Raw genomic sequence first — 72,089 nt, 5'->3', positions numbered from 1 at the left:
CAACACAGAGGTGTCAAGCACCAGTAACTCAATAATGCCGAGTTGCTGCATTATTTTGGAAATCGAAGATTCGCCAGATCTAAGCCTACAAGGTTGTTATCTAGAAATATGTGAATTAAAAGGAAGATAAGAATGATGAGCTGGTGGCACAGAACACCATGTAGAATGTTTTTAAGGATACAACTGGAAAAGTTTTTAGAAAAGAACAAGATATGGGGTAGATACATTGTATCCTACCTAATCTATTTTTGAAACCCTAAAATTGGAGAGGGAGAATTGAGTGGCAAAGGAAAATCAGTTTTCTATTTAAGAAGACACAAGTTAATAAAAAATAGAGGAGAGAGAGAGGTGGTCAAGCATAAAAGCATGAAGTACTGAAGAAGGTGCGAAGGAAAAGAAAGCATAGGAACTCTATTTGAATAGATGACCACAAGGATGATTGCATTGGCAGAATGAGTAAAAAGACTCAAGGAGACAAAGCTTGAGAGGAAGACAATCAGTCTGAGCTGGAGTGATTGAAGCCAAGCATAAGTATTGAACTGAAAGTGTGATATGAAATCTGCAAAGTATGTTGTAAGTTATATCAGATCAAAAGACCATTATCGTTACTTTCTAGCAATTGTAACAGTAAGTTTAAATCCTATGGACTTAGGTTGGTTTAATAGCCATAAGATAAATCCTTTAACAGGGTGACATTCCAAGAGAATGTTCCAAAGACCTTTAACCAGGCCCATTCCTAACAGTTTGGTGAAATCCTCTAACAAGGTCATATTTAACAGTGTGTTGTAAGCCTTTAATAGGGTAGGCTTTTAACAGGGCATCACTTCAGAAGAGTGAGAATCAAGTAGCATGTTACTGATAGTTTTTCCCAAATTGGGTTTCCACGTAAATCATTGTTTCATGTGTTGATCTTGCATGTTTTATCTTTGCATGTTGATTTACTATAACTTGCTTATATGATTGATTTAAGTTTGGATGGATGAAAAGTGTATGGATTCATTAAAAGTAGTAAAAAGGTATTAATAGGGCATTTGGACCTTGAATAACTGATCCACCCCCCTCTTAGTTATTCTAAAGAATTCTAACAATTGGTATTAGAGCCTGATTGCTGATTCAGTTTAAAAGGGACTACAAGCAAAAAAGATCAAAATGCCAAAGAGAGAAGTTTCCAAGCTCAACAAAGACAACTTTGTTGCATGGAAAAGTTTGATGAAGCTACATCTTGGATCCATAGGAGATTATGCCCAAAATTCAATTGTCACTGAACATGTAGATCCAACAGGTGCTCCTACTACAGAAGATATGAAAAACAAGCAAGAACACAATCAGACAATGCTGGAAATTGCCTCTGCACTCAGCTATGCTAAATTTGATGATATCAAAGGATGTGACACTGCATTCAAAATGTGGAAAGCCCTATCAGACATCTATGGAGGAGATCAGAATGTACAAAGAGCAAAAAGAGAAAGTCTCAGAGGAAAGTGTGATGATATGAAAATGGAAGAAAATGAGAATGTTGCTCAGTATGGTGCAAGAATAAAGGAAGTGGTAAGTGCAATAAGATGCTTGAGTGGTCAACTGGATGAAGATATTGTTAATAGTAAGTTCTTAAGAACCTTTCTCCCTATCTATCCTATTAGAGTATCAGCAATACAAGAGCTAAGATGTATACCAGGAAACAATCTAAGTTTTGAAGGTATAATAGGTAGACTCACTGCATTTGAGTTATCTAACTTTGACAACTACAGACCTGAAAATGTTGAATCTGCTTTTAAGGCCAAGTTATCACTAAAAGATGCTGAACAGGTGAAATCAAAGAAAGGAAGAAAAATGAAGTATGTATCCAGTGACAGTAGCACTAATGAGGAAGATGTGGAACAATTGGAAGCATTGCTCGCTAGAATATTTCACAGGGGTAAAAGAAAATTCAAAGGTAAGATGCCTATCATTTATTTCAATTGCAATGAAGTAGGTCATATTGCTGCAAGGTGTCCACAGAAAAAGGATTCCAAGGAAGGCAACAAATACAAGTATAGAAGAGATGATGACAAGAGAGATTACAAAGAAAAAGGTAAGAAGTGTTATACTGTTGAAGAAAATTCTGATGACAATGATGATGAAGTTGTTTATGTAGCCATGAAGGACCAATCTGATGAAGAAGAGCCCATAGCACTGGTAACTTGTATAAACAAGAATGACAGATGGATCATACACAGTGGATGCTCACATCACATGACAGGAGACAAAAGTAAGTTTGTTAACTTTACTCAGTATGATGGAAATAGTGTTAGATTTGGTAATGATGCTCCATGTCAAATCAAAGGAAAAGGTTCCATTAAGCTCACAGAACAAATTTCATGTGACAATGCATACTATGTTGAAGGATTAAACTACAATTTACTAAGTGTCTCACAATTAGGCAATATAGGTTGCAAAGTGGAATTTGGAAATAAAACTGCAAAGATCTATGATACTGATGGTAAACTAATAGGAAAAGGAGATCAAACAAAGAGTAATTTTTTTTACCTTGATATGGATGATGTTTCTTGTTTATTTTCAAAATTTGATGATGAATGGTTATGGCATAGAAGATTATGTCATGTCAACTTCGACAATCTAGTCAACATCAGTAAAATGAAGAAAGTCAGAGGTTTACCAAAATTGAAGAAGCCTGATAATATCATGTGCAAACAATGTTAGCTAGGAAAGATGACAAATTCAAGTTTCAAAAGCAAAAACTATACATCTAAAGAGATACTTGAGTTAGTTCACACCGACTTATGTGGTTCAATGGAAATACAAAGCTATAGAGGAGATAAATACATAATGCTATTTGTTGATGACTATTCCAGGATGATGACTGTTATGTTCTTAAAATAAAAATCTGATGCTTTTCAAATTTTTAAGTGGTATGTGGCTAGAGTTGAAAAGGAAACTGGAAAAAGCTTGAAAAGCCTAAGATCAGATAGAGGTGGTGAATTTACATCAAATGAATTCGAGATATTCTGTAATGATAAAGGAATCAAAAGACAAACGTCAGCTCCTAGAACTCCCCCACAGAATGGAATTGCTGAAAGAAGAAATAGATCTGTGATTGACTGTGCCAGAACATTAATGATGGAAAAGACTATTGCACTAAAATACTGGAGAGAAGTAGTAAGTGTAGCTGTTCATAGACTAAACTAAGTACAAGTCAAGAAAGGTACAAATACAACACCTTTCAAAGTAAAACATTTCAAAGTGTCTGGTTGCAAATGCTTTATCCTTAAAGATGTTAGAAATGGAAAATTTGATGCAAACAGTGATGAAGGCATATTTCTTGGTTACTCCACTAGAAGTAAGGCATATAAGTGTTTGAATATTAACACTAACAAAATTGTGGAAAGTGCAAATGTAAGTTTTGATGAGCACACAGAAGCCCAAGCTGAAGTACCAAAGAAAATGGAAGAGTACAGAACCTTTGTGTATTCTTATGAAGGAATGATTGTTGATAAGGATGATATCAATAAAATTGAAACTCAACAACAAACTTCAGTCTTAGATGAGTCTCAACTAGTGAATGCCGAGTTGCATTCAGAAGTCGAGTTGTAGAATGAAGGAAATGGACAATCTGATTCTGAAGACAGTATACATAATGAAGAACAACCTGACAACAAAGTGCATAGTGATCCTGAATCTGGAAGATCAAACATGGAAACAAGGACAGAGCCAAGATTATCCAAATATGTAAAAAGACATCACCCTGCTGAACAGATAATTGGTGACAAAGATGCAAGACCAATGACAAGGAACAGACTAAGACAAGAATCATGTCTGATCAGCAAATCTGAACCCAAGACAGTATATGGTGCATTACAAGATGATGACTAGAATAAAGCTATGGAAGAAAAAATTGATCAAATAAGAAAAACCAAAACCTGGAGTTTGGTTCCTAGACCAACTGACAAAAATGTGATTGGCACCAAATGGGTATTCAGAAACAAGCTAGATGAGAATGGTGAGATTACCAAAAACAAAGCTAGACTAGTATGCAAGGGTTATGCTCAAGAAGAAGGAATAGACTATGGGGAAACATTTGCTCTTGTTGCTAGAATGGAAGGAGTAAGAACTTTTCTTGCATATGCTGCCTACAAATATTTTAAAATCTATCAGATGGATGTAAAATCTGCTTTCTTAAATGGTATACTAGAAGAAGAAGTCTACATTGAACAAACAGAAGGATTTTTTGATGAAAACAACAGGGATATGGTGTGTAAGCTACATAAAGAACTCTATGGTTTGAAACAAGCACCTAGAGCATGGTATGAGAGACTTCACAAGTATCTAGTGCAAATTGGATTTGAAAGAACTGATGATAATAGCAACATGTACATCAAAGTAGAAGAAGGTAAAGACATTATTGTGTCTGAAATCTTTGTGGATGACATAGTGTTTGGTGGTAAGGAAGTACTTTGCAAAGGCTTTGCTGACAAAATGAAACATGAATTTGAGATGTCTATGTTTGGAGACATCAAATTTTTTGTTGGGTTGCAAGTATATCAACTCAAACATGGAATATTTGTTACACAATCAAAATACATCAAAGAAATTCTTAAAATGTTTGGATTGGAGGAATCCAAACTAGTCAGCACACCAATGGCAATGGGAAATAAGCTGTCCAAAAATGATGAGTCAACTAAAGTCAATCAAACAATGTACAGATCCATGATTGGAAAACTATAATATGTTGTACATAGTAGACTAGACATAAAATTAGCAATTGGAATAGTGGCTAGGTTCTCTGCTAATCCTAAAGAAAATCATCTCATAGCATTGAAAAGAATAATGAGATATCTTAAAGGAACTGATGACTTTGGTCTATACTACAAAAAGAATGGAAAATTTGAGCTCAATGCATAGACAGATGCAGACTGGGGAGGTAACATTGATGATAGAAAAGCACAAGTGGAGGCACATTATTTCTAGGCAAAAGGCTGGTCACCTAGACTAGAAAGAAACAAACATGTACATCCCAATCCACTGCAGAGTCAGAATATGTGGCAGCTGTAGTCAATTGCACAAACATTGTATGGCTCACACATCTACTGGAAGGAATGAAAGAAGAGGTAACAAAACCTGTGACATTGTATTGTGATAATACAAGTGCTATAAACATATCGAAAAATCCAGTGATGCATGCAAAAACCAAGCATATTGCAATCAAGTATCATTATGTCAGAGAATTGGTAGAAGACAAACAAGTATAGTTGGAATACATTCACACAAAGGAACAAACTGCAGATATCTTCACCAAACCATTGCCCAAGGATGCCTATGAATATCTAAGAGGCAAGTTGGGGGTAATACCCCTAGCTCAAGTAGTTTAAGGCAACAAGGAAGCTGCCCTGCATCAATAGGAATAAATCATTGAAATATTAACAGGTTGATGCAAAGGATGACAGCAGGAGCAGAAATTCCAAATCAGCCACAAGCATGGTGACAGAGGGAGAAAATCAACAAGAAGCCAAAGCTTATATTTTGCATGATAAAGATGCTACATCTTTGGCATTTATGTCAAAGAGGGAGAAATATGCAGAAATTTGATCAATACAAAGAAAGAGGGAGATATATATGAAAGAGGGAGATATATGAGATCAGTAGTAAAAATGAAGCAAGACAACGTATACAATCTTGGTGGTAACTAAGTTGATTAATTGATCAGTTTGGTTTGCCATCAATGCCAAAGAGGGATATTGTTGGAAATGATTGAAATTATCATAAGAAAAGTTGTTTGGATAATATATGGAACTGGTAAAGAATGTCCTCAATCAGTGTTTTTTCATTGATGTCAAACTTGCTACTTGCAGGAATGACAATTGCTTTAGTGATCCAAATACTATCAATTAGTTGATTGTCAAGGAGGAGACAATCAATAAGATGTAACCAGAACACCTAAAGAAAGGTTGAAGTTATGATGTTGTAATGAAGTACAAGGATCAGCTAAGCCATTGATGAAATAGTGTATTTGATGACATACTATAAGATACAAAGATGGGCACACTGAAACATATCAAAGATTTAAGGCTTTAGCTAAGTCTTTTGTAAAGCTCAACTAAGTTCATTGGAGTCAAGCAAGCTAGTAAGAGCTGAGAAAATTTCTAGTTAATGCCGAGTAAACTTTAGATGCCGAGTAAACTTCTAATGCTGAGCAAGTTCAGATGTCGAGTGACACAGAGTTTATCAAGTGCCGAGCAGAACCAAGTGTCAAGCAGAACCAAGTGCTGAGCAGAATCAAGTGCCGAGCAGAACCAAGTACTGAGCAGAACCAAGTGCCGAGTAACACAGAGGTGTCGAGCACCAGTAACTCAATAATGCTGGGTTGCTACATTATTTTGGAAATTGAAGATTTTCCAGATCTAAGCCAACAAGGTTGTTATCTAGAAATATGTGAATTAAAAGGAAGATAAGAATGATGAGCTAGTGGCACAGAACACCATGTAGAACATTTTTAAGGATACAATTGGCAAAGTTTTTAGAAAAGAACAAGATATGGGGTAGATACATTGTATCCTACCTAATCCATTTTTGAAACCCTAAAATTGGAGAGGGAGAATTGAGTGGCAAAGGCAAATCAGTTTTCTATTTAAGAAGACACAAGTTAATAAAAAATAGAGGAGAGAGAGAGAGGTGGTCAAGCATAAAAGAATGAAGTACTGAAGAAGGTACGAAGGAAAAGAAAGCACGGGAACTCTGTTTGAATAGACAACCACAAGGATGATTGCATTGGCAGAATGAGTAAGAAGACTCAAGGAGACAAAGCTTGAGAGGAAGACAAGCAGTATGAGCTAGAGTGATTGAAGCCAAGCATAAGTATTGAACTGAAAGTGTGATCTAAAATTTGCAAAGTATTTTGTAAGTTATATCATATCAAAAGACCATTATCGTTACTTTCTAGCAATTGTAATAGTAAGTTTAAATCCTATGGACTTAGGTTGGTTTAATAGCCATAAGATAAATCCTTTAACAGGGTGACATTCCAAGAGAATGTTCTAAAGACCTTTAACCAGGCCCATTCCTAATAGGTTTCTGAAATCCTCTAACAAGGTCACATTTAACAGGGTGTTGTAAGCCTTTAATAGGGAAGGCTTTTAACAGGGCATCACTTCAGAAGAGTGAGAATCAAGTAGCATATTACTGGTGGTTTTTCCCAAATTGGGTTTCCACATAAATCATTGTGTCATGTGTTGATCTTGCATGTTTTATCTTTGCATGTTGATTTACTATAACTTGCTTATATGATTGATTTAAGTTTGGATGGATGAAAAGTGTATGGATTTATTAAAAGTAGTAAAAAGGTATTAATAGAGCATTTGGACCTTGAATAACTGATTCACCCCCCTCTCAGTTATTCTAAAGAATTCTAACACTTAACTTTAGCAACTATTCTCCCCATGCCATAGGACATGAGAAATATTATAAAAAAGGTTCAACAAAGAGCTATGTATATTGCATAATATAATTTAAGCTGCATAAAATGACATGTAATAGCCTAGATACTCTATATTGATTACTACCATTAAATGAATCAAAGTTTGCAAAGTGGATAGAAATCACATATTTGAACAATCCTAAGAAATTTTTACATATTGGTGCAAACAATGAGGTATGTGCCAGGGTACATGGAGTCAACATACCAATGCAGTACTATGCCCGTGTCAACCCCGACTCCAACCCCAACGAAGCAGGAAGCAAAGTAGAATCAGAACCAAAGAAGGTACTTTCACGTGTTACAAGTGAAGACTTCAAGAAGATCAAAGACTCTATCAAGTGAGTTTTCTATAATCTTTCATCAAAAATTAGATTCTGATTCCCTCCAGAGGAATTGCTCGAAGCAATGTCAATTATTTTTCCTCAATATTGGTCTCTAAACTATCTGACTAATTATCAAAGAAGGATGACAATTTTTATTGAGCATTTTTGTAAACCTAAAGTAATAAATGAAGTAACTATAAATGAAATTTTAGATGAATCTCAACTGAGAGATCAATCATATTCTTTTGCAAACATAATGAGGGAACAATATGTTCTTATGGAGAATCCAAATGAAGAGGGAGTGGTAACAAAGCTTTGGAAAAACCTTGGTGAGAGCAATCAATTGAGAGAGTCAATACCAAAATATTTCAAGCTTATCGATTTATGTTTGACAATGATATTGGTTTTAGTGGAGGATGAGAGAGTTTTCAGTACTTTGAGTTTCCTAAAGTCAAAGGTTAGAAACAAATTAGACAAAAAATTGGATAGTTGTTTAAGGCTCTATAATTCTAGGTATGAGGTAGATAGTTTCCCTTATGACAAGCTCTCAACATTTGGAGAAACTAATGTCAAAGAAGATGGATGGCCAACATTTCAAACCCAAGTGACAATGGTGGTGGTGGTGGTGGTGGCAGTAGTTCATGTCTTGATATTGGAAGCAATGAAGATGATGTTGACTTTGGCATGTATACTGACACTGATAGTGAATCTGAAGAAAACACAATGAACAATGAAATGTTATATGGAATAAATGAGGAGGATTTTGATGATAGTGATGATGAGCCAGTCTAGGAAAAGTGGCAAATATAGCAGCTTCTCAACTTCAAGTTCTAACTTCTACATGAGTCAAGTAGTAGGCTAGTAGCTCTGATCTAAGACTCTAACTACTAATTAATTATGATTGTAGAAGTTAATTTATAGCCTTCATTCACTATCCTTTTATAGATGCTTAAATTTTTTTTAAACATGTTGATGTTACAAACTTACATGTTGATATTTTCATTGAAACTAGTTTTTACTTTTAGAGTCTACCCATGTTGAGATTTTCATTGATTGTATTTTTGAAACATGTTGAGATTTTCATTGATTCTATTTTCTTTAATAAATTGTAACATAATGTATTTAATAGAATAAGCTCTATTTTTTTTAATTATTATAATTTATAATTATAAATGGGCCTGTAACATAATACATTTAACAATTACAACGCTTTACAAATGACTCAATGTCAAATTGTAATGACCTAGAATTCCCTTTTATAGATACAAAGGAGCAACAATAGTTGTAGGTCGATTTGTAATTATTATATATATATATATATATATATATATATATATATATATAATCAGATTATTACTACATAATACATTATGTGTGTACAATCACATTGTCAATTTGCCACATTGCCAATTGTATAATTTTTTCAAGTAGGAGTAGGGAAATTTTTTCCATCTACTCTGTGTAGTAATAGTATGCCAGTGCTTGACTGTCCAAGTATCCTAATATGTTGGCTCTTGATTCCTATAACAATTAACATTAAACAAAGTTGAAATTAAAGAGCAACAAGAAACAAAATGATTATAGTACTATCACTTTCTAAGTTTTTACTTCTTAGTGCTATTAGCTATTACTGCCACTAACAACAATAGTAACAGTTAGAGAAGATGACCCAACTCTAATGAAGTTCTTTAGGGCGCTCCATTCTGCATCATTTGGAAGCTCCACTTGTTTGAGGTTGTAGCTAAATAGTTGCAACATCGTCAACAATAAATAATTCATAGAGATAGTATTATATGAATCAAGGAATTTATCTATAACTACATTCATTGTTGATAGTGGTTTGATGCAACTTGCAATTCTTTCTAGAGTGGTTTCCTCAGGCATGTTACCTAAATCAGAATTCATGGTGTTCTGCAAATTTTTCATGTGATCTTCTTTTCCAATGAATTTGTTGTCTGAGTGAGCTGGATTTGGTAATCCAACATTTAGCAAGTTTAGTTTGTTGTGATTCATCTTCATTAATTCTTTGGAAGAAGATTTGAGAGATTCATCTATTTCCATTACCCTTTCACAATTGTGATAGACAACAAAGGTCATTACAGAGGCATCCAAGTGGTTGTTTATTCCATGGTTTTCCAAATTCGTGTCACTCAATCTCTGTACTTTATTCAAAATGTGTTTAGCAAGATTTTTTAAGGAATTGGTGAAGATTCATCTTTTACCCTCAACATCTTTTTTTGACATTTTCAAACACAAGTCTAAGATTGTTATTTAAATCAAGTCATTCAAACAAACTATCATTTTTCTTCATTATTTTGTCCCAATTTTCTTGTTTGATAATCTTAACCGTGTTTATTATAGTATCCTTGACATGATGGTCTTTAGAAGATGTCATTCTATTTTGTGCAATTACATTCTCTACCTTTTTCTTTATTTCAAACATCTCTATTTCGCTCTCTTTTTTCTATTTCCTTTAGTTGCTCTCTTCTTCTCATCCTCCAATTTCTTCTTCAAATCTTGGATTTTCTTTGCAGTAGTTACCTTTTTTTTCTTCTCATCCTCGAGTTCCCTTTTCAAATCATGGATTATCTTTGCAGTGGACTCCTTTTTCTTTGCATTGTTCAATTCCTTCTTCAAATTATGGAGTGTTTGAGTAGACTCCTCTTTCTTTGCGTTCTCCAATTCCTTCTTCAAATCTAGGATTTTCTTTGCAATTGACTCCTCTTTTTTCTTTGCATTCTCCAATTCCTTCTTCATATGGTGGATTGTGTTACTGTTTGCAGTAGCACTAGACTCTATTTTCTTCGCATTCTTCAATTCCTTCTTCAAATCAAGGATTGTTTTTGCAATTGAATCCTCTTTTTCCTTCATATTCTCCAATTGCTTCTTCAAATTGTGGATTGTGTTTGCACTAGACTCCTCTCTTTTCTTCTCATTCCCCAATTCCTTCTGTAAATTATCAATTATCCTTGTCTTAGACTCATCTTTTTATTTTCATTCTCCAATTCAATCTTCAAATTATTATTTTCCTTGACAACAGAGTCTAGGTTAGTTTTCAATTTATTGTTGACCTATGCACTACTCTCTACAAACTTGAACAACTGTGCAATAGAGGCTTTTTCATGCTAAATTTTTTCTTTGCACTCATCCAATTCTTTAGTCAATTTTTTCACTTATTCATTCATCTTTTCTTGTTGGACAATTGCCTCTATAGGAGAAGAATTCCTTATCCTATTTTGCGATTCTTTGAGCCTATTGTTTGTTGATTTCTCCTTGGCTTTCACATTATCAAGGTTTGCTTATAACTTTTCTATTTTCTTTGTAAGCCTTTTGTTTTCCCTCTCTGCCTTCAGCAGTGTAGAGTAGACCATTTTGTTGCTCTCTTTTGATATGTTTATTTTGTCAATATTTTTCACTTTTGACAAATCTATTTAAAGACTGGTTACATCATTACAATTTATTACATTTTCTAGTGGATTATTATCTCTAGCCAGGGGCATTATAGCCATGAAGTTCATCATTTCATTTTTTGGATCATATGTTGGAAATATTTTTTTAGTAGATCTCTAACATTTAGCAACTACATCACTTTTCAAAGTCTTCATAATTTGCCTATTTCTATCACTTGTCTAATCAAACTTTGATGCAAACTTGTTCAAACTAAAATATGGGTTTGCTGACAAAATTGAGTGTTTGAAAGGTGAATTATTAGCTATATTTTTGTATGCTCCTCCAACTTCAATTAAACTTACTCCACCTACAATTGTATTTTGAGGATTTCCAACATACTAAAGATGGCCCATTCTATATCCTAGCATTTTAGGACTATTTTCAGGTTTTGTATAGAAGCTACTAGTGCATACATTGGTGAAGTAACCACTAACATTGGTTGCGGTGTAATTGTCATAACTCTTTTCTTTTTTGCACAAGGTTCATCCATGCTAGTGACAGTGCTAGTGCCAAAGGGATCAACTACAACTAGATTTGAAGATTTAACAAATAATGTGCTGGGATGACCTTCAGAAGTAGAAGTATAATTTTTTTTTCCCATTCTAGATGAATTATCTTCAATCTCATCAAAGAGTTCAATGATTGGTTTACTTCCTCTTTTGGGTGGGTCTAGTACTGGAACTAGATTCCAAATCCCTTCACCACTTGCACCAATGGGCCCTATACCTACATTACCCATTTTTTGTATCATAGTTGCCCCTTTACTCTATATTTGTTTAGTAGAACCATTCATTTGAAGATTAACAATATGTCTACCCCCAGTTGACCCAAAATCCTAAATACCTTTAATGTCGGCATCAGACTCAAGGTCCTTCTGTCTTTGAATATCACTGTCGTTGCAACTGCCAAAATCATATAGTATAGTTGGATGCTCTTTATTCCAATAATCACTGAAAAGTTCATCCTCGTCAATTTCCTCGAAACCTGCTGATGTCTTTGGTTCACCCAAATTTTGTGTCCTTTTCCAAAAATAAATCATCTTGGTTTGACACCACAATTCACCTATGTATGCCTCTTTAATTTCTTTTGGCATAGACTTCTTAGAAGGTTGAGATGCTTTCTTGTAGAAATTTAAGTATGTCAGAGGCTCTGATTTGTGTGACTCTGATATGTGCAATGTCATAATTTGGGATGACAATTATTACATTGAAATATTATTCTTTGTTGCATGTTTCTCCATCTCTTTCTTAACCTCATGCCACGGATCCTTATTTTTTAACTTTTCTATCAATGACATCTCCTAATGTTGATATTTTCTCGTAGAATTCCCATTGGCAATAAGTCTTTTTTTTATTATGTTCAGTGGATCATAATTCCAGTGACTGACAAAATCAAAGCCAAAAAAATTTACCAATTCATTTACCACTTTGAAAGCTTTTCTCACAAATGTGAAGCCTCCAATTGTGAAAGGCAAGGAAGGAAATATCATTTTCTTTTGTTGTCCACTGAAAATTTCATCTGCGCTTTCCATCTTTTGTACATATTCCAATGCAAAAACCCTTTTTGTAACATGCATTGGAAGTTTGCATGGTTCAATCACTGAATCATAAAATCTTAATACAATGTACTTTTCCATGAAGAACTAGTCAGCTAATTGAATTTGACTTCCCAGTTGAATGCAATCTTCACAAGACACAGGCAATCAAGGCATCGAAGTGCATGTGATTTTTTGGTAAATAGGTGCCAAAAAGAAGTCTACAAAATGGTTGTAGTTATTATTATCAGCAATCATCCTCATCTTATGTGTCCACTCATATATTGGACTTGGAGTCTTTGATTTCTTCTGAGTTTTCTCATCAAACTTATAGACCTCAATATCAAGCTTGTTGTTCTCTATCTCAAATATTGGGTGATGATTTTCTAAAAGAAGGTAGCACAAGTAACTTGTGAACCTAAATGTCTTCCTCTTGCCTGTAGTCATACTTTGTTTAATCATTAGTAATTGTTGTTTCATAGATTCAACAATGTGTTGAACAAAATTATATCTTGCATCTACCTTCTCAACTAATTGACCTTGACAATGGATATTATAAATCATTTTCCCCCACTTTCTTGATATTGTCCAATCCTAGACAAAATGATAACAAAGAAATAGTATTCTGAACCCATGGCACAAAAATATCATACTGATAAGGAGGCTTATGGTCTATGTCTAGTGTAACACTAGTCGATGACTCTAAGTTTATTAAACTCTTAATATATGAATCTCGAAAAACTCTTTCAAGTTTTTCATAAGACTGTGCTAGGTTATCCAAGTTAATGCACTCATTAAAGCTTTCTAGTTTAATCCCTAGCCCTAGGTCTAACAGAGTGAAAAAATTACTCTTAGTTATAGATAAAATTTCCTCCTGAGTGTTTTGGTTTACAATTGCCTTTCTATTTTCATCATAATTCTATGTGCATAGCATTACAATTTCAGGGCAAGGGAATACTTTGGGTACAATGAGGATTGATAATCTAGTAACCAAAGCAACTAGTTTATTTGTATGTGCATGAATATTGTTGTTATATTTGTAATAATTTCTCCCCTTTTGTGTGTCTTTCCATTTATTAAACAATGAATGTCTAATTCCCATGATTCCAAAATCTCTATGGATAACAGGATCAAAAATATCATGACATTCATCGGTGAAACCTAGGGTTTCTAGCACTTGCTTGAGTTCTATAATATCTTTCTTTCCCTTTATGCTTGCACTCATACTGGAGGTTTTTGACTTTGTTTTTTCCATGCCTGCTACTAGTTATTACACAAAATTATTCTTCAAGCCCCATTTAAAAAAATTGTATAGTGTAAACCTCGGAGAATAAAAATCAAGATTTCTATTGCTGCAAATTGTAATGAAAAAAAATTAAATACCTAAAATCAAGATTCAATAATTGGCGTTGTCCTGTGATACTCAAGTTTCACATGTTCAGTCTTTAGAACACAAAATGGAATTCAGTCAGTCTTTGAAAAGTTAAAATTTGAAAACCCTATCGTATCAGACTCTCGACTTGGAGAACTATCAACTTCATGCTCTAAAAACATAGAAGGTAAATAGTTAAAAGTTAAAGTGAAAGTATTAAGTAATTAATGGTTTTAGGTACTTTACTAATAGTACGTACAATGTACATGTAAAGGACATAAAGACTCAATAATGTAGTAATGTACATAACTATAATAATACAAAGTAAAAAATTATTACATTAATATACATTTGAATTTTGAAATTCGTTCATTTTAAATAAATAAATTAATAAAAATTGAACTTAATTATCGATATGATTTTCAGGCCAATTTGTGGAATGTTATTGCTGTTGTTAAGAGTCATCCAAAATCATGACACTTTTCAAGGACACATGTGAGGATTCTAGATGTTTCTTGACAATAGCAATAATAGACCCAAAATTTACTCGAAATTCATCCCAGGCCATTGCTGTTAGCGTTGATCTGCCTTTTACTTAACAATCGCGGCATCGCTGAGTCAGGATTAAGTAATCATTTTTTAAAAGACTAAACATAATTATTAATAATATAACTGAGTCCTGACACTTAATCGAGTTGGACATGTGTCATGATTCTGGATGAATCTAGGCACATGAGAAACCATTCATCTCAGGTCATCGGTCCTTCTTTTAGTCAATGGTTAGGATTTCAAGTAGAATCTTGGAGTACACGTGTCCCAATTTTAGGTAGAAATAGAATTTAACTTCAATCTTTAAAAATTTGGCTTGAAATAGAGCCGCGGTCATTGATCTATATTATTGAACGATATGGATAAAATTGTGAATCGTTAAAACTTAAACCTTTCGAATAACTAATAATTATTTAAACAAGGTTCCATGGCAACTAAATTCATGGCAAAAAAAATGATAGAATTAGTAAAAAAATGATTTTAAAAAATATTAGCATGAAAATAATTTATATAGCATATTAATTAATATAGAGAAAAATATTGAAATAAATATTGTTAAAGAAATGACTAACAACTAATTATACTAATAGAACCAAAATAGCAAGTAGAACGAAAAGCATAAAAGAAAAAAATGTAAAAACTTCTTATTCAAAAGTAGATAGCCAATATAATCATAGACATGTACATCCTAAAAAACTAGGGCTTTTGAAATCTTGCCCTGAGACTCTACCAGCCAATAGATCAAATAACTGGATATTCAGAGGCAAACAGGTGCTAGAACCTTTGGTCAAAAATTTTCAAGCAATTCCAACCTTTACAGTAAATACTTTGAACTATTTTACCACATTAGCTTTCTCACAGGATTCAGAGGCAAGTGATGTTTAGGATTTTGGCCCTAATCAGGGAGCCAACGTTTGCGGCAGTGAACCCCATCCTCATCAACTCTTGGGAAAAGATCTACCCTTGATCCATTTGACTTTTAGCTTAGATAAGTAGATTAATTTCTTTAACCCAACTAAATATGCAAGCCCCAACCTAAACCCCATTTATACCCAGCAAACAGGTTTTTCCATTAAACCATCATTTGGTTAACCAATCCCTATTTAGGAATTCGTAGTTCTGAATACTTTGAAAACATACATTACTCCTCATTGAAAATCATCACCCTTTTACCCTTCTCTCCATTCAACTACTTTACTATTGAATATAAGGCTAGTTTTGACTATTTTGTGTAAACACACTTAAGATGTTTACTAAGTTCATGTCGAGCTAGTAACACATGCCGAATAAAATATGTATACATGTTGAGTAAACAGTTGATGTCGAGCTACAGTGTGTGTTGAGCCACTAAATTCAATAGGTACTGAGTGAACTTTATGAAAAAATAAATCTTCAGGTGCCGAGTGAAGTTCAAGTGTTGAACAAAGGATAATGTGTTGAGTCACTGTCGATGCCGAGTGAAATAGAACTACTATAGGAGTTGAGTGAGCTAATTTTTCTATATGTGTCGAGCATTGGCAACTAGTATGTGTCAAGTAACATAGAAATTAGTATATGAGTTTGTGCCTTCACAAAGTCAAATGTAAATTGTTTTTGGAGCCAACATGGGATAAATCTTGAAGGACCTTAAAGATAAGAATGAATATTTAGCATTACCTATGCAATCGGCATGCAACCAATAAGAAAAATGGAGAAGGCATGCAACCAATAAGAAAAGTGCAAGGAATGAGTGGGAAATGAAGAATGAATATGGATCGTAGATTCATACAAAACCCTAATTCTTCAAAAATCTTTAAAAGGAGAACAAAACCCCATTGTATGCGTGAATGAATGAAGTGTATGGGTGGACTATAGTGTAATTTAGAGGGAAATTTGAAAAGAATTAGAAGAATAGAGTAGCATTGCAGCATTCAATTATTGAAGAATAGAGTATTAGAATACCACAGAGTGACATCAGATCAAGCAAGGATCAGGTTAGTTAGAGAAGAGCAAGGATCTAGAATCAGCAATTGGAGATTGCAAAGCTATCAAGTCAAAGACTTTCTAATACTCTCTAGAAATTGTATTAGATAATGGAAACCCTATGGAATTAGGTTGGCCTAGTAGCCATTCGTAAATCCTTTAATAGGGTGGCATTCCAAGAGAATGTATTGAAGTCCTTTAACCAGGCCTACTTTTAGCAGGGTAGTGAAATCCTTTAACTAGGTCACTTTTGACAGAGTGTAAAGTCTTTAAGAAGATAGACCTTTCACAAGGTAGACCATTGGAAGTGGTCAAACATTGTAACCTTGAATAGTTACACATTGCTACAGTGATATTTTGTGGGTGTCATCCCTACCCCAGTTTTAACTTCTGATTTTGGACAGTTTCTGGGTTACCAAATCTTGTGTTATCTATTTTCATTCATGTCTTTACTTTCATGTTTATTAGATGGATTAGATGCATGTGAATGTTTTTAGCTAAAAGGTTTTAGAGGTAAAATTTAGATACTTCTAATTCACACCCCCACCCCCCCTCTTAGAAGTGTATCTTCCCACTTGTTACTTCCAACAATTGGTATCAGAGTTGAGTTCTCACAAGAAGGAGCCTTACAGCTTGGAGAAAAGATCTGGAAATGGAAGTCTACAAACTTGGGAAGATAATAGAGAATTAGATGATTGACATAAAACTTTCTTTACATGCTTTGGATGAAGCTAGAGGAGAACTGAGAAAATCTTTAAAAAGAAGAAAAGAGATTTTCATAGCTAAGAATGACACGCACTACAAGGAGATTGGCACCTCAAATCTATTTTCAAATGGGGATTCCAAAGATTTTGATGCAACAATAGCAAACCTGATGGAGAAGAATAGAGCTCAAGCAAAAGAAATTAGAATACTCAAACTTGAACAAGAATCACAAGCCATAATGCTTTGTGAAGTGACTGAACAGAAAAAAAGAGCCAATGAAGAAAAATCCATAATAGAAGATAACAAGAGAAATATTACCAATAGACTAGAGGAAAAGACAATTGAGTTTCAAAGAATTTCCAACATGTAGCTAGACACCTTAAGCCAGATGATGAATGCACATCATGAGCTGAATATGAAAGACATTGAGATCTCTACACTGAAAATGCAAAATGAACAACTACAAAATGACTTGAAAAGAGAAAATGAAGTTGTAGAGAGCTTCAAAAAACCTAATGAGGAAATCAAGTACTTTGAATAGCTACTGAAATCACCTAGGGAAAGCAATGACACTTTAGGACTTGGTTACACCAGCACTGAAGAAGGAGAGTCCTCCATGACTGTAGAAGAAAGGAATAACAAAGGTAAGAACACTAAACCTACCTATCATTTATGTGGTAAAAAGGGGCATACCTCTAATGTATGCAAGAGCAAGAATGCCCATCAGCATGACAAGCCTAAGAATGCAAGGTATTGTCATAAGTGCAAAAAAAAGGACATCAAGCACATAACTGCAGAACTAGGATTGTCAGAATACCAAAATTTGAAGGTCACTACTAAAACTGCAAGAAGTATGGACATAGAGCTTTTGAGTGTAGATCAAAGCCTATGTGGACACCTAATCATCCTGCAAAGGGAAATAACTATGCACATCACTACAATTGGGATTACAACACCAGGTATAGCTATCATTACTGTCAAGAATATGGATACATTCCTGAAAATTGCATAGGGACACATTTTAGAGGAAACTACAGTATATGGTTGAGTCAAACCACATGTTTTAGATGCTTAAAGACTGGTCATATCAGCAAGAATTGCCCAACAAGATCAAAGGCACCCAACTCAAAGAATGACAAAGGAAAAGAGAAGGTACATGTTGAACACATCAGAGAAGAAATGAATAAGACATGGAAGAAGAAAGATGAATTTAGCTCATCAAATGAAGGGATCACTTCACCTAACAGGTCAAGTGATCACACTTCATCAAACTAAGTAGATAGAAGGAATGAGTGACTGATTTACTAAGCTTTATCATACATCAGTTCCTAAATAAGATAGTACTAAAAAGAAGAGATCAACATGATTAGAGATGCAAAGTTGAAATTCAAGTTTTCACTAGTGTTTCCAAGTTGTCCTTGGATATCGAGTGAATGTCAATATATGTCGAGCTACTAGTAGGAGCCAAGTAATTGGTCACAGCTGAGTAGGAAATGGAAGCCGAGTGAAGAGGGAATCTAGTTGGAGCCAAGTGATGGAAAGCCAAGGGAAGCCAAGTTATGCTAAAATCTTTAAGGAGCCGAGTGTATAGTTATATATGTACTAAGCATTTAATGCTTTTCTTTGAAGAGTATAAGGTCATTTTTTCGATCATTTCTCATCATTCAAATGCAAAACAAGAACGAGAAGAGCATAGAAGTGATTGAAAAACAAAAATTGAAGCTTTTGCACATATTTCAACAAAGATCAAGCACCATTTTCATCAATCTAAGGTATTCCTCAAGTGCCAAGCTGTGCAGTTATAAAGTTTTATTTCTTTTGAAACTGTAGATTTGCAATATGGCTTCCAGTTCTAAAAACCCTAAAGAAAGTGAAGATTTTGAGGTTCAGTTAGTCAGCAATGAGGTTAAACAACCAAATTTTAGGCTGATTCCAAAAGTTGCATATAAGAACGACCCTGTCGGTGCACTATCCATTATTTCGCCCAAAGTCGTGATGGTGCAAGATGTTAGGAAATGTTACAATTGCAAGGTAGGAGTAGTAGGAGACATGGAGATTCATCAAGCATATGATAAACTATGTGAAAATGGAGTGTTAAAGGAAGAATTTCAAATAGTTGAAAGAAAAGGCTTAACCCGTGCCCTAGTTTTTCCCATAGTTTTAAAAATTGAGTAGATAAGAATTGTCCTAAGTAGACTACATAATGGTTATTTATGGTTAGAAGGAGGGCCTATCAAGATAACAAAGAGAATCATGCATAGGGTTATAGGTTTTCCAACCCTAGATCAGTACAAGACCCTACGAAGTGATTCTAAGGAATCTATTGAAAAGAACATTGAGGCAAAATGGAAAAAAAGGGGCTTGACCATTGATACAATCATAGATCCCCTTCTGGACTTTGTAGTAAGAGTTATATCTCACAAGTTTTATCAATCAAGCAGATTGAATAGTGTTCTATGCATTGCTATGGATGTAGCCTACAAAATTGTCAAGAAGGATCATACATATGATCTAGCAGAATTTCTATTACAGTAGATCATGGAGAATCTAGGAGCAATAAGAAGATCAAAAGGTGCTTAGTGTAAGTTTGGATTAGTTTTGATCTATATATTTTTCTATGTTCTAGAAGAATTTCCCTCTTTTGGTAAAGTAAATTGGAAATCAAATAAGTCAACTATTACTCAAATCAATGAGTACATTGAGCAAATGGGAGACAACTTTGACTCTCTAATGACTAGTTACTTTGAGGATTTCAAGAAATCCATGAAGCAAAGACTAAGGATACAAGTTTCCCTAGTGGAACAACACATCAATGATATTTGTTTCTTAGTTGATATTGATCATACTTATATCCAAGTAGCAATTCCAAGGGCTAGCTGTCTAAGACCATTAGGATATGAGATATAAACAGTTTTGAAGCATCAACATCAATCATAGCATTGCTTGTAGAAGAAATTGATAAGAGTGCCCAACCTTTTGGAACATATGATGCTATGAGATCCAAAGTAGATATGGAGTTGAAGACTGCCTCCACTTTGAAGAAGAAAGACAAGCTTGTTAAGAAGCTAAAAGAAAAATTTGGGGAAGGCATAGAAAAAGAAGCGGAAGAGGAAGATGATGATGATGAAGAAGAAGAAGAGGAACATCAACCTCTTGCATTGATACAATGCTTAGGTGAGGATGAAGAAGAGGAAGAGGAAGTAGAGGAAGCACCAGCTCAAGCTGAGCCCAAGAAGAGAAAGGCCAAAGCTCAGCCTAAAGCAAAGAAGGTTGCAAAGCCAACCCAAGCCAAGCCAACTATACCAGTGACAAGAGCCACCACAAGAGCCTTAACTCAAAAGGCCAAGGAACAACACAAAGAGAAGAAGAAGGCTACTGAGTTGACTAGTCCTATGCAAAAGAAACCAAAGAGAAGATATGTTACACAACCAAAGTCAAATGATGAGGAAAAGACTGAATGTAAAGATATTAGCCAATTTAGAGTGGTAAGCCATGCTCCTAAGCCAAATATTGATGCAATTTGTGATAATGTTAGGAAGAATGCAAATTTTTCTGAATTAAAAAATATTGATTTTAATAAATTAAGTAGAGTAGATCAGAATAAAGTTGAAGAATCAGTATATGCCATGATGGTAGAATTCAAGAATACTCCTCTTGAATTAGAAAATACAATGCCCAAGGAGTTATATGAAATTGTTGAAAATAAGAGGCATTATTTTTTTAAAATGGAAAAAAAAAATAAGAGAATCCACATTAGCACAAGTGATGCCAAAATTGACTAAAGGTCAAATAACTAAGGCTAATCAGAAACATGGTAGAAAGTTTGCACCAAAATATAGAGCCTTCAGCATCTTGCAGAATAAAATTGAAGAAGTTGTCAATAAATCAACAAGAATTTGGAAGTTGATATATGGCTTGACTACTGTCAACGATGGAGAAGAAGATCCCTTTGAGGGATAGAACACTGAAGAGGGTGAAGATGCAAATAAGGCTAAGGCCAGTAAGAAAGAGAAGGAAGATAAAATAGTGGAGGAGGAAATAGAAAAAGAAAAAGAAATGGCAATAGCTGAAGATCAAAAAATAGATCAAAGTGTCCAAGACACTCAAATGCCACCACCAAGTCCTCCAAACACAACACCTATAGATACAGTGACTGTACAAGATGTTCCTAACACTTCAGCTCAAAACATCAATCCATTAACTACAGAGGATCTCAAAAAGATCCTTCACCAATCAACATTATAGGCACAACTTTGCACAAATCCCGTTTTGGTGAGTGTTGATGAACTACAAAGAGTTGTAGCAGAAATAACTAGGGAGAAGGAAACCACACAAGAACAATTTACACAACCTCCCACAGCTACAGTAGAGCTACCTAAAGAGCAAGGAGAACAAGACAAAATTGCTAGGGTTGATTCTACAATAAAGGTGACAACAACTACCGAGGAGCAAACAAAGGAACAAATAGGACAAGTTGTTCCTGCAGCACAAACCCAAGGTGCACCTCCTCAAATTATCATCATTGATCAAGATAGTGGAAAGAGGAGAACGAAGTGGAGAAAACCCCCAAGGAGCAAGAGGCAATACAAATGTTGGTAAACTTGCCTACCTCAGGGACTCCTCAGAAGAAGCCAAGTTTTGATGCAGCGCCATTGCAAATTTTAGTACTAGGCTTGAGCTCTACCAAGATTGCAAGGGTACTTCACTATGGAGACCTTGATCTTGATAAAGAAATAGTCATACCAAGTTATGACTCAAAAACCATGAACCTGCAGCAAATAAATGAAGTGCAAGAGGCACTAGAAAAGAGAAAGAGATAAGAGATACTCAGAAATGGGTATAAGCAGAAGCAAGCACTAATAAAAATTAAAGAAATATTTCTTGATGCATTCAGCTTGCAGACACCTGTTGAAACCAAGTCTATATTGGAACAACTGACAAATATTGTAGAACAGGTGACAAATGAAGATGAGGAAACCAATGAGAAAACTTATGGAATGGTCTAAGAATAAATTTCAAGAAAAAGTTAATAAGAAAATATCAAGTGAAATAGCACTTTCACAAGTTGAACTGGCAAAGAAGCTTGAAAAAGTAAAGAAAGTACTTGAGAATGTATTCTCATTGTACAAAAAGTTGTGTGATTTCTCATACTTCACATAGGAAACAAGCCAAAGGATACTGAGCTTGGAGAGAAATGTAAATATTTCTAGCACTCAACTACCAAAAGATCCAGCTAGAGTGAGAAGCATTTTACAGCAATGCTTCACACACAGAAAGAATTAGATATGTTAATAGTAGAAGAGGCCAATATCAAGGCCAAATTGATGCAAATTCAGTCTTCCATAACCCCACATCTGGAAGTACTTCATAACGAGTAGGCCTATGCTGAAAATGTACTAAAGAAAGATCCTAATCTTTCTACTTTAGAAAGACTTGTTCATCTTGCAGCAAAGACAGCTATCCAACATAAATCATTGCAAAATTTCCTTGAATAATAGGGATGCTTCTCTCAAGATGATCATGGAGGTAAATAAAACATTTTTGGAAAATATGGTCTTAACCCTTAGAACCCTTTGACATAAGTGTCAAAAAGGGGGAGATATAGTTAAGGGGGAGAAATAATTAAGAGGAGATATAATGTTTTGGGGGAGTTGTAGATACAGAATGGAAGGAAAAAATGGGATGCAAAGATACAGAAACAAAGGAAAAGACTATTAGACAAATTCAGCACAAGAGTTTTGATTATAGGAATGGTAATGGCACATCAACTCAGGGGGAGCTAGAAGACTTTGAAGTATACAAAATTTTGAGAAGTTTTGAAGTTTTGTGTGTATGTTGAACTGTATGCATATTTTACTTGAGGGGATTAGACCTTGATAGACTACTAAGTGTTTTTGACACACATGTCAAAGGGGGAGATTGTTGAATCTAAGACTGGTTTTGACTATTTTGTGTCAACACACTTAAGATGTTTACTAAGTTCATGCCGAGCTAGTAACACATGCCGAGTAAAATATGTATAGATGCCGAGTAAATAGTTGATGTCGAGCTATAGTGTGTGTTGAGCCAGTAAATTCAATAGGTTTCGAGTGAAGTTCAAGAGCCAAACAATCTTCAAGTGCCGAGTGAAGTTCAAGTGCCGAGCAAAGTATAAGGTGTCGAGTCACTATAGATGTCGAGTGAAACAAAACTACTATAGGAACCAAGTGAGCTAGTTTTTCTATATGTGTCAAGCATCAACAACTAGTATGTGCCGAGTAACACAAAAATTAGTATATGAGTTTGTGCCTTCAAAAACTTAGATGTAAACCATTTTTGGAGCTGACACGGGATAAATCTTGAAGGATCTTAAAGATAAGAATGAATATTTTGCATTACCTATGCAATCAGCATGCAGCCAATAAGAAAAATGGAGAAGGTATGTAACCAATAAGAAAAGTGAAAGGAATGAGCAAGAATTGATGAATGAATATGGATCGTAGATTCATACCTAACCCTAAGTCTTTGGAAATCTTTAAAAGGAGAATGAAACCACATTGTATGTGTGGATGAATGAAGTGTATGGGTGAACTCTAGCAAAATTCAGAGGGAAATGTGAAAAGACTTAGAAGAATAGAGCAGCATTCAGTTATTGAAGAACAAAGTATCAGAATATTGCAGAGTGAGATATCAGATCAAGAAAGGATCAAGTTAGTTAGAGTAGAACAAGGATCTAGAATCAGCAATTGGAGATAAAAAAGCTATCAGGTCAAAGACTTTCTAATACTCTCTAGCAATTGTATTAGATAATGGAAACCCTCTGGAATTAGGTTGGCCTAGTAGCCATTTGTAAATCCTTTAATAGGGTGGTTTTCCAAGAGAATGTACTAAAGTCCTTTAACTAGGCATACTTTTAGCAGGGTAGTGAAATCCTTTAACCATATCACTTTTGACAGACTGTAAAGTATTTAATAGGAAAAGCCTTTCACAAGTAAAACCATTGGAAGTGGTCAAACAGTGTAACCTTGAATAGTTACACATTGTTGTAGTGATATTTTGTGGGTGTCATCCCCACTCCAGTTTTACCTTCTCATTTTGGAGGGTTTTTGGGTTACCAAATCTTGTGTCATCTATTTCCATGCATGTCTTTACTTTCATGTTTATTAGATGGATTAGATGCATGTGAATATTTTTAGCTAACAGGTTTTAGAGGTAAAATTTAGATACTTCTGATTCACCACCCCCTCCCCCCCTCTCAGAAGTGTATCTTCTCAAATGTTAATTCCAAAATTTACCCCCTCAACCCCATAGCTTGACACCATCAAACCAAGGAGATAAGGTCCTAATTGTTAGCGACCAAGACAACAAAGATTGTTGGCAGGAATGCTAGGAGGTTAGACTATTCACTTTCTAGAACGCCCCCAAAGCAGAGCTACATAATCTAATTGGCTGGTTGGAGGACTTTTGTGACTATCAGGTAAGTATTTCTCAGTATACTGATATATTAGCTTACATACATTGTAGTGAGGAGGTTGTGAAAAAAGACTTTCTATATGATTCTGATTATTTTTTCAAAGGTCATGCGATTAAATTCTTTGAATGGACACCAACCTATAATGAAGATAACTTAAATTTTTTAACTCCAACATGGTTCTCCATAAAACCTATCCCTTTAGAGTTAAAAAAAATAGGTACTATAAAAATTATAGGATGCTCAATGGGAGACTTGATTGGATTAGATGCCTCCTTTGAGTGTTGTAACAACATAAAACTCCTAATCAAATGCAGAGCAAACAATGACTCTCAAACCAATCAAAATTATTACCAACAGATCGACATACAAACTAAAATTTTAGAGGTATGAAGGAAAAATTATAGAGATAATCAGGCTTGATGATGAGGGGAAGTTCTCCTTCAGAACATTGCAAGCTACATCAGATCTCAATGCCTCTCTTCTCATGATCAGAATAAGGCACCAAAGAATGAAGCAAAATGAGTCTTTAGCAAAGGGAGATTTTTTAATGAGCACAAGAGATAACTCAGGCAATGCAATGATAGAAAATTCAAATAAGGCTAAAGCAACAAATGACAATAGCCTAACACTCCAAATCAATGGAAATCAGAAGGAAACAATCATAACATCACAAGAGAATAGCAAAGGAAGTCTTTAATCAGAAATGCCCAAAAGCACAGACAAGAGCAAAGATAAATTGTATTCATTAGATATAGTGAAGCAACAAGATCTCAACCTCAACTTAGAAAAGCCCCCCAAATCAGATAAGCAGTCCAAAATACAAAGTATAATTGTTTATAGTAAAAAATCTAAAAGGAAAGAAAAGGTCCTACGAAGTTAGTCAATGAACAAGAGAATTTTTTAGAAACCAATATGTTGGGTAATAAGAGCTTAGCTAATTCACTCAGAAATATTGATGAAATGGAATACTCATCCATATATGGAGAAGCTTCAGCGAGTGGAAAGATTAAACATATGGAAGACAATTCGAAGGTACAAAGGTAACAGGCTCAAGAACCCTCTTTGGTGATCTTAACCTTTGACAAGAAGACTCTAAAGTGGCTAACCAAATTTTGGCAAAATCCCACCCCAAGGAGAGAGTCTCCTGAAGACAAACTCAATACAAGCATATAAGGAGGAAACAATATTGGATACAATTGTCTAATTGTGTGTTTTCTTTGATGTTACACAAATGTCATATCAATTGTCAATTAGTGCTTACCGAGCTCACTTGGTCAGCAAGATAGTTTTTCTTGTCTACCAAGCATTCTTGAAGTTTACTCTATGAAGACAGTGTCTACAAATCTCACTCAGAAGTCAAAGGAATTCTGGCAAGAAACAGTGTTAACCGAGTTCACATAGTTAGCAAAGAAAAGTTGGATAGAGTCAGTGTTCTCTGAGTTCACTTGGTTGCTAAACAATTTTTGCAAGTTCGTAGTATTAACCAAGCTTATGTTGGTTAACACAAGAAATCATCTCAATACAAGTATTTACCGAGTAGGGTTGGCTAATGAAGGATTTTGTTGTTTTGACATAAAAAGCTTAATTATTTTAAGTAATATTTATAGCTAACTATTGTGATGATTATTGGTTATTGTAATTTGAATTTAAGCCGACTTGATAATCTAGATGGTATAAATGAAAAGTCAATTTGAGATTTCTTGTGTGTGTGTGCAAGTATATTGATTGAATTGAGAAGAAAAGAGTGAGAGCAAACTTGAAGGATAAGCAGGATCCTTGTGGAGCAGAAAAGTGTTATTTGATTAGGAAGGATCAAGTATGAAGTAGAATAGAGATCTGTAATCAGCAATTCAATTGCATCACAATCAAGTCATTTCATTGTTACTCTTTAACCATTGAAGTAGTGATCTAAAATCTCTTAACAGAGTTGGTTTAATAGCAAAGTATAAATCCTCTAACAAGGTGACAGTTCCATTGAATTATTTTAAGACCTCTTACAAGGCCACTCCTAATAGGGTGATTAAATCCTCTAACATGGTCACACCTAACAGTGTGTTTTGTAACCTTTAACTAGGCTGGCTCCTAACAAGGCTCAATTCAAAATAGTGAAAAACAATAACTAGCTGCATTGGTGATTTTTCCCATAATGGGTTTCCATGTTAAATCCTGGTGTCTCATGTGTTCATGTTATTTCTCTTATGCCTACAAATTAATCATTGCTGATGTTTAAGATAAGCTAAAAGTAAATCACACTCTGCATTTACCAAGTTACAACATTTTCTGTGTTTACCAAGTAACAACAGTAATTAGTTTTCTTGGTCTAAATTTTATTTTTGACATCTAAGGGATCTGGGATTTATTTTAGTGGTAATTGATTCTCCCCCCCCACCCCGCTCTCAGTTACTCATTCTATATTTCCAACAAATAGACCTAAAGATATCCCAGTGCAAGACCTTCATGATTTTTTTAAATAAGGAGCTAGAGGAGAATGAAGACATTGAAGCAGAAGCTTTAAAAGAGGAGGAAAAGGAAAATATAGAAAGGCTCTCAAAGGAATTGATCTAGGTATTTGACTTTGAAAATGAAGATAATTGCAATATTTCATAGAAAGAAGAACTTTTGCATCAAGTATTTTAGTTGGGAGGAGATAATTACACTTTTGAAGATCTCATAAGGGACCTATTATCTTTTGAAGAAGAAAATAAGCCAAACAATGGCACTGATGACATGGTAGCCAAAAAGTTATGTGAGGTTGAGATAGAGCCACCTTGGATCACCAAAGCATAATAGAATATATACTACAAGAGTTGGGTAATGAAGAAAAGGAGGTCAAGGAGAGTAATCAATCTAAGATAGTAAAAAGTGCACAAGAGAATCTAGAATAGTTGGGCATAATAATGAATTAGGAATGGGTTAAGTTCCCTAATCTTGGCAGGATAAAATCTAGAAGAGGAAGAAAATCACTCGAGGAACTCAGAGAAGCAGATGGTTAGGCCCGAGAGCAGCAAAAAATCAACTAGCTTTTTAACATAGGGAAGGGGAAGATCCTTCCCAAGGAACCATGAAGATCACCACGTGGAATGCTAGGGGCTTAAATGTTCCTAGCAAAAAAAGATTACTAAAACAAAATATAAAATTATTTGAATCTGAAATTATTTTATTACAGGAAACTAAACTAAATAAGATAGAAGGAATTAATTTAGGTAAGAAGTTAGGCAATTGGAGTATTACTATGCAAGAATCTATCGGTGCATTAGGCGATTTAGGTTTCATTTGGAATCATACGAAAGTAACCTTAGATATTTTAAGATCAAACAATAATTGGATTAGTGGTACAGTCAAAAGCTTGAAATCCAACCTCAAGTTTATTATAATTAACAGTTATGGTCCAACCACCAATCTAGAGAAACAATTAGTCTGGGAAGAAATCAGCCAATTCATGAAGGATAATCAAAATAGTCTAATCTTACTAGGAGGAGATTTCAAAACTATTATAAACTTGAATGAAAAAATAGGGGGATCTCAATAGATCCTTTAATCTTCTAAAGATTTTTTAAAATGGTGTGATTTCCATAATCTAATTGATATCCCATTTAATAATGGGAATTTTACATGGAACAACAAACGGAAGGATTTTGCATATATAGCTAAAAAATTAGATAGGTTTTTTATTAAAGGAGATCTAGATGTAAATAACTTAAATATTCAATCTTCGACTCTACCGATTGCTAGTTCTAACTATTTCCCAGTTAGAACTGAATTTTCTGAGCCTCACAAACCTATTAGGAATTCATTTAAATGCGAAAAATGTGGTTTTTAGATTCTAGTTTTTTAGATAATATCAAGGAGTGGTGGTCACAAGGTGATTTTGAAGGATCTAGGATGTTTATTTTTGGGTCTAAAATGAAGATGCTCAAAGAAAATATTCTCAGATGGAACAAAGAACACTTCAACAACATTTTTAAAGAAAAAATTGACATCAAAGATAGATTAAAGGAATTAAATCTAGAAATTATTAAGAATGGTATGAATAATGATAGTTATCTTTTAGAAAAAGAATTGCTTGCTAAACAAGAGGATATACTATCCAAAGAAGAAATTTTTTGGAGACAAAAGTCACAAGAAAGGTGGCTAGAGGAAGGAGATTGTAACACTAAATTTTTCCATAACTCCACCCTCTATAACATAGTCAAAAGTAAAATATTGAGTATTTGAAATCATTTAGGTACATCAATAGATAAATCAAACAAAATCTCAGAGATTTTTGTGGATCATTTTCAGAAAACATTAAATAATTTTGAAGGGTCAAATAGAGAGGCTCAAGCCAACTTGCTTGAAGTGATCCCTAAATTGGTCACAATGGAGGACAATAAAGCATTAAATAAACCCATAACATTAGAAGAAGTTAGAACTATGGTGTTTAACATGAATCCTAATAAATCACTAGGTCTAGATGGATTTCAGGCATTTTTCTATCAGAAATGCTGGGACATTATTAGTATAGATCTTCGGGAAGCTATTCAAGCATTCAGGAAGGGTGGATCTTTGTTATCCAAAATTAATTATTCCTTTCTCATGTTGATTCCTAAAAAGACAAAGCCTGAGAGTCCAGGAGACTTTAGGCCCATTGTGTTGTGTAGTACCATTTATAAAATATTTTCAAAGATATTAGCAAACTGACTAAAATTAATCCTTTCGAAGATTATCTCCAAGGAACAAACAGGTTTTGTACTAGGAAGATCTATTCTAGATGGCATTCTTACCATTCAAGAAACTATTCACTCAGCCCAAAAGAATAAAGAGGCATATATGTTCATGAAGCTTTACATCCAAAAGCATATGATATGGTGGATTGGTAGTTCCTCTGCAAAACCCTAAAAGCTTTTGGTTTTTCCCATCAATGGATTAACCATATTTACAAATGCATCACCTCTACCAAAATTTATGTTCTTATTAATGGGTCCCCCAAAGGTTTTTTTGAAATCTTGAGGGGCATAAGACAAGGAGATCTGTTATCCCCATTTCTGTATATTATTATGGCTAAAGCATTTGGGAGATCTCTTACTGAGGCTTATAAAAAAAAAGAGATTAAAGGTATTATCATCACTAGAAATATCCCTAATATAAATCAACAATATGCAGATGACACAATTTTGCCAGGTGTAAGCATAGTGAAAGAGGTGATTGTATTGAAATCCATCATAGAGTGATACATGAATGCATCCGGCCAAAAAGTGAATGAGTCAAAATCAGAGATATATTTTATTAAATATAGATTCTAAGGTGGAAAAATAGATCTGCCCCATTATGGGATACAAAAAAGGTTCATTCCCATGTAAGTACCTTGGCATTGAGTTATAGAAGGGTGTGAATTCTAGTAAGGTTTGGTATAATACAATGGAGAAATTAGAAGCAAGGATTGGTTGCTGGAAAAATAAGTGACTCATGAAAGCAGGAAAGAGTATCAAGATAAGTTCAATTTTATCGGCCATCCCTACATACCCACTCTCCTACCTCCCTCTCCCCAAGCATCTTCATCATAAGTTAGAGTCAAAAATTAGAATATCCTTTGGAATGATTGCAAGGAATCCAAAAAATTGGCCCTCATAAATGGGACAATATTTACAAACCTAAGGAATGTGGAGGATTAGGAATTAATAACCTACAATGGAAAAATGAAGCATTAGGGGCTAAATTAATATGGCGTCTCTACACAGAAAGAGAACATAAATGGGCCAAGATTATGTATAATAAGTACTTGAATGCATAAGACCCTATTTTGATTTTAAGAATGAAGACCCTTCCTAAAGGATCAAAAAGTTGGAACTTTATGGTTAAGTGTCACCACCTCATTGGAAAATACCTAACTTGGGATGTTGGTAAGGGTGATGAAGCCCTTTTTTGGGAAGACTCCTAGGATGGATACCCACCAATAGATAGTAGTCTAATCCCAAGAGACCTAAAGAAAAACTAATTAATTTATGGGGTAGTAAAGTAAGTGACTACAAAACAATGATCACTACAGAAGAATATTCTAGATGGTTTTGCAAACCTCTAAAAGATATAGAGATGGATTTAGCTGCTATAAAGGCATATGAAAAGATCATACAAGACAGGAAAGTTAAGCAGTATGAGAGGAATGAAAAGCTCATCTAGGTAGCATCAAATGATGGCAAGTATAGTGTGAAAAATGGATACAAAGTGCTGATAAACTCAAGAGATGAGATGAAGTGGAAATCCCACTTAAACTCTGTTGGGATCCTACCTGTTTGCTGAAGGAAGGATTTTTCTTATGGTTGGCATTTCAAAATAGGATTTTGACGGAAAAAAAACTCCATAAACAAGGTATCAAAGGCCCTTCAAGGTGTGTTCTTTGTAAGCATGACAGTCAGAATGCTGACCATCTATGATATAGTTGCCCATACTCTTGATTCTATTGAGACTGGCTTAGATAGAGGTTAGGTTGGTACTCTTCGTCACCTAAATCATTAATTAATTTTCTCAAAGGTTGGCCCACCAACCTATGCAAGGGAATCTATAGTAAACTATTGAACATTTATCCCTGCATCCTTGTGTGGGAAGTATGGAAAGAAAGGAATAGAAGAATTTTTTGCAATATAGAGTTGAAATTAGAAGAGTTAGTCCAAAAAATAGAAGCTAGCATAGTTGAAACAATTAACTCCCATCTTAGGAAATCTAGAATAGAAGAAGGATCCTTTTCTATCTAGGATGGCCAAATTAAAAAGGTATGGCCTAATTTGATAAATCCTCCTCTCATTTATTTTAAGAAAAGAAATGAAGCAAGGAAAAGGTGCAAATGGACCCCCCCTCCAAAGGGATGGGCAAAGCTTTACTTTGATGGGGCAGCTAGAGGTAATCCAAGGACAACATGAATTGGATGCATCATCAATGATGATACAGGTCAATGGATTTCTAAAAAGGCCAAGTCCATTAGCCCTACTTCTAATAACCTAATAGAGCTTGAAGCACTAGAAGAAGGGTTGAAGCTCTATCAATATTTAGGATTATCAAAAATCTTCATCAAAGGCGATTCTCAAATTGTTTTAAATGCAATAAGGAATAGAGCTGCTCCAAATTGGGTCCTTAATTCCAAGTTAGAAGAAGTTATTAATCTGATAGATAGGTTTGAGGATATCAAGATCTGCCATATCTTTTGAGAAGGTAACCAAAAGGCATACCTTATGGCTAACAAAGGAGTTGATGGCAGGGTAAACTTTAAGAAATCCGCCTCCAAAAAAGATATCAAATATTGGCAAATCTTTCATTATTTTTTATAATATATATATATATATATATATATATATATATATTTCTATTGGCGAATCTCTCAATTTTTTACTCTAAATATGATTAATATTGGCGACTATTTTAGAATCATAATTTTTTTGTATAAAATATTAATGAATATCAATAATAATAGGAAGTTAATTAATCACCATGGAATATTACAAATCAAAATTGAACATTGTTTTACCTTGTGGAATATTATAAGGATCGTTACATATACTTTAAATCAATAGTGAAAACTAAATATCGATGATATATTCCTAAAGTAACTAATAATTATGATAACTATGCCAGCTCCCAAGGGTTTGGAGGCAAAGCTCCTTCAACTCATCAACAACTCATCCCCTGACCAGGTCTCTCATTAGGGAGAGAGGATTGATAGTTATTCTCTGGACAGTCTAAATGGCTGGTGTATGACAAAAAAAATTATAAGAAGAACCAACATCGTGACCACCCCCCTTTGTCCCCAGCGACAACCAGAAGCAAGGTTAAGGCTGATGTTGGGATAACTCCCAAGCAACCAGGAAGGAAGAAATCCAACCAACTATTGCAAGAAGAAACCAAAAGAAACTTGGCAAATAGGAGCCAGGGAACAATCAAGGAATTCTTAGGAAGTAAGAAATGAAGGTCATTTCTTGGAACATTAGGGGCCTCAATGGGGCTCATAAATAGAAACTAGTCAAAAATTTGATCAGAGATCAAAGACCCAAATTTTTACTATTCTAGGAGACTTAGATGGAAAGGGATTTGGTAAACAAGTTATCTTTCAACAAATCCATGAACAGTGATGCCACTGATTCGGACGGAGCCTCGGGAGGGGTGTTGATTCTTTATAACAACAGGGCATTTAAGATGTTTCCCATCTTAAATGTTGATAATGCTCTACTATACAAGGTGTCCCACATCCATAGTGATGACTCTTGGTTCATCTTAAACCTGTACACCCCAAATTCAAAAAGGGAAAGGAAAGCTTTATGGGATAAGATCTCAGCAGTCATTACCAACAACAATATTAATAAAGGGATCATCATGGGAGATTTTAATTCTCCTCTCACAGACGATGAAAAATGTGGAGGTCTTGCTCTGGATTAGGATAGCAAGCTTGACTTCTCCAACTTCATCCACAATCTAGCTTTCATGGATGTGGACCTCTTGGGGGGAAGATTCACTTGGTCTAACAAAAGAGTTCATGGAGAATGTATCCAAGTTCATCTTGACAGAGCCCTCATCTCTCCTGAGTGGCTATAGACTCACTCTTGTAGACTTTCCCTCCTCCTCAGAGTGGGCTCTGACCATTCTCCAATTTCTCTCTCTATTAGCCCTCTAGCTGTCAAAAGGACTTTCCCCTTCTATTTTGAGAAAATGTGGATTACCCACCTGGCTCTAGAATCTAAGATTTATTCCTAGTGGAATATTGAGGTTGAAGGCACTCCAATGTACAGGGTTGCCCAAAAACTGAAGAATGTGAAGAGAAACATTAAAATTTGGAACAAGTCAGACTTTGGCCACATTTTCCAGGATAAAGATGAGAAGACTGATCATCTCTATATCACCCAAGAAGAAATTCAACAAAATGGATATAATGACCAGAACAGGTTGGAAGAAAGGGCCATGCTCTCTGACCTCCACAACATCATTACTAAGGAAGATAATTACTGGAAACAAAGATCTGGAGTAAGTTGGTTGAAAGAAGGTGACCAAAACTCTCGTTTCTTCCATTTGACCATGCTCAAACATCGTGCAAGCAATAGGATCTCAAACATTAAGAAAGGCCAGGATCATCTATCCAAGGATGATGAGATTGCAGACAAAGCTATTCAGTTCTTCTCATCCCTCCTTTCCAAGGATCCTTCTCTATCAATGTCAGATCAAGCTGACATTTTTTTGGCAATCCCCTCCTTGTTGCAATCATATCACAATTCTATGTTGAAAGCTATGCCCTCCCTGGAGGAAATCTTCCAAGCTCTCAACTCTCTTCTGAGGGACAAAGCTCTTGGCCCAAATGATTTCTCGACCTTCTTTTTTCAAGTCTACTGGGAGGTGGTCAAAAGGGATGTTACTAAGGTTTTCCAAGAATTCTTTAGAGCCAAAAATATTTTGAAAGAATTCAATGCCACTTTCCTAGTTCTCATTCCAAAGATATCTGGGGCCGATACGATGGACAAGTTCAGGCCAATTAGTCTTTGCAATTCTTTTTACAAATGCATCTCTAAGGTTCTTACCACAAGACTCCTCAACATTCTCCCCGTGATCATCTCCCCTCAACAGACTGGTTTTGTCCCTGGGAGGCAGATTCTTGACTCTATTGTCATGGTTCACGAGGTCATCAATTCTCTAGATGTCGGTAAGAAGGAAGGTTTTCTACTCAAATTGGATATGTCTAAAGCCTATGACATGGTGGATTGGAATTTTCTTATGGCAGTCCTTCAAGCGTCAAGTTTTAATGCTCATGTTTGTAATATTATCTCTCAACTTGTCTCCTCACCTTCTTTATCTATTTTGGTTAATGGCTCCCCCTCTAATTTCTTCTTCCCCTTGAGAGGACTGAGGCAGGGTGACCCCATTTCCCCTGTTCTCATTATCGTTTTGGCTAAATGTCTGGGAAGACTCATCTAGAGGAAATGTTAGGATAGGAGTCTGCAAGGTCTCAAGCCCTCTTTGAGTCCCTTTACCTTCAGTCACTTGCAATTTGTGGATGACACTATCTTGGGGGGAGAAGCTTCAATCCGTGAGGCTAGAGTTTTTAAGGACCTCCTAAACACCTATATCAGGGGTTCAGGCCAGGCTATTAATTGGGAGAAGAGTTCAATTTTCTTCGTCAACACCCCTTTGGAGAGATAGAGGAAAATTGCTTGTATCTTGGGAAGCGGCGTTGGATCCCTGCCCACCAACTATCTTGGCCTACCCTTGGGTTCCAGACCCTTGAATTACTTATGGAATAGCATCATAGATAGATTCAACAAGAAACTTGTTAGATGTAAAGGGGCCACCCTTAGCTAGGCTAGCAAGTGTACCCTGGTGAAATCTATATTCCAGAACCTGCCTACTTATGCATTAAGCCTCTTTGGTATCCCTGCCAAACATGCAGATAGAATAGAGAAGATTCAAAGGGACTTCCTCTGGACAGGGGCTGATGACCACAAGAGATACCATCTTGTTGCCTGGGACCTTGTTTGCTTCCCAAAATGCCATGGAGGTCTAGGTATTAGAAAGATTAAACATCTTAATAACGCCCTTTTAGCCAAACAATTATGGCATATCTTTTAAAGCACAGGTGTTTGGAGGGATATCTTGATTGAGAAATATCTAAGAAGATAGTCTCTTAACTTCTTGATAATTGAGATTGAGATTCCCTAGGGGTCCTATATTTCGAATGGGATCTTGAAGGCTAGACCCCTAGCTAAGTCAAAGGGAAAATGGAAGGTTGGCAAAGGGGATAATATCTTATTTTTGTAGGATAACTGAACTAGTCAAGGACCTCTTATCAATCACCCCAGTTATGGAAGATGGGCAAAACAATGCATAGGAAGATTTGGCATGCAAGTTAGTGATTACAGAACTAGTCAAGGTTGGCATGACCTACTTGAGCTATCCCTGGACCTTATCCCTCTGATGATTTTACTGAATGCCACACCCATCAACAACAATAGGGACACTATCATTTAGGTAGATAACTCGAATCGGCTATACTATGTTGCCTCTGGCTATTTCTCTATATGGGACAAGATGGAGAAGCCAATTTGGGCCAAAGCCTGGATTTCTAGTCTCACTCCCAAAACTAATATCTTTTTCTGGCTCCTTTTGCAAGATAAAATTCTTACCTTGGATAATTTAGCCAAGAGAGGCCAAATAATCCCCAATATGTATAGCCTCTGCAAGCATAACTTGGAAATGGTGAATCACTTATTCATCCATTGTCCCTATTCATCCAAGGTGTGGAACCTTCTGACCAGGGATCTTGGTTTCAGTTGGTGCCCCCCGGTTAATATCCAGGACTCCTTTTGCTAGTGGAGAAGCCACCACTCTAGTTTGAATACTCAATTATTCAGCTCTTGGACTCTCCCACACTTTTGCTAGGGAATTTGGAAAGAACACAACAATAGAATATTCAGAGACAAAGAGGCTCTAGAGTTCATAAATGCAAAGAAATTTGAAGGACTCATTATGGAGAACTTTTCCATAACAAAGGGAGGAAATATCAAGGAAGGTGGGAATAGTAAAGTTAGGAAAAAAGACAAGGACAAGAGAAGATAGGAAGCTAGATGGTCTTTCCCCCCTAAGGATTAGCACAAAGCCAACTTTGATGGGGTAGCAAAGGGGAACCCTGGCACGGCCGGTAGAAGAGGCATCATTAGAAATAGTTTCGGTGGAGGAATAGCAACTTTTTCTGTCCCTCTTGGTCACCTAAATAATCACTTTGCTGAAGCCAGTGTGGCTAGACAGATTGTTAAGTTGGCCCTGGCTTCTAGGATCGAGTGCCTATGGCTTGAGGGTGACTCTCTAAACATTATCAACTACATCAAAGGACATGCCACGCCCTCTTGTACAATTTCTAATGTCATCGAGGATCTCAAATATGACTTGGGTAAGTTCAAAAAGACTTTTGTCAGCTACGCTTATCAAGAAGCCAACTTGGTTGCTAACTGGTTCACCAACGATGCTATTACCATAAACTCGGTGATGACGTAGAAGAACAGTGACAAAATCTCAACAACAACGATTGAGTTACTTCAGCAGGACCAAATCTAAAGTAAAAATATAATCTCATTTTAATAATGGAAGGATATGCCAAATTACACGTCGAAAGGGGAGTAATTAGAAGTCATGCGAAGCTCTTTTCAATTCATAATTACACATACGGAAGGAATGCTTTGAGGGCTAGCATGAATAGAACCACTAAAAAATGTAATAACATTTTCATTTTTAGCATCCCAATGAAAACAGAGCTCAGCAATTCTACTAGCAAAATAAGGTTTACAGAGCCAAAGGTAGCCATGGTCAGGGAAAGGATCAGAAGAGAACCTTGGGGGGAAATGGAGGATTGGAAGGAGAAGGAGAAGGTTTGGCACAAGCTCGAAAAAGGTGGTATCACTAGGTTCATGGAGAAGCTTCATGGTTTTGATGTTGGGGTTACCAAGGTGATGGCAGAAACATGGAATAATGGGAAAGTCAAAATAGATGGAGTCACCCACCACATCACTAAGGGCTTGATTGTGAAGGTAACAAAAATCCCTTAGGAAGGTATAAAATTCTACAGGCACAACAAGATGTCGGCCAATTTTGTTAGCGAATTTGTCAAGGATGATGCTGAGAGGAACAAACTTATCAAGGCCAATACTTACTATGAGATGGATTCCATCAAAAAATTATGGAGGTATGTTCTTAGGATTCTCATTGAGTATATCACTCTTGACTCAAGGTTTGACAGGATAAGAATGCACCATTTTGTGTTGCTAAACCACTTTAGGCATGCTGTTAATTATTTTTTTTCCTTTCTATCTTTACACTTCCTTGTCTAAGGGTATTGAGGGTTTCAAGATAAAACCTGTCACTAATCATGCCCTCCATGAAGGCCTTCTCCTCCTGGTTGATGAGTTTTTGAAACCTCAAACTAGGGGAAAATCCTTTGGTGACTTGGGTAATGCTTTGAAGGATACCGCTAGTTTAGACTCTAGGGATGTTCAAGTTGTTAAAACTGAGGATGAGGAAAACTCCAGCAAACACATTTGTATTGCTCGTAAATCCCCACTTTCCTAGTACAAAGAGCCCTAGATGTCTTCCCCCCATTCCCCCCAAGCTAGAGCCTTAGGAGGAGAAAGAGGATAGTGAGGAAGAAGAGGAGACTAACACTGACTCTAAGGATGAGGACAAGGAGAAGGGGAAGGACATAGTGAAGGATGAGGAGAAGGGGAGGGAAAGAGATAAGGAGGAGGTTTCCCTTGATTTTTCCCTAGGAAACCCTAGGAAAAGAAAAGCTGACTAGGCCCTACTTAAGGAAGACCCCATTGCCCTGACCTTCGAGACCCCTAGCCCTAACCCACCCATTTCTCCACCTAAGGAGATGATTGAAATTATGGTGGAAAAAAGTGGGGAGGTGATAAGGAAGGACAAGATGAGGGCATGGAGGAATTTTAACATGGATACTTCTAGGTTGGGTATTTTTAGAGAGCTGATGAACATTCAGGTGATGGAGGACCTTGATGGCAGAACCCATTATAATGAGCTAATTGACCCTACTCTATTGGTCATTTCTAACAAAGCGTAGGAAATTGGCTTCAACCTTTTAAACAATGTGAAGAATAGCTTGATAGATAACTTTCGATCTATCAAATGGTTGTTTTAGGAAATCGAGGCTCTAAAGGAAAAGAAAAACTAGGATAGCAGCCAGAAGATCCGCAGTGTCCAGGAGAACACTGAAAAGAAGACTGATTAGGATGGCAGCCAGAAGAACTGTAGTGGCTAGGACTCTAGAGATGAATAGGAGGACAAACTATCCCTAATTGAATAGAAAGTCTAGAGGTTTGACTACATCCACCAGATTCTAACAAAACAAATTGTGGATACTTTGCACACTTTGAACGAGAACATAGTCAACTTGGGGGATACTCTAATGAGAGCTAGCCTCAGTGGGAACATGGTGAAGATGACCAGTCTAGACATTGGCCAGGAAGAGGTTACTTTGAAAGTTGCTAGGGACCAAGTGGACCAGGAGGATGCCTAGAACAAGAACCAGGAAGGAGCGGATACTCAGAAGGATAACAAAGCTGCAGAAAATCTATAGGACCTGGACAAGGAGAACCATTAGGTTGTTTCTCTTTTGGTTTTTCTTATAGGGGGCTTTTGCCTCCTGGTCTTTGGCCTTTTGTTAATTTTGGCTTTTCGTAGCAGTTTCATGTTTGCTGGACTTTTTTAATCTCTATATTTATATGCTATAAAACTTTTGGGTTTCAAGATCCTTGTAAAACCTATTTTACTTAATCAAAAACAAATAATTATGATAATTATTGGTTAGTCAAATATAATTTCTCCAATAATATATTATATTTAGGTGACTCAAATCTAATCATGTAACCAATATTGTGGCAAATATTTGTGTTTAAAATTTTCAATAAAATAAATTATTAAGCGATTTTAAATATTTTAGAACTAAATTTTATAAAACTATAGCGATTTAGGTTATATCAAATCTTAAATTATTAGCCAAATTACTAGCAAAAAAATTCTGAAATTAGCCACTAAAATATACCTTGTTTGATGGTGTTAACCTCTTGGAATTCAGAGATGGGCTATGAATTTTAAGTTTCAATTTTTACTGTTAGCTTTAAGTTTTGCCTATATGAAAGGTGCACTCGATATTGCGATATAGATTTTATTTAGGATAGCTACATTAAGTAAACCATATATAAGGATAGGTTGTGTGGGGACAATAGAAAATTATAGTACATCCTACTTTATAAACTTTTTGTGGGTTACATAGCAATTAGGTGCTTAAGGGTTGGTATTTTAAAGACACAGTGGCATTTAAATAAACTCTCGGGGCTCTTTTAAAATGTTACCAACTATCAAGTAATAAATTATGATTAGGATTGAAAAAGATATTTAGGTTTATGTTGTTCCTTTTAATGATGTATGTATTGTCTCTTAGCTAAAGCTTGTCTGTGTCATAATTCTTAGGTGACGTCAAGCTTCTTAGTTAGCGTAGGATAGTCAAGGAGCTTCTAGAGATTTCATTGTTTGAATTTATTCCTACTACTAAAAGTGTCCTGTCTTATTCATTTGGTTTGTTATTTTATAGATATGGACACAAAAATCTATGTTTTTCATACTGTCGAGGCCCATACTATGGCCTTTCGAGGCAACATCAAACCTTAAAGATGGAATCAAATTCTCAGGTTAGTTGATGGGATGACACGCATTGCAGTTAGCAGGGCAATTGGTGAAGGTTTCTTCAATTATGAATACACTTTAAGGATGAACAATGACATCATAGGCACATTCATTAGATGTATGGCCAAAGCTAGGATCAACAAATGAGCCATGGTAAGACTTTGTTTGAATATTTTCAATTCCACTTGGTGTCAAGGAGTAATAGAAGCCATCATGAGTCTGGATGAAAATTTAAGAGTGCCCCTTCCTAAGATGTACATAAATCATCCACTAGGGAGTCTTGTTGTGGAAAATATACCTAGGAGGCCTACATTTATAATAAGGGATATGGCAGCTTTCAATATGGTTTGGTCCAAGATGGAATCCTATTTCACTTCCTCCTTCATTGGAGAAGGATCACGATGGATGCTAGACACAAATGGCTTAGCAATTACCTTGGCCTTTTTAAGGCTTACATTCTCTCGGGAGTGGGATTTGGTAATCTGTACATGTTGGACTTCTGCACCCCCAATATTGAGAAGTCTAGTAGAGAAAGGTCTTCTTTCAAATTTCCTCCCCACTTTCAGTCAGAAAATCTGAATGATATTGTGGAAGCAATCATGGTGTTCTAGAAGAAGTAAAGTGTGTCAAGGATTTGTTGGTTTAGAATCTCGATCTGCTCCATTCTAGTATGATGACTATGCTATGATATATTGTCTCCCTCAGAAATTGGGAGTTTTTGTAAAGGGTTTTAAATTTTGTTTCAAAAGTGTTATTAGCCTATAAGTTTATGTTTCTTTTATCATATTATCCTAGATAGGTTTCTGTTAGTTTACATTAGGGTTTTGGTTTGGATGTAAAGTATTTGAAGGTTGATATCAGAATGTGGTCAGGGAATGGGTGGTTTTGGTGCTTTTGGATGTAAAGATGTTCATGCATACTTGTAATTTCCTACACTCTATATGAACATAGATAATAATGAATAGTATGTTATATTTTACACATTTGATGGTTACAATTTTTGTGATATGTTTATCAAGATTTCCAATTAGTTATGAGTTATTTGAGCAATGTTTCTTGCTTTAATCATTTAGAGTTATTTTAGAAATTTAGAAATGACAGTCTATTTTTCAGATGAGCAGATTAATGAATTTCACCCAAAAACTAATTCTCATTAAGGCAAGATAAATATTCGCACTTAGAAGGGCACTCTGTTTTTAAATATCTAATTTGAAGGGTTTGATGGATTGGGATTTAGCTTCATTTTATTTCAATTGTCTGATGATCGAGATTGGTATACTGGGCTGAGGAGATGGGTATTTGAGGTATCGATTGATATTAAGTAGTGATTAATCCAGTTAGCTCTGTTTGATCTCTGGTACTCTTTCTATATTAGTTTGAGGTGTTAGTTGTGTTGCTATGGTAGATTGAGACTAATTCATTTAGCTCTTTAGAGGAAGCTAAGGTTTAGTTTTTGTCCTTGGACACTATAGGAATTGTAATGAGATTATAGAATTTCAATATAACTTAGTACAGCTGGGAAGATTTAAGATAGTATTATTTTAAAATACAGTTATAAATGTAATTTTTTTTGGCAGGTATTGAATACTAACAATTTTGTTGATAATTTTATGGATCTAGTTAACAAAGAAAAGGAAAATAATTATTTTTACGAGTCGGTAAGCCTTATCTTAAGTATTGCAAGAGGTAGTATTGATAAATCAAAAGAAAAGGGAAATATTTATTCTTTCCAAGGTATCCTTTTTGTTTAGGAAGATAATTGCAGTACTATCACTAACCAATCTGATTGTCAAGTCAACAAGGCGGGGATGAGTGTATCATTTAGTAATGGAAGGATGTAAAGTGTAGTGGCTAGAATGGTTCTTCTACAATAGGTCTTAGCTGCATATAAGAGTCATTTGATCATTGTATTCAATTGAATTATGATCTTCTCTATTGTAATAATAGCAGTTGAGGTAATTTGACTGGGGTATACCCCTTTTATGGTGTAATAATAAAGGACCAAGGTCTCGATCTAGACTGGAGATTTTCTTCTTTGTTCTTTCCTACCAGTACCCGTTTGAATAGAGTACGTTGTTGTAATTCATTAATTATTATTAATCAATATAATCAAGGCCTTGGTCGTTTACCGATCTATATATATATATATATATATATATATATATATATATATATATATATATATATATATATATATAAAGAAATTGTTATTAATTATTATTATTTTATTTTTAAGTTTGAGCATGTCAAAATCATGATGTTAATTTAATTATTTATAAAAAATATTTTATATAAACAATATAATTTATAATTATTATTATTATAGTTATAATATAATATAGATAAAATATTTTCTTTTTATTATAGAAATGATTTTCTTTTCTATCATAAAAAATTTATTGTAAAGATGATATGAAAAATTCAATGAAGATATATTAAATTTTATAAAATAAAATTGGTGCTAGCTATGAAATAATAATGACAATAGTTTAATTTAAAAAATATAATTACAAATGCTATATTTTTATTCATATTTATTATTTAGTTTCAAAATTAAAATTATTAATTAAGCTTTGCGATGACCGAACACATGTCACGATTTCGGATGAATATAGGCACATGGGAAACCATTCCCCAAATCGTCCCAAAATCTATCTTGGGCCGTCAATATTTCTTTTAGTCAACGGTTAGGATTTCAAGTAGAATGTTCGAGTACATGTGTCCCAATTTTGGGTAGATATAGAATTTAACTTCAATCTTTTAAAATTTGGCCCAAAATAGAGCTGCGATCGTTAAAACTTAAACCTTTTGAATAACTAATATTAATTATTTAAACAAGGTTCCATAGCAACTAAGTTCGTGGCAACAAAATTGCTAGAATTAATTTTTAAAATGACTTAAAAAATATTAGCATTAAAAGAATTTAAATAGCATGTTAATTAATATAGAAAAAAAATATTGAAATAAATATTGTTTAAGAAAATGTTATTAATTATTTTTATTTTATTTTTAAGTTTGAGCATGTCAAAATCATGATGTTAATTTAATTATTTATATAAATTATTATTATAATAATAATTATTATTATTATTATATATATATATATATTATAATTTATAATTATTATTATAATATTTATAATATAATATCAATAAAGGATTTTCTTTTCTATTATAGAAATGATTTTCTTTTCTATCATAAACTTTTTATTGTAAAGATGATATGAAAAATCCAATGAAGATATGAAATAATAATGAAAATAGTTTAATTTAAATAAAATAATTAAAATTTAAAAATATAATTTTACAAATGCTATATTTTTATTCATATTTATTATTTAGCTTCAAAATTAAAATGTAATATAGTTTAATTATCTATAAATTATTAACATATATTGAAAATTTCATTTAAAATATTTCATAATGAAAAAAAGTTAGGTGACAAGATAGGTATGAAATAAAAAAATTGACACATAAATTATCAAAAATTTTGTTAAGGTTATAATGTTTAGTTTTCCTTGAAATCCACTCTTATTGCTCCATTTATTTTAACCAATCAAATTAAAGAAAAATAGTTTTAGAAATTATAAAAAAATTAATTAGATAATTTTCAATTGAATATTTTTTTACTATAAATCGTTAATCAAGTATGAAACCATAAAGGGATTGTTGAAACCCTTTTTTTGTTTCTAAGTTCTAACTTTTAAACTATTAACAATTAATTTTTTATAACAAAGTCGCAAACTAACATTTCAATAGTGCATTGAGATACCAAAAACAAAGTTGTAGACTAACAGGAACAACGATTTGAGAAGTCAAAAACTATTGTTTTTATTGATAATATTTTAGAGTGTACAATGTACATAATACTAATTCATAGCATAGATATTCAAAATAGCTGATTAAATCAACCTGATTTTACTATTTAGTAATTTACAATGTACATTTAAGGGCAAGGTCCAACCTAAAGAAAAAATAGATATCTTAAAAGCATTTTTTTGCCCAAAGGGCAAGGGTTAAGGAAATAGGATTCAGGAAACAAGCAACAAAGAACCAGGGAACAGGGAGGCTGGAAGCATCAGCAAGATGATGGGCCGAGGGCTTGAAGCCTTCAATCAGAAAGGTCTTCAAGTCCCTTTGTGAGAAATATGTTGGATAAGATGATGTCATTGAACTCATCCAGTCATGTGAAGCTAGTCTTGCTAATGTCATCCAACAACAACCACTTCTGTAGAAAATCCCTTCTGAGCCATGCCAACTTTCGATGGTGAGTCAATTTTTGTTCATTCATGCCAAGCAAGAAGGGATACTTTTGTATAATGCTCCCTATGCCTTGCTCCCAACACTTGTCTGCTACGTCTGCAAAAGAGATGTCAATGCCTGGCCCCAGTACCTGCTCGACCAATACAAGAATTTTGACACCATCTTCTAAAAATGTTTCCTTAAATATGTTATTCAGAAGCATTATAATATCTATTTGACTACCTCCAAGGTCAAGAAGAGACACGAGGAAGCGGGAGGTAATATCTGTAGACACACGGTACCTCTTATCGTTCCTTAAGAATTCATGGCCGAGGACCATGAATATAACATGGTGGATAAAAAGACTTTGGGCATCTGGCTTACAAACCATGGTAAGGACATCGTCAAAAATCCTTCTTAAAAGGGGCTTTTGTGGAGCCATTATAGTGCATTTCAGGTGAATTGGCGTATCCATGACTAAAATTCAAGAAACTCTGCAAATCGAATTCAAAGAATTTGAGAAATGATAACGAAAGAGGAATTAAAGAGGCTATTTAATGGCAGTTGTATTAAATTGTTTGGTGTTTGCAATCTTTCATATCTTATTTTTTTGTATTCCTATTAATTTTCAAGTGTCTAAAACATCGAAATGTACTTGCATTAATGTCAGACAGTCAAAAGTTTTTGAAATTGAGTACATTCAGTTAATTCCTTAATGGTACGTGCCCACATTTCTCCATTCTAGATAATTTCATGCGAGTCTAGGTCTTTTCAAGTGAGTGGCCCCAAAATGCATCTTTTGTCATTGATCTCTAATTAATCAACAGTCGATAAAACTGTTGTATTAATAATACAAAACTTGAAAGTGATGGTAGTCGACTTGGTAATAATGACACTGACGTAATGATGTTACGACATTATTAATATTAGACCTAAGACAATAGACAAGTTGAAACTTGAAGTGACTACTAATTCGCTTTCATATTAAAGAATTCTTCAATTTACCACTAAAGATTAGCGAAGACCATTATTATTGATTTTCCTACAAAATAAGTAATTCGCCTCTGACATTATTAATTCATTTTTGGCAAGGGAAAAAATACCTATCATTCATTTATATGTTAGTAAGAAAAAACATTAATTCGCCACATTTAAAATGATTTTTGCTAGGAAAGAAAAAAATGGCCAACATATAATATTTTATTTCCCTATATGGAACAAAAAAATCGCCCTCGACATTAAAATTTTCCTGCCCAAAAATGTTGGATTCGCCACCATTTTAGGAATTTTTTTCAGGAGGGGTTTCTTAAAGTTATCATTATTTGTCTGAAACAAACTTCTTCTTTCATCAAGTTCATTCTCACCACTCAACAAGACTCTTATGTTAACTAGAACTTCCCCTCTTTTAGCATCTTTAGAATGTGATGATTTGGCATCTTCATCAATATGTGCAACTCTGGCTTGGTCTTCTATTGTTTGATTTGTCCTTGGCATTGGGAACATTCAAATGCTCTATGCCCTTCTTCTTCTCCATACTGAAAACATTTCCCACAGAAACCTCCTCTTCCAGATCCTTATCCTCTGCCTCCTCCTCTCTAATCTCTATTGTTTTGATCAAAGAAATGATTGGAATTATTTCCCCTCTAGTTTTGGCTACTACTTCCAACCTCATCCTTGTTCTTTTGATCATCATTACGACCTCCATAAGATCATCCACCAAATCTTCTACCACGACCTCTTCCACTATTCTTGTTGTCAAACTTCTTGCTCAGTTTCTCCTCAACTCTTCTAAGTGAAAATTGATATGCCTCCTCCATACCATTCATTCGAACCAAACTTAGCTCATCCTGAATACTTGGCCTTAACCCATTAAGATAATGGGTCACTTTCTCCTTATCAGCTTTTGCATGGCCAATTTTAATGAGAACTTGGTAGAACTCTTCGGTATACTCTTGAACAGATTTTCCCACTTGCTTCAACCCCTTCATCTTCTTCAATAGATCAAACTCATAATCCATAAGAATAAATTGTTGCTTTAGTTTAGCTATCATCTAATCCCATCTAGTGATTTTATCCTTTCCCTTTCTATTTTGCTCTAACTCAACCTCCTGCCACCAGATCTATGCATGTCCCTTTAGTTTTTCCTTTATAAAGTTGACCCTATCAGGATCCTCAATATCATCATACTCAAAGTACTCTTCCAGTTCATTGATCCAATCTATCAGCTCCTCTGGGTTAAGATTTCCCAAAAATGTGGGAACTTCAAACTTAGATGTTTTTCCAATCTTGAAAATGGCCCTAAAAAGCCTCTCTTCCTCTGGGTTTAGAAATGCCTTTACTTCAGCATTTTCTTCTACTTCGTCCTCATCCTCACTTTCATCTCTTACTAGAATATTTATTCCTCTACACATTTTTTCTTCCAATGCTCACATTTGTCTTTAGAGGGCTCTAAAACCCTTAGGTGTAACACCTACAACTCTTTCGCCACACTCTCTTCGTGGAGGCTTTTTCACGCTTCTGCTAAGACCCTAGTACAAACTGCCTCACAATCGGTGATCTATCTACACACTCAGCCTAAACCATGGTCCTATTGTGAACTACCTCACAGTCGTTGATCTTTCCACACACTCAAGAACTCTAGCTCTAATACCACTTGATGAAGGGTGCTCCCTTTAATACCATAAACCCATAATAGAAACAAAGAAACAACAGCAACTGCAAGAACAAAATATTGACTTCTTATTTGCACCACAAATGTGGAATGATAGAATTCACAAGTAGAATATGCTAACCCACATGGGTGCCTTCATTACAGTAATCTGCAAGACTAAACTGCGAACTATCACCCAGAGTTGTTCTAGACAATGTTTGGGCTTTTCTTTAATAAGCAATTTTATGCAACCTAGGAAGGTCCTATACATTGAAACTTAATACCTAGGGCCAAAAAACCCTAACAAAACATATAGAGTCGGCCAAATATATCTTTGACAAATTATTTTAGATAATTCAGGTAGCCCAACTTCAAAAGGCCATAACTGTCGAACCATTACTCTGATTGGCTATTATAACCACTTTTTAGAATCGCTAGCTCCTAATCTATAGGCTCAAAATGATGCAAGTGCACCTCCATTGAATTTTTAGACCTCATCCAAACACTCTACGGCCTCCATCAATGAGCTTGAAGATTTTTCTGCAAATTTTTCCACCGAAAATTTGCAATAACTTCTTTGATACTTAAGCTGGAGCAATGAGATATTTATGGTAGGCTTATAACTCTAAAATGAACCTTCATATAGAAAATGAGAACATTCTGAGCTCGTATGACAAACTTACTAAAAATAGCAAGTTCCCATAAATAACAACCCCTATCTACTAGTCCTTATTAAAATAGAAAAGGTTGAAAGAAAAATTTTGTTTGGGTGATGCAAGATTGCTCTTACACCTAGGATGCTCCTACATCAATTGTTCACATATCTCTTATATTGTAATGTGTAAAACTTTTGAGGCTAAAATCAATTGTAATTTGATTGTCTTTAGTTTTGGATTGGTACTCAGGTTGTTAAGTTAGTGGTCATAATTGAAAGAGTTGATGCTCTTATAAAATAGGTTCAGTGACTCCATAGGGTTGTGCCCTCAATGACTAAGCTTATTGATTCCATAAAGAATAAGTCTAGGGATGAATTTGATGTAAGATATGTCTCTTTGTATGGTAAATAAATTGAAATCTAGGAAAAGTACATAGAAGATTTTAACAAAATGGGAAATTATAAATAGACTACATACCTTTGTAGGTAATGTAGACCTTCAACGTTGAGTACCTAACTTCTTCACAATCAATGAGAGATTATTGCAAAGACATAGATCACACAAATGCAACAAGAGATCACTATAGAGACATAGATCAAAAGGATGCAACACGAGATAACATATATATTCATTCCTCAATCCTAAATGAATGAATGAAATGTACATTGAGAGCTTAAATTGACATCATATTTAGATGACCATATGAATTGAAATGATCATGTGAGTATAAAGACATTATGTACAAATGAAGGTATGAAACTCACTACTGAAATTGAGAGCTTAAATTGACACTCACCACTGAAAACCCAGTATTGTGCACTGAAGGTTCATGAATTAAATACATGGAATGAAAATTATGTTATAATTAGAAAAATGTTAAGAAGAAAATGAAAGAAATAGTAGGGCATGGAAAGAAAAAGAAAAATGCCTAATGCAATACGACAAGGGCATGGACATGAAAAGATAATGACAGAGCTACCCATGTAGATCATAACAGAATGAAAAGGACCTTTAAGGGCATGGGCACAAAAAACCAACTACTAAAATCAAGGGTGTCAATAGTGGCATCTCAGCTCTCCACACTCTTTTCTAATTAACTTTGTTCACAACTCTCTCATATTGCAATCGGTCAAATGGGGAATGATTAATGTGGTGTTTTATTTTTTTTTCATTATATTCTCTTTGGTGTCACAATTACAATGATGTTGGGAATACTTTTTTAAAACCCCAAATTTACATTAAAATGCCCTTGCCATCGCAAATTAGCATCAAATGTATTAGTGAGTTTAGGGTTTATGATTGAAGTAAAATCTACTTAAGGGTAAATAAAGGAAGAATTAATTGTTGGTTGTGTGTTGAATTTAAAGTTGGAGAAAGTTGTGATCATAAAGGAAGTTACATAATAGAGTGTGATCAAGCCAGAGTACATAGTATGGTATGTTGATGTGTTACAAAGATTCATTGGATCTAATCTAGCAGAGGTAGTGTAAATTGCAGGTCATATATTATTAGTTACTCTCTAACCGATGGCTAAAAAATCCCTTAATCGGGTGATCTTAATAGATCTTTATAAAATTCTCTAACTAGGTGACATTATCAAAAGAGTGTTCAAAATCCTCTAACAAGGTTACTCCTAACATGGTATAAGACTCTACAAGGTCTTCAGGGAAATCGCTTAACTTGGTAGCACCTAACAATGAACTGTTGTAACCCTTAATCGGGAAGGCTCCTAATAGAATGTACAGTAGAAGAGTAAATCTCTTTATGAGCTTCATTCTCACATCGTGGTTTTCACCCTAGCCATATTTCGACAAGATATATTTCGTGTTATAAATGTGTGAATATTTTTCATGTGTTAGTGATAGGAAGTTTAAGAAGTTAGGATTTAATCTGATTGATAACTTTATCTGGGCTTGAATCTATGTTGGGTTGAGGACTACTAATTGACTCACGCCCCCCCCCCAACAAAAAAAAAATGAAAAGAAAAGAAAAATCTTATAGCTATTTCTTAGGGAGGAACCCGCCAGAATCATCTTAAATGAGATATACTGTCTCACATGAGATTTTGGTGTCCAGAGTATGGTGGGTCCCTTCAAAATAGGTGCTAGTTTTCTATAGAGGTCGTAGAAGCGGTGGTGAAAGTGATTGACATCAAGCCCACTACCATAAGAGTGTTGCCCATTATAGACCACACAATCCTTATAGATTCAAATCCCCTTTCTCTTGCATCTCACTTGTGTTGATTGCTCAATTCTTATTCATTGGCTTACATGCACATGACGAAGTCATGATTCACTAAGGTTGTTTGAAGGATGAAGGGGTAAAGGGTGAAATGACAATTGCAACAATGTGGAAAATAGTGAAGAAGAAATTTAGAGGAAGACTCATCAGGAGTAATGGATACAATATAGAGACTGCCATGGAAGTTGTGGTGAATGAAAATGTAAACATGGTATCATTTGGTAGACTTTTTGTTCAAATTTTGATTTGCCACTCATATTTGCAATTGAAGCAAAGCTCATTAATTATGATTGTTCTACTTCTCTACTCATGACCATGTTGTAGGTTACATTGATTACCCTTTTGCACACATAATTCCTCTCCAAATTCAGAGTTTGAGTAACATGTTGACTATACATAAGAGGTTGAATCATCACAAGCAACCTAGAATTTGACAATCACCCTTAATTATCATGAGATTTTTGTTATTTTAATATTTTTATTTTTTAAGTTTTAATAAAAATATTGATTGCCACAACTTTTAATGTAAAAACAATATAAATTATGTGAACAACCACTTCTTTGATATGAATGATCCAAAATAACAGATGCAAACGTGGTTTTTGACGTATTATAACATATAATTTTTACATAAAATAATATAAATTGGTAACAACAAAAAAAAGAAAATATATGTATGCAATCAAATTGTAATTTAAAATCATAAAATGAAATCAATTAATTGAGACCAATACTATGGTTTTTGAAATAAGATTTATTTATTATAATTATTTATTTATTCTAAAAATATTATTTGAAAAAATAATATATGTTTTATATTTAGAATATGTCAAATATATGGAAACATTAAATTTTTCCTATTTTTACCGCGTTCCCTAATATGAGATGGTCAGCCTCATGTCTTCAATCAACCATTAACATTTCTCCTCACACATGGACGACCATTGAACTCATCATATCTATTCATTTTTGTTTACTGTACAAAAGAATTTTTGTAATAAAAATGATGACAGAGCAAGCTGAAAAGCAGAATACACAGAGGAATTTCCACAGAGTATGGTAGAAAAAGTCAAAAAAAAATTAAGGTATTAGGATGTTAGTCTTTACAACGAACATAGTATGGGGAAATTACATCGGGCTCAAGAATATTTAGAAATAGAATGCTACAAAAGGAGCATGCTGAATGCCCAAAATAGTTTCCAAGAAATTGATTGTGCCAATTGGCATGTTGGTAGTAGCAATATACTTACTACAAGCTTTATTTCTTCAGCCCCAACACCCCTTGCATGCAATACATGAGTATCGACAACCAACCCTTCTCCATCACACTATTGTTTGCAAGGATCATTCCAACTCCTCCACTATTAGTTGGAGAATAGATTGGTTGTCCCATTGCTACTAGGGTATTGCAGCATGCCATAATCCTATGCTGGTGCATGTCAAATCGTCTGTAGATCTGCCTCAATTATAAATGAAATGTCAACTGATTTTATAAAGTGCGAGAAGTGCAATTTTTGATGTGACGGAAGACAAACAAAACCTATTGAAGATCCTTAGGTTTTATTTTTCTGCCAAATTAATTTGAGAAAGATGATTTTACATCTTTAAAGTCTTCTCATTCAAAAAAAATTTAGGTTTCTTTGGTTGTCTAAAATTGAATCTGCATCATTCTGCCCTTCCATTGATGGATATTTATTTAGCCCTCTTAAAATTTGGTATTTGATAAGGGCATTTTGGGGTAACTTTGGGTTATCAGTATCATGCTTATATACCCTACTTAGGGATGTCAGGGATTATTTAAAGGATTTCCCTTTTTCTTTCTAACTTTGTGGTGATACACTCTTCGCTCTTAGCTATCCACTATATATATATTAATTGGGTTTTAAGAATACCTATACTCGTGTTTGCATTCACCAGTCAAGTCACTCAAAGCTAAATCTTGATGTTTATATCAGGAAAAAAACATATATCAGTTTGGAATCGATTTAAAAGAAATAGAAGACTCGTTTCTAATTTAAGTTAAACGACACTTATCATATATGAAATTTCTATAACGAGTTAAACAACATATAACAGTTTTAAAGATTAAATAAGTTAAACAACATAAATCAATTTTGAAGTTTGACAATTTAAGAAATATATTAATAGGAATGTATGCTTTGCAAGATTTAGTTGTGGGTTTCAATGTTTCCTTAGCTTTTGACAATGAAAGCATCTCACTCTCTATTCTTTCAATGGATAGTCAAGCTCATTTTAAGCGAATATTCTACCTTTTAGATCACAAAAAATATAGGAAAAGTATCCTTAGATTTACATAAAAGTATTAAATTTTCAAAGTTGACTTAATTGTCATAGAGATCAATGGATCTCAAAGAAGAGAGATTCCCAAAACATAAGAGATGGTGCTGGATAAACTCATTTGAGTTAAAGTGATGGAACAAACAGAGTGGGATTTGGAGTGAGAAATAAGACCACTCGAGTTGCAAAAGTGGTGAAGGGGATCCCAATCATGCAAAGAAGTGGCATTCTTGGAAACCACAATGGTTTTGAATTACAAGAAAAATACTTATTGTTGGTGTTGGTGATGATGAGAGAGATTATTGAGAAAATGAGAAAGAGCACAGATGAAAATACTGGAAAGTGTACTTACAAGTAATAACAAAAAAAATTCATGGTAGATCAAAGAGTTCAGAATAGTGATTCAAATGGGAACTCTATGCAAGAATGTTGTCCTCGTGTTTTATTGAACATATTGTTGGTTCAAAAAAGACACAGGATCTATAGTTTGTGGTGTAATTTATAACCCAAGGAGATAGTCATTTGTGCAAGTCATCCAGTACAATGGCTCATCAACAAGCACTTGCACAAATTACTTCAATAATATCACAATTTATAGTGGCTACCACTAGCATACTTTGTTCACCTCAAAAGCATCAATTTCTGCTACCACCAATTCTTTATCATTCTTTGCTTTTATTTTAGGGCCATAGTCCATTCACCATTCTTCATGCTAAACTAAAAAAAAAGCAGTAAAAGTAGCGATTTTTCATCTCAAGGATAAAAACTAAAAGAAAGAGAGCTAAGAAGAATGGTTTTCCCCTACAAAGAAGAAAGAGAACCCTTGTTTTTGCAAATGTTTAACTATTTAAAAAGCTCAAAATTAATGGTACATAGCAAGGATAAATGAGGAAACTTTGGAAATTTAAGAGAAGGGATATATTTAGAGAGAATAGATAGTGAAATAGATAAGGAGATAGAGAAGTAGAGGGAGATGGGTAGAGAGAGGATAAGAAGATAGATATAAAAGTAGAGGAAGTTTAAAAAGCTAGGAGATAAATAAAGATAGATATATAGAGAAGATGAGAGAGAAAATTAGATACAAAGACAAATATCAATGTACCTATTGCACACTAAGGTGTGATTGCTAATTAGTTGATAGGCTATTATAAGTGGACATTTTAGTCCAAACGTGTTTATTCAAGTAAACTAGATACCATTTGTGGTTTTCTCTATTGAAAATTACTAGATCAATGGAAATCTTGTTTCAATCATGATTGCTAGCCATATTTATTATGCATATCTACTTCAATCTTGTTCACCCACCATACTTATTTCAAGATTTTGGATATGCATATCTTTATATATATCAACAGATCTATAAAATCTAAAAATTAATTCATCGTGGATGTTTCTATAAATATCTTATTGGCAAAACAATGTAAACACCCTTTGCGAGCAGGTATTTCATATTTGATTTTTTCTTTCTTTGAAAAAGTATGAATTTTCCATAACCTAATATCGACTTTAATAACCATGTTTCTTTGTAGGATTTCTTGAAAATGTATTTTCAAAAGTAATACAAACCAATCCCTTTGGCATATAATCTAGTGCTAGCAATGGTGTGGTGTCATCTGAAGAATATAGATCTAGATTCTGTGAAAGTTGTGCATTAATCAAATGCAATGGACTTCCAAATTTGCACTGTCGAGTGATTGAAAATCTCGTGTGAATCAGCTCACAATAGCACTTGCATTTTTATTTAGAAACTTTTTTTTATGTACGGTGTTATGGTGAGCATGAACACCATTGGCTTCATCATCTTCATGATTGTAGACATGGCTACTTCATTGCTAGTTTTTATGACTCTATTGAAAATATCTATAACTTCTTTGTTTGTTTTCTAATTTTTCCCTCACTCAATGAAAAAAAAAAATTTAATTGAATATTGATGAATGTGCAAGGTTCAAAACCACATAGGTTCACCAGGAAGGAAGAAAACATGGAGAGGGAAGATATAAAGAGATTGGTGAAGAAGTGGTGGGAAATCTACAATGATGAATCTCTTGAGTTGAGATCAAATGAGAGAAATGCATGTGAGGGGAAGAGGAGATATGAAGTAGAACAGGGCACTCCTTAGGCTTTGCATGGTGAAATGCCTAATGGCTAAGAAAAAAATGTCTCATGCAGCCATGAGAATTAACAAAATATAGAAATTATAATACACCATGATGAACTTGTAAATAGTAAGGCAATAGTAGCAGCCCTTGTTTTACTCAAATAAATTTCCTACTAACAAAAAAAAGAAAAAAGAAAATGGTTTTTTTTTTGGGGAAAAGGATGTGTGCAACAATCTATTCTTTCTTCCTCGATAAAAAATCATTTTCATAAATAGTAAATTGATCCTTTAGCCCATTCAATTAGATCATGTAACTTATGAAGTTGTTTTGTAATCTCACCATGACTTTCGTAGGAGCTCGATAGTTTCACATTTGTAAGTTCAAATGTCTAGTCGACGCTCTTCACATTTTTCATTTTATGTAGCATTTTTCTATAGTTTTCTTTCAGTAGTTCACTTTTAAAATGTTATGAAAGTTGTAGAAGTTAGATAACATGATAACTACAACTTTTATAACTTGATTAGAAATATTCTTACCACCTATGTGTATCTTAAGTAAACTTAAGTAAGTTTTGTGATTAGGATATAATGATAGACATGTTAGGTAAAATAGCATTTTGATGTCAACAATATATAAGAAAATAATGTATCTCTTTCAAACTAATGATATCATGAATTATTAACCCAAAAAATAATGATTACTTTAAAGGAATGAAAGTAACAATAAAACCAATTAAGTGTTTAGTTTCCCAGGATATGTAAACATAATTTCCCAAGTAAATCTAAATCAAGAGTTATTTTGAAAGAAGTGTGATTTAACGAAACACCTCAAAATAATATTGTGAAACTATAAACAACTAATCTCATTGCTAAAAGATAATTTAATATATTATATGCCAAGGAATAAGATGATGGAAAGTATTATCAAATTTGAGGGAGATCACTGAGATATTGTAGATACCATATGATCTCAGTAATGAGCAACGCTAGAAGCCAGTTCATGTTGATTAACTAATAAAAGAAAACCAAATCAACCATAAATAATAGAAATCTTCACAACAATAAATGCAAAGAAATATAGAAAGAATGAGGGACTGGTAAAAGCCACCCACCATAAAGCAAAGCTATTATGATACACATTAATAGAGGATGTATCAAATATGGTTACAAATCTCTAAAATTGAAAGAACTTCAAAGCCATGAGCATGTTCCATTGCTCTTATTGATTCTTAACCCTAAAAATGTTTCAAAGGCTCATTTCTCTACATCGGTTTTTTGATGTCTTTTGTGTTTGATCTTTTGAGGGTTGAAGGTCTTTAACTCCATCTCAAGGCATCTTTTCTAGAAATTGTATCATATTGGTATTTTTCTATGACATTCATAATTTCATTCTCTTACACCTTGCTCTATAGATATGACATTTACGCTTTTTCTCCTCTCATGTTGTATGGAAATTGTGAACATCCTTCCTTTGAGTACCCAAATCTTTGTGTTGCATGGTGAATATCATTAACGCACCGATGATATGCCCTAAAATCATGTGAATGTTTGGTATTTGAGATAAGTGGTCTATATCCAAGAATGGTTTTTCTTGTGTGCTTTGAGATGTGGATGACTGGTGATAGTATTGTGAGATGGGTGAAGAACGAGTTACAACTTTACTGCAAATATTAGATGATCCACTTCTCCCCACTTTGTATTTCCATTGTGAAAGAGTGGGGAAATCTTATTTTGTATTGAAGTGTTGTCAAGCTAGAGATTTAGATTCACTTCGCTTGAAATAGAAAGTAGGTTTCTTTTCTGAAGAAATTGCCAAGTATTTTATGAGATTGCATATATTCATATTATTGTAAAACATGAATTGAGGATTGAATGTAGGATCATGTATAAAATATAGTTGTAATTCTACATTAATTTTATATAATATTCATTTATATATATTAGCATCTTCAAATTACCAAAAAAATATGAATTGCAAATTGATTGTGTAAAAGATCTTGTATTTTGATTTTCATTACCATTGCAACCTTTGATTTTGTTCTCTTTATATTTTTTTTAGCACAATTTGATTTGTTTCATCAATGTCATATTTTTATTGTATTGAATTTTACCTTGCTATTAAACACCATGTTCGTGTTCCACCAAGTGCTCTATTTTGTCAATACAACTAGTTTCATTACTTGAAAAATATCTTGGTTAATGTCATATCTTTTGTTGCATACATAGGTGTCCTCTAAAGAAAAATAACTAGTGTTAAATGCTATAAAAAAAAATTCACAATCAGGTATTCTTCACACAATATTATTGTTTGTCAATGTCTAAATCTACAATTCATTGACTCACTAAGAAAAAAGGTTTGGCATTCCTAATTAGATATAAAGATGTATCTCTAGTGTGCAGATATGAACACAAATACAAACATAGTATGATGTATAGAATTTAAAATGAATGATACATAGTAATATCATAGATTTGCGAGATGATAATTGTAATGCATATGATGTCTCATTTATAGATATGAATTACCTTCTTCCATTTAAAATGGCCCCTTTAACTAAATCTGCAATTACAATGCTTAATGACGGGAACCTACAATTACAACCACACCTCCAAGTCATAGACATTGTTGAGTTGGGACCAAACCACAAAGTGATGCCATGATATAGAATGGACCTCTCTGATAGAGTTTTTAAACAAAAAACAACAATTTCAAAGAAATATAATGATTATGTGGGCTTGGGAGAAATCATAAAGGGGCCATGGTGTTACTTAAGGGGTATAGTTACCCTACTATTTGCAAATCTAGGAAGGTTCTTCTATAAGATTATCCAATAATATCTACTTGTAAGAACAAAATCAAATTTTGCTCCACCTTTTGTGATATGTTACGATATATAATACTTGAACTTGATATGCTCTTGTAGGTGAATTTTTGTTTCTAAAATAGACATCACTTGCTTGCATCATTATATTATTGGTGAACCCATCTATTTATGCAAGGAAAAAGGCCTAGAATTACATGCAATATACTTAGGTTCTCCATCAACAACTGTCCTTAAAAAGGAAGATGTTTCAAAACTCCCTTTCAAAATCGTGAGGCCTAAGAAAACATCGTTGTTAAAGAATAAAGAAATAAATCCTACTATTACTCCAATTAGAAACTTGAGTCAATATCAAACAAGGTGGCTTATAAAAGGGCGTGTTACCATGAAAAAATAGATTCACTTTTTAAGACCCAAAATGGAGAAGGAAAAGTCTTCTCCTTTGATATTACAGATTGTGAGAAAATCGAGATACACATCACTTGCTTCAACAAGATTGTAGATCTTTATTACTTGACTATCCAAGTGGGATATATATACCATATAAGGTGATACTGTTAAGACAAAGAATAGGCTCTAAAAAAGAGTAATAGCCATCTTTAAATTTTTTTGGAAGACAATTCAAGAGTTTCTCTCATAGATGATGACCTCGCAATTCCAAGACATCAATTTTCTTTCACCCCTCTTGCTGAAATTATGCATGCAAAAAATGATTCCCTTATTGATGTAATTGGAATAATTATTTGTGTTGATCCATGTACCACAATGCAAAGGTTGTGATGATACAAAAGCTCTTAGAAGGAGTGTCAAATTGATGGATACGTCTTCATCTACTATAAATCTAACTTATTGGGGACCATACTATAAATCTAACTTAATGGGGACCATCCACTCAGAAAGAGGGGACACGACTCCAATAACTATACCATTTGCATGATGTCGTTGTTCTTGTTGTTAAATTTGGAAAAATCATTGAATACAATGGAAAGGTCATAAGCACTTTGGCTAGTACTCAACTCTTCATAAACCCACACATAGAAGAGGCAACAAAACTAGAGTTATGGTTTGATCTATATGGGAAGGATATTTTACACTGTCGACACAAGCTATAGATGTGCCCCTACAAATCTAAAGGAAAATAATAGATGAAATTAAGGAACAATCTATGAATGTCTCCCAACCTTTTCACTAAATTGTAAAGGAAACAAGTCAATTTATTATAAAAAAAAATCAGTTTACTATCCATCTTGCCCCCTTCGCTTGAATGGTAAACAATGTAAAAAGAAGGTTGTTCAAAATTTTGATGAAACATGGACTTGTGCAAAGTGCAAAGACCATTTGCAAATTGTATTTATAGGTACATATTTCAACTAAAGCTAGTGGATCATACATGCACACTTTGGGTTGTTTCTTTTAATGAACCTACCACCTACCTTCTGGGTATGTCCACACATGAATTATATATGCTCCAATTCAATGAAGATGCAAAGATTAATGAAGAGATGGTAATCAAAAAAGGATGTTTGAAAAAACTCCTCTTCGCTATCTCAATTGTATATGATTCAAGTGCCACTAAAGGTTGCTTGAAATTGATGATCACTAAAGTTGATGCATTTAATCTTGATGGAGACAATGATTTCTTACTCGAGAAAATGGATGATATGGAAAACAAGATTTCTTAAATATACCTTTATTTCTTCTTCTATAATAATACAAGTACATATTTGTATTTCCAATGTTTATTTAAAATACATGTATACTTCTATAAAAATACTATATATTTGGTGTTTTTAAATGTTTACACTTGCATTTAGAGAAAATGCTTCCTTAGTCAAGAAAATTGATGGTATAAATAACAAGAGTGCTTAAATATAGCTTTTTACTTCATCTCTAATACTACAAGTACATAATTGTACTTCCATCATTGTGGCTATGTACATCCATGTTAAAAAGTAATATATTTTTGGTAAATTTAAATTGTTTTGCTTGCATATAGTTGGGCTACACAATAAAAAAATGCTAAAATTAATCGATCGTCTCGTTGCACTTAGTATTGCAGAAAAAACACACCTTCAACCAAACCCCAATATTGATGTTGATCGACTTCCTAAAGAACTCTTGCTATGTAAAGGCCAACGAACAATGTTAATGACAAACATTTGGATTCAAACATGCCTGGTAAATGGATAACTTGGGGAGGTGGTAGACATTTTGTATACGTTAGGTTGTAAACCCCCAAAACTACCTCTATATGTGGTTGTTAGGTTTGATAATTACAGTGGCCCACCTTGGGACCAAGATGACCCAAAATTTTTATCTATTACACCTATAATCACTACTTATGTTGATAGTAATTATTTATGTTTAAATATTTTTTCTTCTAGATGATATATAGGGACCCATTGGGTAATTAGTAATGATAAGGTTCTAATAAATTAAGATCATGGAACTAAATTGGATTTGAAAATTAAGATCTAGAATTGTCAGAAATAGTGATAGACTATAATATGTGAATTGTAGTGAGCTTGGAATACACACCCAATTGAACTAAAAGGTACTCCTTTCAAGATGGCTGACTAATCGAGGATAGTCCTATGGAACATGGGGGTCTTCGTAGAGGATTATGAATCTCAACTTGAAAGGTAGTTTCAAGAAGGAAGGTTGAATAATAGAGGTTCATTCCTCATGACATAGGGGATCCTCTGAGAGGGTTAAGAATCCCGATTGAAGGAATCCTTAAGGATGTTTAGACATATTGGAATTCCTAGAGATCAATTACTATAATTGAATCTAATAGTCTATGTTGCTCATAATTTCTATAGGCAAACTTGTCTTTAGGAGTGGGGCATTATAGTGCTATTAAAGTATAATCTCGCTATCTTATGGAACTTGTTAATCAATGCATCATCACATTGTAGAGAATGATGGCAAGGGAACTAGCCCAAGAAATAATGAAATTTATAGAACAAACTAATGAGAGATTTGAAAGGATTGAAAACTCCAATAAGGTACTACTAGAAGTATACAAAAATTAGACACCAATACAAGAAATGTACCCACTACATGGAAAATCTCTATTAGTCTTTTAAGAAGAGATGAGAGATATGAAAGAACTCCTTATTGATGAGTTTAGCTTCTAGGACCAGAACTTATTTTTAAAATAGATAGTAGATTGGAGAAGCTTTCACCCATCAACAAAACATGTGCTTTGGAAGTACATTTGTAATTCTTGCTGGTGACTTAGCCCAACTACCCCCTAACATGGATAAACCAATCTATGTATCACACTCAAATTCCAAATACCTTTGGGAGCTATTCACAATGGTTATCACATTGACTACCATATTTTGTCAACAAGGTGACACTCAAATACAAATTGCTTTTCGTCGCATGTTGTAAAACATGCGCAATGTGGAATTGAATGAACTTGATTGGGAATTACTAATGAAATGTACAAACAAAATGCTAAGTGTTTTTGAATAAATTTCATTTGACTAGTCAATTCACCTTTACTCTAGAAACAATTTAGTTGGGATACACAGTAAAAAAATGCTGAAATTACTTAATTGTCATGTTGCACTTAGTATTGTAGTAAAAACACACTTTGGACCAAACCCCAATATTGATGTCAATCAACTTCCAAATGAACTCTTGCTATGTAAAGGCCAACGAACAATGTTAACGATAAACCTTTGGATTCAAACAAGCATGGTAAATGGATCACTTGGGGAGGTAGTAGATGTTTTGTATACATCAGGGTGTAAACCCCCAAAACTATCTCTATATGTGGTTGTTCGATTTGATAATTATAGTGGTCCACCTTGGGACATAGATCACCTAAAAAGTTCACCTATTATACCTATAACCTTGGTTAATTGTAGACAAATACCACTATCCATGTCATGGCCACTCACAATATATAAATCCCAAGGACTAACACTTCAGAAAATAATAGTTGATATTGGTACAACATAATGACAAGGTTTGACTTTTACAACTATATCAAGAGTTAAATCACTAGACAACCTTCGTATAGAGCCACCATTCTCCTTTGAATGATATTCTTGAATGAAAAATTATCCATATAGTAGTACCAAAATAAATGAAGAATTGTGATTGCAACAACTCTCACTATAGAGCAGAGAGGTACAAAGTACCATTCGTTCGCTTAATATATGTAACTCTATGTTAAATTCATTTATTTTTAACTTGGTTTTATTTAAGAAATTTAATATTATATTTCCCTAATGTACATAGAACTTGTTGTGTAATAGGTATGGTGAAAAGATGTCCCTTATGGTGAGGGGGTGTGGTTTATACTTTCCCTTAATATATGTAACTATGTATGTTTACTTCATTGATTTTTAAATTGGCTACATTTAAGCAATTCAATATCATCTTTCCCTAATGTATAAAGTTGTTGTCTAATAAGTATGGTGAAAAAATGCCCCTTGTGGTGATGCGATGCAGTTTTCTTTAATTGATGCACATTAACATATATCCAATGTCAGCTATTACTAATAGTGTTTATCATATTTATATTGTATTTAATGTTTATTACATTGTGTTTATATTGAATGAAACTAATTATTATAATATTTATAAATTGTCTATGTCAATTTAACAATGCTTAATTGATTTTTCTTTATTTATATACCTTTCATGTCATATTAAATATTTGATAAAAATATATGTAGAGGCTATCGGTGTACCCCTTGCTCCTTGGGGTGCAAGTGCTAGTGATTATAATATACACATCTGGTTCAAGCCTACCATTATTAAAGACAAGTCAGGATGATATAATTGCACAAACACCAAAATTTTATTAGTAATGTTTTTGTTTACCCCCTCTATTTCTTTTTTTTTGAACTCGTGACCACGGTTTTCCCAGGGTTGAACTCGTGACCACGGTTAAGGGGGTTATGGTTAGAGTTTAAAAATTACACAAAATGGGAGGTGTGTGAGACCAATGCTTGGGTAGAGTTTGTTGCAGGGAGAGCTTGCGATTAGAAGCCAGGACGTTGGAATGAAATACCCATTCAATTTCAATCCCCCAATCAATCAATCCCCTTGTTTGATCGGTATTCATGAGTATCAACATGATATAATCCTCTAGAATTGGAAGCTTCAACGCAACTCTGAGGATCTGATTGCCAAATTTTTGGAATTTTCAGTCTGCCATTGCTAATTTCTTGTGAGGATTTATCAGTGAGGGGTCTGGTCTAGTTTTGTCTTGGCTAGGGTTTCTGAGGAATTTTTTTTTGTTTAAAGATTTGGTTTTTTTGAGGGGTGAGTGAAAATCTTTGTTGGGGTTTGAAGGATTTGAGGGGGGGTTTGGGGCGGTAGGATGCTGGGGAAGCATTCCAGGTCATTGCAAAAACTGGAAAGATGAGCAGATTTTGAAATGTGGAAGATCCAATATTGCAGTAAATGTTAATAAACAAAAATATATTAGAACTGAAATAAAATGTAAAAGTCCAAGCCCTGGCTTCTGCATTATATTATCAAATGGTGTTGATCGATAATATAAATGATGACAAACCTTCAACCACATGCAAGTGGAAATTACTTCCACACTATTAAGTTTATTTCAGAAAGCTTAAGATAAAAATTGAAATTAGCGAAATCTTGAGTTATAAGAAAAGAATGAAAGTTGCATAGGAAAAGAAAACTAATTATTTTTGGTATATATTTTTTTAATACGTCTTCATAAGAAAATTTCAGCTATCTTTCTCTCTTATATTAAAAATTCAATTTCTTTAAAAACTACAACGCTTCTAGATTCAAGAATATGTGGCTTTTAAAACAAATATTAAAGTAATGATTAATGAAAAGAAATTCATGTAATGACTAATGGAAAGAAATTAACTTGTAAAATTTCAGTTGACTTAGAATATTTAGATTATAATTAATAAGATATTTATTAAAATTTAATAATTTTAAAAAGTGTATTATTTTATCATTTTAAAAAAATTAAATGTTATAGTAGAAGATTTCTTTTTTCAAATCAAATGTTCTAATACTAACAAATTTAATGTTTAACATGTTAATGTTAAATTTATATATATGGCAAAAATTTAGTGTTTCTAATGACTATTTTATATTTTTACATATATTTTTTATATTTCTAAATAATATTTTACATAATTTATATTAAAATAATTTAAATAGATAATTTTTTATTAAAATATTTTTCTTTATTGTCACAATTATATAAGAAATTGGAAAATAATTGAATTTGATATTTTACATATAAGATCGAGATGCACTCGCAACTAAGAAGCTTGTTTATTGCATTTAACTACGATTTTTTTAAAATAATTTGTCATGCAATAAATTAAAACAAAATTATATATATATGTAAAGCAATTAAATAATTTTTTTAGCCGATAGGCTATTTGTGCGAACTTTGTTCCCGAAAATTAATTTTTTGATGGAAAATTTGCAAGAGTTTGGCCGGAAAATTGAAAATCCTTCCCGTTAATTATTTACTAGCCAGTTTTTTTATCTCCCTCTACTTTTAACTCTTGTTTTGATATTTATTAGTTGTTATCTCTACTTTTAACTATTGTTTTTATTTTTCTATTTAGTAGTTGTCATCTCCACATTAGCTCATGTTGTGATCCATTCTGTTAACTTTAGATTTTAATTTTTTTTTTTTAAAATTTGGATCGGTAAATGGCGGAGGCCTTGAATCATTTTATTAAATCAAATACTAAAGTTACATATTGTTACTCTGTTCAAACGGGCACTGGTAGGAAAGAACAGAGAAGAAAACCTCCAGTCTTCCCCGAGACTTTCATCCTATATTATTACATATTCAATGGGGCATACCATAGTCCTTATAATAATAATAGAAAAATGTACATGGGCATTCCCATGAATAATAAATCTAGCTAATACAAATCTCTTGCCATATTATAGTCTAGGAAGCCTATGTCAACTCCTAAATTTCACAAATATACCTGTCTAAAAGAAACTATCTCCAATGCATCTTGAAACATTAGCTAGGTTAGATAATCCTTTGTCAAAATTTAAACTTGAAAAAAGTCACTAAATAATACGACAATTTCATTACCTCGTCTATAAGGAAGTAAACCAAAATAAAACCGCATAGAGAACCTATGGCATAATTTATGTTACCAATATATCATACCACTTGTTGTCATATCTAAATTAGTGCCACATAGTATAAAAGACTACCTAAATAAATCTAACTATATGAGAAAAGCAACAACCAAAAACCACCATGATACTAAACCAGGAGAAATCTTAGCCCTGATAGAACCATACGCCCAATATAAACAAGAAACCTGGACAACTATTCTTAACACACCAAGCATCAAAATTGATATTTAATAATAAACTGAATCACATCAGGCCCTAAAAAGTGTCATCCATGTTCGGATTCCAATTACTTGGGATGAATCCATTCCACTCTCACAAAATCTTCTGCAATAAAATCATAATAAACAGCCATCATTCGGAGAAAAGTAATTCCTACTGCATTTATCCCTGATTTCATGGAATAAATTCATAAATAAAGGTTAAGGTACCCTATTTCTACTCACTAGAAGTATCCCAAGTTCGTTTCTTGACAAACCATTAAATAAGTAGCAAAACAAGCCAGGAGATCATACATTTAGGAATCCACCAGAACACAAAGATTTATATTCTCATACGTAAGTTATCCCCTCAAATCATGAGAAAGACACTATAATTCATATACATCTCATCCTTTGAACATATATTAATCAAAATATTCTACCTAATAAACACATAGCATGAAATTAACAACCCCATAGAAGCACCAAACAGTAAGTATAAAATATGCACAGTATATCGACTATATAGAAGTCTAAAATTATAGTAGCCAAAAATTCCTCAAAACCACTACAATTCGCTATTTTATGGGGCTATTGCAAAACCCATAATCTTGCTGTATACAATCCTATACATCAAGATACATATTGTCTAAACCCTATTACTAGTTACAAAAATTATCAACTCGTGCCATATCCTACTTTTTCAAAGTTACCATTATCACCTCAAGGACATCATTTGAATCATCTATGATAAAAGTAGGAGGTAATTCAAAGTTTACCTTGGCTCTACTCATCTTTTTCAAATTGAGGGTGCAGAAATTCAGGGCATTGAGGTCATCAAAAGCCACACCCAGTTGCACATATGCATTGAACATATTGAGATAATTAATAACCCACTCCTTGTTATCATCCAATATAATCTTCTGCCAGTGCAAAAGGAAATTGATACTAGCTTCCATGCGTGGCCACTCCTTATAAAAGGCTAGACTTTCCCTAACAATGAGGGACTGTCGACAGGGAGCAGTTTGTAAATCTGTCACACCCAAAGGAAGGCCCATATACTTCTCGGGTAATGGGATTCTGAATTTTTTGTCAATGCTAAAAACTGCCTTTTTTAGCCCTCTCCTCCAAACAGGGTTGAAGATGTCAAAACAGAACCTAACTATATCTTCTCGTCCAATCTTTGCCCTAACCATAACACCTATGAATGAACCAATAATGGTGTTGTTGGTCCTCCAAGTAGTCTTGTAATCAAAAACTTCTTCGCTTATAGATCTACTAACAGCAAAGCGAGTCATGTCATCTATTGATCTAAGAAGGCGGCTCCATCTTTCAAGTTTTACCTTCCCTAAAAAGGCCATGGTTCTATTCTTAGTCGTATGATAAATATGGATATTTTTCTCCATCGGTGCTAAGGATAGGATACGTAGTGGAAAGAAATCCTAAAGGATACTGTGTGAAAGACCCTCCAAATACTCTGATACCATTCTCCAATTGTTTCACATCATACTTCAGCCTTGATTTGTGTCACCCTTAAATTGTAATGAATGCCTAAACTCGATAATGATCTTAAACAATCATGACAACTATTGTTGACACCTCACATGTGTAGTTGCATTTACTCATCGTACTGGGACTTCATAATTTTAGGAATTCTCTAAAAGCTAACTTAGGTAAAGGAATCTTGCCAAGACCTCCAAATGTTAGAAAGTTAAACTAAAAATCTAAGAGGGCAAATATACATCATCTAAGCTAGAATATAATGGTAAGTCGCAGACCACCAAATAGATACTAGGAAAATCCAATAAATGTGGAAGGAAGAAAGTAGAAAGTAACATAAATAAGGTTAAGACTCAAGATGTGGCCTTTTCCACTTATTTATACTTATATGTCTTTTTATCTACCAAAAAAAATTCTAGTTATATTAGGTCATTGTAAAGGTATACCTAAATAGGCAACTAATTATTATAAATCAATATCGCTTCTCCATCAATGCCTTTGTTCGCTAGCCCATCTACTTTATTATTACCTTCTCAAAATATATGACCAATTTGGATTTCCTCAAAATTATCCAACATCATGAGAACTTCTTGAAGCTTTGAGTTCAGGACCCAATTAGGAGTATTTCGCTTCCTAATCACATTAAGGATGATCTAAGAATTGCCTTTGATGATTATCTTAGATATACCTAGATTATAGCAAAGTTGTAAACCTTTTTCTAGTGCTTCTAATTCAACCAAGTTGTTACAGGTAGGTGGTAGGGGCGACACTAGCTTTTCAATCCACCTACCACAATCATCATTTACAATGCATCTAATTCCAGCCACTCCCTCTTGCCATGCCATCAAAATTAAGTTTATGCCAACCTTGTGGAGGAGGGACCCACTTACAACTAGCCCTTGCCTCCTTATTGCTTGATGAGTAGACCAGGGGTGGATTAATAAGATTGGACTAGTTCTTCTTCATAAGTCCATCTGAAATGGAGAATGAGCCTTCTTCTTTCCTAGCTTTCCTAAGATGAGCATTTAACACTTCCACAATGGAAGCTTCTAGTTTTAGTAAAAACCTATCCACGTTCATTTTTTTTCCCAAAAAATATGCCGGTTCTCTCCTTCCACAACTCCCACACCATTATGGAGGGGCAGATATTCCAGAGCTTGTTATAAACCTTGTGGATTGAGTTTGTAGGCCATGAATGAAGAAGTCCCTGAAGAGAGTTCGAAAAAGGGGTGGCCCAAGCAAGTTGAGCCCTGAGCCATTCCCAACAATTAAGCACGAATGGACAATTGAAGAATAAGTGATCAACATCCTCATTACTTTGTTTACAAAGAGCACACCAATGAGGGCCTATAATGCCAAATTTTGTTAATCTGTGAGTGGTCAAGATTATATTTTGTAGTGCTAGCCACAAAAACAATCCAACCTTTGGAAGACAGGCAGCATCCCAACACAAATTTAGCAGTAACTCAACAATATTCCAACTCTGAGAATGGATGATAGCCTTATATCCTTGTTTCACATTGTATATACCATCATTAGATCCAGCCCAGATAAGATTGTTCGACCTTTCAGATTGTTTTATGTTTCTATTGGAAATAATCTTCTCCAAGGCCTTGACTAAGTTAGGATCTAAACTTATCTCATCCAGCGAATGCCACCTCCATTGCAAGACCTCATCTAAGACCTCTTTGATTTTATAGTCCCTTACCTTACTGCCCCATAAAGATGTCAACCTTAGTTTAAGATTTTCATTACTAGGAGATGATGAGATCGGAGGGTGCCCGTCCCATGAGTCTTCCCAAAACAGGGCTTTATCACCCAAACCCACATCCCATGTCAAAAATTTACTAATTAGTCTCCAACACTCAGACATAAAATTCCAGCATTCTGATCCTTTAGGTAATCTTTTCCTTCTGAAAATCAATTTAGGATTTGTCGAAACAAGATATTTATTATATATGATCTTGGCCCATTTGTGATCATATTCCTTGTATAACCTCCAAATAAGTTTTTCTCCCAAAGCCTCGTTTTGCCATTGTGGCTTCTTAATCCCTAAACCCCCAAATTCTTTAGATTTGCATAAATTGTCCCATTTAATAAGGCCTAATTTCTTATCATCTTCTTTATCTTTCCATAAAAAATTCTTGGGTTTGGATTCAAATTTCATGGAGATCCAATTAGAGAGGGGCAGACATGCTATAGGAAAGATTGGAATGGCTGAAAGGACCGATCTAATCTTAGTAATTTTACCAACCTTAGAGAGTCATTTATCTTTCTAGCTTCCAATCCACTTATCCACCTTCTCAATCATGTCCAACCAAACTTTGCTATATTTCGAGCCCTTTTCCAAGGAAATACCCAAATACTTGCACGAAAAAAGTCCCTTTTTATAACCCATAATCCTACAAATCAAGTTTTCCATATCTGAATTGGTGTTTAGGAAGAATATCTCAAAATTTTCCTTGTTCACCTTCTATCCTGAAGCATCCATATAGGATTGTAAAATATTTTTAAAACCCAAAGCCTCTTGAACAGAACTCTTGCCAGGTAAAATAGTATCATCTATGTACTGTTGGTGGGTAATGTTGGGAAGGTTTCTAGTTATAGTAATTCCTGAGATCTTTCGTTTCAAATATGCGTCTGAGACTACTCTACCAAAAGCTTCAGCCATAAGAATGACGAGGGAAGGAGATAATGGATCTCCTTGTCTGATGCCTCTAGAAATCTTGAAAAAACCTTTAGGCATCCCATTGATAAGAACATAAATCTTAGTGGTGGAAATAAACTTGAAGATTAGATTAATCCATTGATGAGAAAAGCTGAAGGCTTCTAAGACCTTGCAAAGAAAATGCCAATCAACCATATCATAAGCCTTCTGTATATCTAACTTCATAAACATACATGCAACTTTGTCTTTAGATGTCGAGTGAATGGTTTCTTGTATTGTGAGAATACCATCCAAAATGGATCTCCCTGGAACAAAACCTATTTGTTCTTCAGAAATCAACTTTGGCAAAAGACCCTTGAGCCTGTTAGCCAAAACTTTTGAGAAGATTTTGTATATCGTATTACATAAGGCTATAGGGTGAAAGTCACTGGGATGTTCTAGCCCTTCCTTTTTAGGAATCAAGATAATAAAGGAGTAGTTGATTTTTGTCAACAATGATCCTCCATTTCTTGACACTTCAATAGCTTTCCATAAGTCTTCCCCCAAAATATCCCAACACTTTTGGAAGAAAAAGGCCTAAAAACCTTCAGGCCCTGGTGATTTGTTAGGATTCATCTTAAAAATTGTTGTCCAAACCTCCTCTAGAGTTATTGGTCTATTTAGATATTTTTTATCTTCAGGTGCAATCAATTTTGGGATAAATTTAAGCATTCTAGACTAGGCCTCCCCATTTGATCCTTCGTAATTATTTAGTAAACTTTTAAAGTGACTAACGTGTCTGCTATTTCTTGCGGGTTCTCTGTGTGTAAACCCAGAAGGTTAGTGATGCTAGTAATTTTATTTAGAGATCTGTTATAAATGGTTGAGTTATGAAATTTTTTTGTGTGCTCAGTCTCCCTCATCCAACCATTTTTCCCTAGATTTCTGCCTCCAAAGAGTTTCCTCTTTTGAAAGAATATCTTCCTATTTCGCAAGAAGTTCTTTTTCTAAAAGAAAGCTCTCATGATTCATACCATATCTTATAATTTCCTGATTCGGTTTCTTTAGTTTTTTTTTAATCTCCAGCTTTTCTTTGAAAATATTATTAAAGTGCTCTCTATTCCACCTTAGAATATTTTCTTTCAGCAATTTGAACTTAGAGATAAAAATAAACATTTTAGATCCTTCAAAGCTCTCTTGAGTCCACCACATCCTAATAAGTTTAAGAAATTTTGGATCTTGAAACCACATCTTTTCACATCTATATGGATTTATGGGAGGTTTAGATGGTTTAGAGAGCTCAACACGCACGGAAAAATGGTCTGATCCTACATAAAGAAGAATGGAGGACTGGAAGTTTTTATTATAATCCATAAAGTTACCTACTATAAAAAATCTATCTAGCTTTTCTACAATATAAGCCTTATCCTTTCTTTTATTATTCCATGTATATGAGCCATTACTTAACGAGATTTCTATCAAACTATATTTATCAATCCATGCTTTAAATTCTAAAGATGAGGGTGCAAGATGTTGTATACCTCCTACTTTTTCATCCAAGCTTATAATAGTGTTAAAATCACCACCTATAATGATAGGACTATCTTTATAATTAAGTAAAACCAAACTTAATTCATCCCACACAAATTTTTTCCCTACGAGACTGTTTGGACCATACATACTAATTAGAATAAATTTCATATCAAATTTTAAACTCTGTATACTAACACATATCCAATTACTACTATTCACTAGGAACTGCACATCTACTTTCTTAGAATTCCAAATAATGCCTAAGCCACCAGATGCACCTATTACCTCTAGGAACATTGAATCCCATATACCTAGCATCTTCTTTAATTTGGAACCTTCTAACTTGTTTAATTTTGTTTCTTGTATTAAAATTACCTTTGAGTTAAAATTCTTTAAATATTGTTTAATTAACCTTTTTTTACTAGGGGCGTTTAGGCCCTAGCATTCCATGTAGTAATCCTCATGGTGCCTTGGGAAGGCACTTCCCCTTCCCCATATTAAGTAGTTCATCAATTTTTCTCTGTTCCCTGCAAAGTCCTTTAATCTCTCTTAACTCTTTCAGTGATCTCCTACCTCTTTTTCCTTTTAACTTGCCACAAATTGGAGAACTTAGTACTTCTTGGTTCATATGTAAACCAAGATCTTGCTAATATTTAATCGGGCTATATGCTGAAGGAGACATAATATCCTCTATTTTTCCAAACTCCTCTTTCTCTAGTTCATTGCAGATCTTACTTCCAATGTCATCTTTATCCAAATCCTCATGATTAAGTGTTGCAATATTATCAATGCTTTTCCTGTTCTTTTCCTAATTTATATTTGGATTGGTCCCATAGTTCTCATGCCTTTCCATTAAACTGTCCTCCATCTCAATATTTAATATGTCCCTTCTGAGTTCCTCAGTTGTATAAGCTTCCCTCTACCCCCTCCCCCCACAATTTGATGATTCTTTGTATCACTTTCTCTTTCAGAGAGACAGTGTTGTTTTTAATGTTGTCAAAATTGAAGACCTGAATTAGTTCCTCGGCTAGCTGATCTAGATCCTTATCATCTACATCTGGCATGCCCTCCTCTAGAGGCAAATTTAGTTCCTTATTTAGAAAATTATGAACATCTTTTACAATAGAACCTTCTGTATTTCTATCCTTATCCAGCATATCTGGCTAATAGACCACTGGACTAAAAGGTGAAGAGATATGGTTTTCAGGTGTTTGCTAGAATTTAGAGGTTCCTCTGGATCAATTATTTCTAGGAGTAGATAACTTCGCCTCATTATTTTTACCTAGTGCCTATTGCTGAAAAACTTGTATTTTTGTTCTAGGAGGAGTTTTCTCCACCCCAGCCTTAGGTGAGGAAAAGAGAAGAGCATTTTCTGCCACACCTATATCATGAATCTCTAACGTTTCTAAAACCCTGATTCGTGACTCTCTTGATTCCTCTGCTCCTTTATCTGCCTCTCTGATTTGGCTTAATAACTCTTTTTTTTGATCCAAATCCCTTTTTTGATCTGTATTAGGGGGGAGACAATCTTGACATTCCTTGTTGTCTCATTCAAATTCTCTTGTATTAAAGGACCCTTTGTGATATCTGTATCCGAATGGTTCTATATTCTTCTAGTACCCGTTCCTTATCTTTCTTCTTCAAGATCTGTTTGGACAATACATGAAGTTTTCTCTTGCTCTATATCCTTGTTTGTGACCTTTATAATTGGTGTAGCAATCTTCTTTGAAACATCAAATACTCTGTCACTGATTTTCTGATGCTTCTATAAATACCCAAATTTTCCATTTTCAATTTTGTTTGTGTCCTTGCCGATTTTATCTTCTTCCTTTTTCTTTTTCCCTTTCTATTTTTTTGGAGATGTACCCTCCAAACCCATCTCTATTTCATCTTTGGATTTAGTTACTACTACTTATTTAAGCCTTCTTTTTTCTGGTAAGCATTATTCTGTATCTTTAGTATAAAGCAACTCATTCTGATTTGTATGATCTTTCTGGTATTTTGATGGAGAATTTTTTCCTTTGAGATCCCGAATTATTTTGTTCTTCATTATTCTCATCCAGGGGA

The sequence above is a fragment of the Cupressus sempervirens genome, chromosome 7 (assembly GCF_028749045.1).
Source record: "Cupressus sempervirens isolate cs-2001-9-10 chromosome 7, ASM2874904v1, whole genome shotgun sequence".
Classification (NCBI taxonomy): Eukaryota; Viridiplantae; Streptophyta; class Pinopsida; order Cupressales; family Cupressaceae; genus Cupressus; species Cupressus sempervirens.
Note: the sequence above shows the minus strand (reverse complement) of the source record.